This window comes from Tauraco erythrolophus, chromosome 1 (genome assembly GCF_009769465.1).
Source record: "Tauraco erythrolophus isolate bTauEry1 chromosome 1, bTauEry1.pri, whole genome shotgun sequence".
NCBI classification, from domain to species: Eukaryota; Metazoa; Chordata; class Aves; order Musophagiformes; family Musophagidae; genus Tauraco; species Tauraco erythrolophus.
In genome coordinates this window covers 32,351,047-32,423,135 of record NC_141465.1, presented here as the reverse complement: position 1 = coordinate 32,423,135, position 72,089 = coordinate 32,351,047, and the positions used below count along the sequence as shown (strand labels likewise).

General features: G+C 40.5%; 1 protein-coding gene across 2 annotated transcripts; it reads left to right on the top strand.

The window, feature by feature from the left end:
* Nucleotides 1-23,727: 23,727 nt before the first annotated feature.
* Nucleotides 23,728-65,624, top strand: RCAN1 (regulator of calcineurin 1). Of its 2 annotated transcripts, none has more exons than XM_086631979.1 (4): nt 23,728-23,961; nt 58,682-58,855; nt 59,825-59,984; nt 62,897-65,624. In XM_086631979.1, exons 1-4 carry the CDS (start codon nt 23,728-23,730, stop codon nt 63,058-63,060), a joined length of 732 nt encoding a protein of 243 aa, XP_086488105.1. In that variant the 3' UTR covers nt 63,061-65,624. The 2 variants fall into 2 exon arrangements, with proteins under 2 accessions (XP_086488105.1, XP_009983350.1); XM_009985048.2 differs by lacking the exon at nt 23,728-23,961 and adding an exon at nt 56,501-56,587.
* Nucleotides 65,625-72,089: the final 6,465 nt, after the last annotated feature.

The following is a 72,089-nucleotide window of genomic DNA, read 5'->3' as shown; positions in this document are numbered from 1 at the left end:
AAAGGTTCACTCGAGACAACCGGGGACTAAAGACAGAAAGCAAACAAAGAAAATTTCCATCCTTGCCCCCAGTCTGCAACGATCATCAGTAAGATCAGCCTTTTAATGAAGACGAAACTCAAGGAGTAGAGGCAGTGTGGTTGAATTTTAGGCAGCAGGCTGATCTTATCAGAAGTTTCTGCTGGTTTCAGCCAGCAAGAAATACAGGCTGTTCTCTACGACTGAATCAGGAAAGCATCCCCTGTTTACAAAGGGCTTAGATAGCATGTGACATTAAGCTTGTGCTTAAAGTAAAACACATGGTGAGATGCTTTACTGAAGCAGAGCTGAGAGTAAATAAAAATAGGAAAAGGTCTAGGAACGTAGCTTTGAAGACATTTACTTGATTTCAAAACCTTTCGGGTTTTTTTTGCCTAAAACAAGCCTGCAAACCACAGAGATCTCCAGTCACACTGAGAATAAACAGGTGCTTAAGGCTTGTACAATCCTATATGCACATGCAGTTTTAGGACTTTCGAAGCATGGACAAATAGACAACTCCAAGAAGTGAGTAGATCACACACACAGAAAAATAATATTAGGTGCAACTTTGTATTTCTGATCACTTACGTCTACCTATTGGTTTGTGTCTTTCAGGAGCAAGACTTGGCCTGTCAGTTGTCAGAACTGACGCTGGCATAAAAAAACAGAGCACACGACTGCTCTGTTAAGCATCCCTCTGAGAGCAAAGCAGCACAACTAATTTTGGTGTACTTTTCAAAGCTATTCTTTAGTCAGCAGCTCCAAGGAACCTTGTTTCTTTTTAGCAGTCTAAGCTCTAAAAAGGTGACAACCTGAACAGCCAGAAAGGAAAGCAGGAGAAGTGAAAATGAAAAAGATTGCACATTCAAAAAATTTGCATAGCTCTTTCAGGAAAAAAAAAAAAGCTTGGTAGCATTGCCTTTCAAACCAAAGTCTTCCAAGTACAGTTTTATTGAAGATTGCTGGAAGAGTATTCAGCTCCCAGAAAAACTGCAGCAGGTGCGCCTGGCATGCACAATAACCTGAAGAGTTATGAAAGGAATTTGTAATGCTAGTTCCTCTTAAGCTGCATTAGGGAACCTGAAATTACCATATTCCAGCTGAAAAAAAAAGAAAAAAAAAGCTGAGAAAGGGCAAATACCCATGGGAAGGGAGCCAGCTTCCTGCTTTGTACGACAAAAGAAGGAACAGAGCCGCAAAACGGCTTCTAACAGCTTTGGTTTGATTCTGGTTTCAGCAGATCTAGCCTATGCAGTGCTCTGCTCCAGGGAAGGGGCTTTCTCCTGAAGGATTTTTTCCTTGTTCTGGGGTAACTTCCCTAACTATCCACTTATAAAAGCAGACGGGTCTCGTAGCCAACTGTAAAACAGAATATCCAAAAGAACGGTAGAGGGACACAGCGTATTAAAAAAGGGCAGGATTTTAGCGGCAGCAATGTGGCACCTGCGAAAAGGTCCTGTTTTCTGAAGAAGGTACATGAAATGGAGTTCAAGAAGGCTAAAAACAGAGTGAGGATAAAGGAGCAGATGTGTTCCTCAGGGAAAACATGGCATGGTTTGACAGAAAGTGAAATGCAGGAGCGCTGGTTAGGATGGGGGGAAAGAGAAACCATCTGTTTTCTATCATTGCCCAAACCACACCAAATGCTTCCCTGCCCATTCCATGGCAATTTGTCCTTCTGTAGCATCATACAAATACAATGTGCTCACCTTTGGCCAGCTCTGGGTGGTTCCCTTTGCTTGGATACATACCCAGTAAGTAAACTTCCTTCCAAAACTGTTTTAATCCATAAACAGGAAGCTAGTGTAACTCCACACATACAAATTTTTACCTTCACCCTCCTGAGGTCATCTGAATACTGGGTTCCTACAGTGAATGTACACTAAAAAAGGACAGTAAACACTCGTCTACTTTCATTTTGATACAGGATGTCAGCTATTCTCCTCATAAACCATACTCACCTAACTGATTTACAGACTGATGGCATCGATGAGCAAAACTCAAGATCTTAAGTACAAATATCTACTCAGTGATAATATTAGAAATATTCACATCAAGCTGTGTTTACAGCACAGAGCCCACTGAATGGGCGTACAGGCCAGGAGGGTTCTGCAGGGATCTGAGTTCCTTCCTTCCATGAACTTCTTTCCTACAGCACTCAAAGCCCAGAAGTTCAGTTTGAGAACAGTTCGTTTATACTTTAAATGTAAGTTTTATATAAAACACAGATCCATCACATCACAGAAAAGGAAATTCTTTTGTACGCTCTGATATGAAACATTCATTACTATTTAAGTTGGATATGTTAACTGTGGTATTTGGAGGCACAGATGCAAGCACCTGTTATTCCTATGTCTCTACTCACAGCAAGGCTTTTACTTTCTTATTTATCAGTGCTTTTGTTAATTCAGCACAGCTCTAAGTACGTCAAGTCAGTCAATTACATCTCAAGAATGGTGCAAGGAGATTCTATATCAGTAAGGTAACCTTAGTCCCTGGTAGGAATGAAATAACTCTCTGAATGAAAATAAATGACTGATTTAGAGACCAGGAATGTCACAAAACTGAGTAAAGCCTCTTACTTTTTGTTGGATAAAATCTATTACCTTAAGCTCATGGTCAGCTTTTACTACATATCATTTAACCCAGAAACTAAGTAAGAATTTGGAAGACAAGCAATCTCGGAGGATACCTTATGCACAAGCTGGGTTGATTGACTGACTGTGTTCTGCACTTACAGATAAATCATTATCCCTAGAAATCTTTGGAATGATGAAATCTGCAGTTGTGATTCTGGTGTTTAAGTTTTCTATCTGTAAGAAAATTTCAAATTGATTGGCAGTTAACATTGAAGGGTTTGTCTGGGTTTTTTTAATTTAGAAATAAACTTTCAAGTTCTACACAAGTGTTTAAATTGTTCAAAATTAGCTGAATAATTTTGATGAGAGTTCTGCTGTATTCAAACGATAAGATAAATTTACAATGTTTACAGATGTTTTCAGACAAAAAAAGGGTTACTGCCATGGAAGGGAAAAAAAAAAAACACCTACATATACCACTGACCTTAGAAGACCAGCTAGCAAGCTTGAACAGCCACAAGGTGTCCTACCCAAGGTGCCAGATATGCTCAGCTAAGTTACCAAAGACCAATCGGAAAGTTTATCTGGATGACCTTTGCAAACATTTGACTTTGAAACACCAGAAACAACAAATATTACTATCTAAAGAAAACATACGGTACATGTTGTTTCATGGGAAAATTGAAATCAAGTGAAACCCTCAAAGCAATTTTGATATGGTCTTGCGCTTATAGCCAAGGAGTCTTACGTAGTCCAGCTTCCTTAAAGGCACAGTTCAATTGCCTAAACACAGATGTCTGCTGTCTTCGGAGACACTTGTGTAGCCTGTTCAGCATTGAGCTCATGATCCTGAAGGACCTTATCTCCCATAGATGCTACTAGCCCTGCTAAGTGCTAAAGTATCTCGGATCGTATAAGGTCTTGACATTGGGTGTCTGAGTTCAAACTAAATAGCATTCCATAGCAACCCAAATCAGCTTAAAAGTGCAATTACTGGTACCCATGCTTGTGGAGTTAGCAGAACTTTATCGCCCACCTCACCTTGGGAGGCATGAGGTGACACAATATTCACAACATGCAAATACATATGTGCAAAATTAAATGAACAAATGCAAAGCAGCAGAAAGCAGAAGAGAAAAGAAAAAACAAAACACACAAAAAAAACCACTCTCTAAAAAGAACAAGCTTGATCAACACCAGTAAATGCAAGGAACACTGCTTGTCATCTAGTTACTTCTGAAAAGTTGCTTTCTGATAGTGACGCTTCAGTTTGTCATTCTCAGAACATTATAACTGAAAGACAACCACATACTTTAATATCAGCCAAGTCTAGTGTAATGCTCCCTAGCAGAGAAACTGTGAGGATCATTCAATCACTACTTCTGTAGTATTTTATTGTGAATTTCCTCTTGTTATGGGACTTGCTTTTAACATTTCTCTGTATTTGTATTGTGCTATCAAATCATGGCACAGACCCCCTATCTCTAGGACTGTGCATGCAGGTGCAGATAGCAGGCAGGCAACCCCTGCCTTGATTTACAGGTGGGCCAAAAATCTACAGGCAGGTGAAACAAACAGAAATAGGGATGACAAAGACATTAGAGTCATACTGAATAGGACAAACAATGATCTCAGTATTTTAAACAACCCAATCAGTGCCCAGTTTCCAGTGGCATTACAGAAGGGTAGAGTTTTAAACAGAGGTTTGAAGAGGGTCAGGGAGCTGATGGATGATGTATTCAGAGGGAAGCCCCCAGATGCATGGAAGAAAGTAGACAAGGTGCTTGCTGAGAAATGCAGCAGAAGGGTGAAAGAGGTCAGCAGCGCTTGCAAAGTACAGGTGGGTGTCAACATCTCAGAAGCACGTAAGAGCTAATAGGCAGGCATAGAATAGTGATACAACAGAGCGTAAGAGAGGAAGTTACATGCATTAGAAACACGCATGTAAAGGGAAGTGCTTTAGGGTGAAACAAATGTTTGCATTCAGTTTGGATCATCTTCCCACTTCCTTAACCCTTGAGTTTTAGCACTTGCTCAGGAATGAGCCCCATATCTGTGGACTACATGCTGCAGTCAGATATAGACAATAATCCCCAAATGCCAGAGTTCACACTGTCCCATGCTGGAATCCACTCTCCTCCTTTTTCTTATCAAAATACATCAGCAGCTATTCAAGCATAGCGTTATGCATGTGCTCTTAAAACCTACTTTAAGCCACCACAGGGAACTTCCAGTCTCCCCTTTTTATGCCCTCTTTCTCACTGCCAAGACAAGGGTAGAAACATAGTGAGCATGTCTCCAGGTGACAGGAAGAGCAGCATGAACATAGAATCGACTGGTTGGAAGAGACCTTCGAGATCATCAAGTCCAACCATTCACCCTGCACTGTCAGGTTCCCTAAACCATGTTGCTCAACACCAAATCCACACGGTTTTTAAACACCTCCAGGGACGGGGACTCCACCACTTCCCTGGACAGCCTGTTCCAATACTTCACAACCCTCTCTGTAAAGAAATTCTTCCTGATATCTAATCTAAATTTTCCCTGGTGCAACTTGAGGCCATTCCGTCTCGTCCTGTCATTCATAACGTGGGAGAAGAGACCGATCCCCATCTCCCTACAACTTCCTTTCAGGTAATTGTAGAGAGCGATAAGGTCCCCCCTGAGCCTCCTCTTCTCCAGACTAAACAGTTCCAGCTCCCTCAGCCGCTCCTCATAGGACAAGTTCTCTAAACCCTTCACTAATTTTGTTGCTCTTCTCTGAACCTGCTTCAGCAAACATGAACTCTTTCAACAGCTGGAAAGAGAAGTGCTTCTCGCTTCCCAACACTGCAGCCCCAGCACATTTTGGTGAGTGGGGAGATGCTAAGCACTCCAGTAGGCTTTTTTTTTTTTTTTTTTCCATTAAACCAGATAAATTTGTACCAATCTCTTAACTAAAAAAAAAAAAAGTAATCTAGCTCCAGGTGAGGTGAAATATTCAAGTTTAGTAATACTCCTCTACTGAAATCATTAGAAAAGCAGGTGTAGTATATTCAAGGCATTCTTAAGTTATTAATGCTAAGTCAATCATGAAAAAATTCCTTCTTCTGTCTTTATTAATTCATAAATATTTTCAAAAACCATGCTTAATCCTAATATTTGGGGACTACAGTGTCACAATAGAACCTCTTATTATAGACTGCTCTCTAATTTTAGCCATGTTGTTCTTCTATAAAGTGTATACCAGGTGCAATAATGCACAGGTAGCCTTTATGACTTTAGCCCTCTGCCACTCTCCATCATTCTCCAATGGAATGTCAGATGAGAATAAAGAAGTTACAAAAGTGTCACTGCAAAGAGGACCGTTGGTCTATGAGCCAGAAAATCTGTAAGTCACCTTTGCCAGGCTCAACAGCAACAGCTCTCGCCGTTTGACACAAAATCACAGATTTCAGCTCCAGCGTTATCATCTAGCTGACAGCAACCTGATGTACAGAGTTGCCTTTAGACCACGGAATCCATCCCAGCCTGTGTGCTAAGGAATTGCCTAAACTGAGGAGCGACTGGTGCACGTTCACCAACACCAGTCAGTAATATCATTCATCTTTCCAGTGTGGCATCATCCAGCACATCCGGCACCATTTGTAAGCCTCAGAACATTCCTCAGCCTTTTTCACATAACAGTACTTTGAATGAGGCTCAGCCTTGGAAAAAGGAGTGTGCACTGAGGTGGGATAAAACAAGGCATGAATATTGCTTCAGCCCTAATCCCCCTCACCCAGAGGGCTGGCAATGAGTTTTCCTTCATGGCAAATTCTGGCTACTGTGAGAAAAACATCCCACCCTGCTCCACACTTTATTTAGTCCAGAGAGGTCAGAGAAGAGGGAAAAAAAACCACCTTCGGATGGTTTCTTCACTCAGAAACTTCACATCTGATATTTCATCTCTGCAGATGGATGCTGTTTCCACACCAAGTCCCACTGACTTTGGTAAGGTTCTAGGCATAAACTAGAAAGAAGCTCTAAAGATCTGTACCATAAGATACTAGAAATTGGTTTTAAGACCATTACAGTTTTTCTTTTTTTGTCCATTTCTCTCCAATCTAAATCTTCCCTGCCCAAACATACACAAACTGGATAATTACAAGGATGTTACACTGCTGGCCAGTTTACTGACTCTCTGAATCCAACACTGGGGCAACTATCTAAATGTCAACCATAGTTCAGGTTGGAAAATCCCAGTAGCATATTTTAAATTATATTTTCCAGTTTCTTCCACTTCAGCCCCTATGATATGCTGTATGCCCTTCTTAATGTATTCTAAAGATTTTAAAATCCCTTGAGAACTCCTTATGTCACAAGTCTCAGTGAATGATTCCAAACAAATGCTGCTGGGTACGTTCCCACCCCTGCCCTGCGTTCCAGCCCCACGGTGAGGAGGGCACAAACAGAGCCCCTGAGCCCACGGAAACTGAGATCCCTGCATATCCTTTCCATTTAAACCTCGAGAAACCTCAAGTAACCCAGCACAGGGCCCATCAGAGGAAACTATGAGGGAGACCATCTTGCAGGTCAGGTCTGTGCTCCTCTGGGTTTTGGGTCCACCAACTCTCAGGGCCGAGGGGATGGGCAGTGCTGGCCTTCAGCCACCGCGAGGGAAGCTCTGTCCCACCCTGCATGCCACCCGTAGAAGGAATGAGGAGCCAGAAGCAGGTTTATTTTGGACGTTAATAATCCAACCACCTTAGCCAGGCTGGTTTTTTGCCTGCCAGATTTAAACGCCACTCATCACAGGAGCTGCCCCGGGGCTCCTAGAAGAGGGGAGGGTCGTGAAACCAAATTTCCTCAGCAGCCCCCACACCTTACCTTGACGAAGAGGGAGATATCGTGTTCCTGCTTCTCTTCATCCTCCTCTTCCTCCTCCAGGGCGGCTGGCGAGCCCGTCTCGTCCTCCTCGTGGCCCCTCACGCCGTTCAGGCTCCAACACGCCGCGTCCCACTCGCCGCCCGCGGGGCCCGGGGACCCGCCGCGCTGCCCCGCCGCCGCGACGCCCTCCCCTGCCCCCGGGGCCACGTTCCCCGCTCCTGCCACCGCCGGGGCACCGGCTCCCCGCTCTGCCCCCGGCGTTTCCTCTCCGTTCTCGTCGTCGGGGCCGCCCGGCGAGCGGGGTCCTCCATCGGCCTCTCCTCCAGCCGGAAAAGCCGCCTCCGCTTCCCCACGGCTCTCGGGAGCCACCGCGCTCCCCGCCGCGGCCGCTGCCTCCTCGGGGACTGTCCCCTCCGGGGCTGCCTCCCGCACTGCGTCCTCGGGCTCTGTCCCCGCCGGAGCTGTCGCCGCAGCCTCCTCCGAGTCTGTCTCCTCTGGGACTGCCTGCCTCAGCACCTCCTCGGGCTCTGTCCCCGAGAGGGCTGTCGCCTCCGTCGCTTCGAGGTCTGTCCCCGACGGGGCTTCCTCCCTCGCCGCCTTCTCGGGGTCTGTCCCCTCCGGGACTGCCTGCCTCAGCGCCTTTTCGGGCTCTGTCCCCGACGAGGCTGTCTCCCCCGCCTCTTCCAGGCCTGGCCCCGACGGGGCTTCCTCCCTCACCGCCTCCTCGGGGTCTGTCCCCGCCGGGGCTGTCGCCGCTGCCTCCTCGGGGTCTGTCCCCACCGGGGCTGCCGCCGCTGCCTCCTCGGGGTCTGTCCCCGCCGGGGCTGCCGCCGCTGCCTCCTCGGGGTCTGTCCCCGCCGGGGCTGCCGCCGCTGCCTCCTCGGGGTCTGTCCCCGCCGGAGCTGCCGCCGCTGCCTCCTCGGGGTCTGTCCCCGCCGGGGCTGCCGCCGCTGCCTCCTCGGGGTCTGTCCCCGCCGGGGCTGCCTCCACCTTTTCGGGCTCCGTCTCCTTTAGGGCCACGGCCGCGTCCTCGGGCTCTGTCCCCGCCGAGGTTGCCTCCTCGGTCTCCGTCCCCGTTGGGGCCATCGCCGCCTCCTCGGGGTCTTCCCTCGCCGGCGCGGAGCCCTCGGGCGCGTACACCCCTTCAGCCGCTGCCGCCGGCTCCCCTCCCTGCAGACCCTCGCCCTCTGGCCTGTCCCCGTCGGGGTCTCGCCGCTCAGCCCCCGCCGGAGCCTGCTGCCCCACGCCCGGCCCGCCCGGTGTCTCCACCGTCTCCTCGGGGAAGCTGCTCCCCGTCCCGCCGCTGTTCCCGGGGGTCACGGCCGCCGCGGCTGGCTCTTGCCCAGCCGCCATCTCCCCGCTCAGCCGCGGCGCATCGCTGGGGGGAGGGCTGTCCGGGGGCTCCGCCGCCCCCTCAGGGGACACCCCGGGCTGCGGCTCCTCTGCTGCCTCCGCTTTCCTCCTCGCCTCCTTCCCGCGGGAGGTCGCTCCCCTCCGGCGGCGGGGCGGCGGGCCGCCCCGGGCTCTCCGCCATGCCGGCCTCCCCCGGGACCACTGCCCAAGAGCGCAGCGAGGCGGGGGCGGGCGCGTCCGGCCGTCGGGACGATTGGGATCGAACGGAGTCGCCGCCGCCGCACCGGCGAGGATCAGCGCCGGGCACCGACGGGGGGGACAGCGGCGCCTGCGCACGGCCGGCCCCGGGGGGGGGGGCAGCAGCCACAGGTGCCCGCGCTCCTCCTCCCGCACCTCCCCCGCACAGGGCAAGGCCAGCGGGTCCTTCCCTCTCCGCCGCCTGCCCCGGACCTCTCCGTCCCGGTAAATCTCTTCTGCACTGATTTTGGCTGCAGCTGACGCGAGAGGAGGTGGCGAGAGCGCGGCCGTGGTGGCACCAAGAGGTGCCAGGCGTCCCCCTCGGCCACATCCTCCTTACCCGCCGGCTGCTCAGTAGGACTGGAGCCTTTGCAACCGCTTGGTCTTCTCTCCAGCGGTTCCCCCCCACCCCCACCGCTGCCCTCGCCTCCCACCCCAAAGCCCCCCCGACCCCATTTCTGCCCTTGCTTTTTCCCCTTCGCTGCTGCTCACGGCCTCAGGAGCAGCGTGTCTCGCAGCCCCCAGACCCTCTGCCATTCTCCCCAGCCACCCCAGCCTGGCACTCAAAGCCCTGGGCCTGCTGGCAGGTGGAGCCGACAGCCACCGAGGGGCTGGGGGTTTGCTGGCCGCCAGAACAAGGAGGGGGATGCCGTTTGCCAAATCCAGGTTTGCTAATATCCCCACTGCTGCTGATGCACTGAAACTGGCGGAGCCCCGACAGTCTGCCACAGTTTCTTAAAAACACAGGTGAACCAGTACTTAGTTCCAGCAGCTACGTTGTAGCGGTCTGTGGGCTGCACTAAGCATTGTTAAGTAGGATAATGTATCCTTATCGACTTGGAAAAGTTGTAAGAGGAAACATTGAAACACTCTGTGGGAAAAAAAAAAAAAAAAAAAAAAAAAAAAAAAAAAAGTAGGTTTGAACACTTTTAAGTAACTTTCCTCCATATGTGACCATGCCAAGCGCTATGCACCTCCGCAGGAGTTCGCATTTAAATGTTATGAGAAATACCATGTTCTGTGCAGAGCAGGCAGATGGTGTGAAAGAAGCGGATGGGGTAAGGCAGCTGCAGATTCGTCCCATAAGCCGTCTTTTGTTCCAGATAAAAGACATCTTTTTACACTTTCAGTAATTTCTCTGACTTATGGAGGCACTTTGCATGAAAAAAAAAAAAAAAGCAATCAGTAGGTTCTGGTGTGAGGATAAGCTTCAGTAGTTCTGCTTGTAGGCAAGAAGTCATTTTCTAGGAGATGAAACCCGCTCTAGCCCCGGTCTTCTCAGAAATGATTTATGTGGAAACATTATTTATGCTATTTGTATAGAAAATGGTCCTAGTTTTCTAGGTGTAGAGAAAACAGGATGGAAGAGATAGCTGACTGGAGTGAGGTATCATATTCTAAAAACATGCAGTTAAACACTTTTATGTATGTGTATATAAACCCACTTTTTATATCTGAGAGTGGGAAAAGCAGGGATGGACTGAACACAGGGTTTTGGAATGGGTGGGAAGGGAGAAGATGCAGCTGACAGGAGATGGGAAAACTACAGAATAAATCATTCTGTCAGGTCAAATACTTGCTCTGATAAAAATAAACAAACAGACAAATAAATAAACAATCCTGCAGGTATTTTTCATAGAATGCGTGCTTACCCAGAGGCGCGTTGCCAGTGAGACAAAAGAACGGAGGCAGTCACAGTCAGAAGGGATATTTCTTGAAGATTCAGGAATGGGAGCTTAGCATCTGGCAATGGAGGCCTTGCAGCTGGACACACCATAAGGCAATTATTTCCCTTCTGTGTTATGGATTCTGATATCAGTAGAATGACACATCTCTATTTCTACATAGGTAATACCAGTTTACTCATCCTAACCCTTGCTGAATGGTTCCTCACCCTTGGCCTGAAGGCCAATAGCACAGCAACATCAATGGCATTAGAGCAGTGGGAATTTTGCAGGAGAAATGGTTGCAGTTATAGATACAACCACTGAAGTCAGCTGGGTATGTTCATATGAATACCATATTTGGCTGCACCCCTTGAGAAGCCCTCTCCTGCTCCTAGTCCCCATGAGCTCAGCTTTGGTGACTGATGGGCCCCAACAGTGGGATTCCTTCCCTCTGTGGCCCCATGTGGCACAGCCTCCTCCGGCTCAATGGAGCTGCCCACTCTGGAGTCTTCCTTCTTTTCATCCCTCTATTGGATCTGCACCATTTCTCTAAATATTTCTTTTGGAATGAGTTTCAGGTTTTGCTCAGGTTGTGAGTTTGAGATGGGACTTGCATCCTGAAATCCATGAGCGATGACTGTCTCTCACCTCTACTTACTCGTTGCAGAACTTATTCATTAACACCAGTATCCTATTTTTCTTTATTTGCCTATTCCCTGTAGTTCTTAGAACAAAATGAGGCGAGGATTTCAAGGCCAGCAAAAAAAAAAAATCTTTCAGTGATAAACACTGCCTGATTATTAACACTGGGCAACGTTTAAGCGTAACAACAGATTAGCTCTTTAAATACTCATGGAAGTCTGATAAAGGCAAAGCAGAAAAGGACTAACAGCTGACACAGCCAAGTTGGTAATTATCTTGGTAGGACAGAGGAAAGTTTAAGGTAGAGTGCTTGATACAGTTGCCATTTTTATGGAGTAATGATTGAATATGTTATACCAGATCTTCCTGTGTGTTTCCTCAAGTATCGGAACAGACATTTTCTCATTCTTCTGGAGTTGAGACCTAGCAGTCACACGTGCAGGCACTGGGTTAAGGCTGCTGCTTTGGCAGGCCACCCTGCTGCTGCTTATGCCATGAGGTTCCCGTGCAAGCAAGAAAGACAAAGCACAAGGTCAGAGAGCTGGGGGACAGGGTAAAGAGGGATGGAGTGGGTGCAGTTCAGAGGAGACCCAGCCTGTCAGCCTGACAAAGCTCCTGGTCACTCTTCAGTGTCGTGGTTTTACCAAGGCAGTTTTGGAAATATGTCATTAAAATTAGATCTATCCCAGTGGGTTCTCAGATCTTTGGATGTCTGTCATTCTGTGCCCTCTGCATTCAATGCTCTTCCCCTCTACTTCAATTACTTAACAATTAATCTCTCCTGCTTCACACTCCTGTATGCTACCTTCAAGCTCCTTACACCCCATCTGTTTCTAAAATAGACCCTCAGCTAATAAATATTATTTTCTCAGTTCGGCTTCAGGAAGGATTACTGCACACCTTCTTCATTTAAAAGATGAGTGCAGGTAATTAAACATCACAGATGTTAGACATTAGCAGACAACATGAAGATCCCTTTATAGTCCGTTAGTGAACATGTTATATCCCTGGGGATTGTCAATTAGGCTGCACTTGCTTGGATTATTGTAACTTCTTTTTCTCCCCTGACTGTACAGTGAGTTGCAGATCAAGGTTGTAGTTTTTGCAGCTTGAAGTAAGGAAAAAAATGCCCCTTGCGTTACAAGGGCTTTGGAAAGAGCCCTTCCCTCCAGCCTGCCTAACTCCTGGGACAGGTCAGCCCCACCACAAAGGGAGCAGACACAGGTATTTGTTCACACCCCTGCGATCCCAGTTCACAATCCTGTGCAGTGCCAAAAATGTAAATACCAAATATTTCATGGTTCACCCTAACACACTGAACAGTGAACTGGGGTAACAGAGCCAGCAAGGTGTTTTTGCCTCCGTGCAGATCACTGCCTCCCACAGAAGCCTGCTCTGCCCGTTCCCTGGTGCCTGTGCTGGCTGAAGTTGTGCTGTTTCGTCAAGTCCATTCATCTGCTCTTCCCACGGTTTGCCACCTTTCAGAAGTGAAGCTCCTCATCCCCAGGTCAAGAACTACCTGCACACAATTTGGATTCTGCTTATTTCTGCCAAATGCTGAGAAACTGCTATTTTGCACTGAACTCGGTGGGAAATAGGAGTGAGCAGAGCCTCCAGAAATCAGGTGGCATTGACCTGGGTTCCCCACCATGGGATGGAAGGAGGGATTTATCAAGAGTAGACAGAGACAGGTACAAACTGCGTGTCTGCAGACGCTAGAGTCGACAGAGAACTAATGAATGGAGTCAGTGAAATGATTCTTCTCATCCCAAGGTAGATGTTCAAAGCAGACCAGGTGGTCCTTGACAGAACATTTGCCCAGAACAGTTGTGGATGCCCCATTCCTGGATATATTCAAGGCCAGGTTTGATAAGGCTTTGAGGAACATGGTCTAGCGGAAGGTGTCCCTGCCTGTGGCAGGGAGACTGGAACTAGATGAACTTTAAGGTCCCTTTCAACTCAAACCATTCTATTTCTCTACACTGACTGTACAAGGACCTGAGAGTGGGTGGCTCAGGGGCAGATGGCTCCGCTAGACTCGTCTGAACTCATGTGAGATGAATCCTACCCCAGGTGATTCCCTTACAGACTGAAATTTGAAAATGGCCAGTCAGCAAAATGTGGGCCAAAGTGCTATTACTTTTTACCCTACTCTGCATTATTTTTATTGCAGCTGGTTTAACTGGATTTTCCACAAATTACTTGTGGTGTAAAACATTATCCCATATAAGAATATGACTGCCTAGCCCTTTGTGATCGGAAAAAAAGAAACCCAAAACTATATGAACATTTGCATGTAAGCCAGTTCCAAATTCTCCTATTTAAAATATAGGAGAAAAAAAAATTTTGAATTTTTGAAAATATTTCAACCATGGAAAAGACAAAGTTGCAAGTCAAAAAATGGGGTTGGAGCACTATAATTTTTACTACTTTCAAAATGCTTGTAAATTTGCTATGTTTGTTCATGGTTTCTTAAATTTCTGTCAAGAAGTCGGTGTGGCATTCTGCTGCTCTGTGATTGAGAGGGTGTTCAGTTTATCCAAACAAAATTAAGGGGGATAGATGCCTCGTTGAAAATGGCAGTGATGTGGTGTGTGTTGAGGGGGTGACGCCATCTGTATTTAGTGTTCTGAGCTTCCCAGCACTAAGCTGATTAGGGGCAATCGGCTCCCTTCCCAGCTGCTTAGAGGCAGTCTGCTTGGGAAGAAGGTAGGAATGTAGACATGCAAGGGGGGAAAAGGCTTGGTTGCTGGGCTAGGAAGTGCATAAAGCCAAGCTACCTCTAACCAAGGCTGAAAAAGCAGAGAGGAAGAATAGGTGCACCTTCTTGCCAGATAACACCAGTCCCCTCTCTTCCTTCTGTTTGTTGCTCAGTTCCCCAAATTCCCGGCTTTCCAAATAGCTGCAGGCGTCAAAGCAGCCTGTACTTAAATTCTGAATTAATCATCCTGCAGTGTGTTAGAAAAATAGAAGAATATCAATAACAAAGCTTTCAAAAAATGCACTCTGTGCTGCTCTACTATATTTTTTAAGTAGTTAAAATCTGTTCATTCTCTAAAAGAGTTTTGACTTTCCTGTTCTTATCTTTTACTTTTCTTTAAGCAATACTATTTTAATGAAGCAATAACATCCTCTATGTGCCACAGGCAAGACAACAGACAGACCTTATATGTATTTTTTTATTGTCAAGTATCATATCTAATTCGATAAAATAGTGTTTTGAAATTAACTTTGAAATTGCCCCAGAAGCATCAATGTCCTAGAAAGTCTGATGACTGTCCTGGAGCCTCATACTCTCATTTTCGAGCTAAATACGACCAGCTCAGCACTCACTTTGTTGTTAACAGTACGTCCGGCTTGAACTCTAGACTTGCTCTCGTTTTGGACTACTCCAGGCCTCTGCCCTGGCTTTTGATTCTGCTTGGGAAATCCCAGTCAGACTTACTTCACTGAACTCCCTGCTCCCCAACACTTTCCAATGCCTCTCAGAGATTTTTGTCCCCTACCTCGTGCAGCATTGCTTAGGGAAGGGCATGCACACAACACTATTTAAAGGACCATCTTGATTTGCACATGATTCAATAGGATTACTGATATGTTTAAAGCTAAGAGTCTTTGCAAGGATCTGGGTCTTATTAAGTAACTGTGATTTCATTATTGTCATCCTCATCGTTCCTCCCTTCCTCTATTTTCTGACACATACTGTGGCACTGCTTTTGGGGTGGGAGTTTTTGAAAGTGATGAACTGCTCCAACTTCACATGAACTTCATCTGCTCAAGGCATCTGAAAACCAATTCTTAAAATATAAGCTCTTTGGAGAAGAAAACATGTCCTTACTTCTTCTGCAAAGTGGCCAGGATGTATTTATGCTTAAAATTAAATGGATAAAGTACATATGGTGTTCCCATGTTATCTATGTTATAAATGCTGCTTTTCTCACACTGATCTGGTTTATGAAATTGCATGTGAAGTCCTAATTAGATCTATCACAGCATTTTACTGTGGAACCTGGAAAAAACTCCAACTTTTTTCTAAGGTCCAAGAGACTTTCTTCACTTTTAATAAAGTGTTTAGATTTTCTTGAATTCCTCTATTGTTTTCATCCCTATTACATTAAACTGTCATTTATCCTAAATTAGTTTCCTGTTTTATTGTGCCTGTACCATCTTGAAATAATTCCTTAAAATATAATCCCTAATCACAGCTCATTTGATCTTTTCATGCTCTTGCTTGTGTTACAAATTTCATTTTACCTTTCATAGCTCTTAACAAGTGTTTTTCCCCATGTAAAACAGAGTCACATTCAATATCATTTCCACTTGAACTTGGCTTTTAATACAATTCTTCTTTGCAAAACTCAGTGAACATTTCAAATGATTATAGCTTTTAAAATAATCATAGATTTTGGGAATAAAGTTAAAATATTACGAAATAGTCATAAAATTATTTGAGTTAATACCTAGCTGATATAAAAATAAGTTACATGAGCAAGCAAGAGGTACGGTGATCATTTCTTTTTTATTTCCAGTGTTGCAGAATTTGCAGATTGACTGTCACGTTTACTGTTCAATTACTCGATTCACTAGAAAAACAGATCACATCCATGTGTGGTTCTCTATAAATTAATACATAGCTTTCACTTCAGTAGGATTTTCTGAAATATTTTTATACACTGTAATAATAGCCTTGAAAAAAGCTTTTCATCTCATCAATAAAGACATCAAGGTTTTTGCAGCCTTGTAGTGAGAGGTTGGAATTGGTGATTTCCAGAGGGCTCTTCAGCCCTGCTTCCCTTTTGCTTAATTTGAATGTGGAATTCTCACGACATCTATGCATTTGACTGTTTTATTTCTTTCTTCTGTTTTTGAGAGGGTGTTTAATGAAGCTGGTTTTGGTGCATAATGCTCTAGAAGTGATAATAAAGGGTAGGAAACTGTAGAAAAAGGCAAGCATCATCTGCCTTGGGAAAGAATTACACACAGTTTTTTCTGTATGGGCCCAGGTTGATTTTTCACTAATATTAATTGTATTTTATTTGCATGCAGGTTATGCCACAATCTCTCTCTTTTACTTTTTTCTTTTTCTTTTTCTTTTTCTTTTTCTTTTTCTTTTTCTTTTTCTTTTTCTAAATTTTTATTTTCCTTTTCTTTTTTTAATTTTTTATTTTTCTTTTTCTTTTCCCAGGATTAGAAATCCAACTTTACTTTTTAATACTCTGTTAATAGACAGCTTTGACACAGTTTTTGTTGAAATTGTATTATATTTATTGTTCTTTTTCAAAAGTGCTTACCAACAAAACCCATTTGTTCTACAGCATTTGTAAATGAGCTCTTCGGTAAATCAGTAACCAGGCTTATTACTGATTGCTCTTGAAATAAATGGCTTTTACCTCTACTATGTATTACTCTTTCTACCTAATTTAGGAGCTGACTTACCAGACTGTAGTTTAGAAATCAGGAAGAGGTACACGGTAACCTGCTGCATTACTATAATGAAAAGCGTATCGTTGTTAGATCTGGGGTGGCATCCAAAGGTGGCAGTGACCTTGGGAGTCCAACCCTGCTAGGTACAATGCAAATATAGAAGGACACATTCCAGAGCAACTCACCATCTAACTGAGGACGGAGGCAGCAGAGGAGCATAGTGAACCATGGGAGAAGGGGGAGATACCTACAAAAGAGAAGAGATTGTGCTGATAGACATTTAACAAAGCAACTGATCTGAATCAGTTACATGGGCGTTGTACATTACCTACCACTTTAAAGACTCCTTAACAAGCCTTAGCTTCTGCACTTCAAGATATTTTTATAGCTTCCTACCAATACCAAGGTAAAGAAACCTTAGCTTCACTGTAGTTATTTTATTTAAAAGCATTTTTTTTGTATTTTTCTTTTCTGCCCTGGGACAATTCCTACTCTTCCAAATACTAGCAGTTCTTCTGCAAAACACTCCAGCTAATCCTACCTCTCCTGCAGGTGCCAGGTCCTTCTAAAAAAGACCTCTACATAAGATGAAGTAGACAGGCTATCAATCTACTTTCTCATTCTCACTACTGTGGTTTTGAGACAAAGAAAGTCTGTACAAGTTAAACAAGGGAAAAAAAAAAGGACGACAAAGAAAGTCTGTACAAGTTAAACAAGGGAAAAAAAAAAGGACGGTGTATTGTACTGGTAAATGCAGTACACCAAACTGCTAGCAGAAATAACCCTCTAGGTTATGCTCTTCAAGAAGTTTTGCTAAGAGAGCCAGAATCATGAGCTATTTTCAGTAAATACAGCTGGAAGTAGCTAATGCAGATGGTTGATGTGATACAGGCCATAGCAATTCCTTGAATGCTATTGGCTACAAAGACCAGAAAACATATAGAAAAGTGGACTATCTGAATTGCTCTAAGCCAATAAAAAAATCAAACCTGTGGTAATGGTGTTTTAAGATGTATGTTTTCCTTGGTGAGCCTTGGGGAAGGATATCAAACCAGAGTATGTGTGCTCAGGGCACCTGGTTACTGTGGCTGCTGCAGCTATCGGTAGACAGAGGCTGAGCTAACCAAGCAGCTGCGAAGACGGCAGGCACTCAGGAGGAAAGGCAGGGTGGGGGCATGATGCTGCAGAGGTACTGCAGGAGCTTGGCAAGCAGCACTGAATGGCATCCAGACCCTCAGAAGGCAAGGGTGATGATACTCTGAAAAGGGAATCCCTTGGGATGTCTAGATTAAGTCAAGGGGAGGAAAATGAACATGAAAGAAGGGTGGCTAGCAGGACGAGGGAGGTGATTCTGGCCCTCTACTCTGCTCTCATGAGACCTCACCTGGAGTACTTTATTCAGCTCTGGGGCTCCCAACAAAAGAAGGACATGGACCTCTTGGAGAGGGTCCAGAGGAGGGCCACAAAGGTGAACTGAGGGCTGGAGTACCTCTCCTACGAAGACAGGCTGAGACAGTTGGGGTTATTCAGCCCAGAGAAGAGAAGGCTCTGCAGAGACCTTCTAGCAGCCTTCCAGCACTTAAAGGGGGCCTACAAGAAAGCTGGAGAGGGACTTTTTGCAAGTATGTATGTAGTGATAGGACAAGGGGCAATGGCTTTAAACTGAAAGAGGGGAGATTCACACTAGATCTAAGGCAGAAATTCTTCCCTCTGAGGGTGATGAGTTACTGGAAAAGGTTGCCCAGAGAAGTCGTGGATGTCCAATCCCTGCATGTGTTCAAGGTCAGGTTGGATGAGACTTCAAGCAATCTCATCTAGTGTAAGGTGTCCTTGCCCAGAGGGATTGAAACTAGATGATCTTTAAGGTCCCTTCCAGCCCAAACCATTCTATGATGGGGAGATATATGGACCATGCATGAAACTATTTTTAGCAGCTCTAAGAGGAAAACACTCTTGAGATTTGCAGGACTGGATGTGCTTAGCTGAACAAAAAGAATAGTGAGGAGGGACTCTAACATAAAACATCAAGTACTGGGAGACTTTTTATTACCATGGAGAAAAACACAACTGGAACAAATGGCTGTTAGTGAAAACCAGGCAAATATAAGCCAGAAAGAAAATATATCTTCAACAGCATTTAAAATCAGAACAAACTGTTTTGTTTTGGGGGCATATACTTTGCTCAAACTGCATTTAAAGTAAAAGTAGTGAGATTTTGTGTACTTTACATATTCACTTTAAGATGACCGGCTTGCCTTAAAAAGGGTCAGACCTCTCTCTGTCTACGGAAGGCTTTGTTAAGGGAAACAAGCCTATCTGTGAGAAATTAACCCAGAAGGGCTGCTTGGCAGATAATAAGCACTTGAAAGAGGTAAACTGAAGACTTTGCTGGGTGGGATTTTTAGTGAAGCCTCCTAGAGAACATGGCCTTCAGGATGGCTGTAGGAAACGTAGAGGGTAAAGTTTTTTGGCAGCCTGTGAAGGAGCTACCACTGTGTGAAAAAATCCTCTTGGCTCTGGGAAGGATCAGGGATAGGCATTTCCCCTCCAACAAAAGAACTGGATTTGGAGCAAACAGACTGAAAAGTGACTGGCACACTTAAGGTATGCCCTTCCACATGGGAATTTGAGAACTCCTTTCTCAAATCTTGTTAATAAAGAAGATCCCCACAAGTCAGTGTTGTTGGACCAGTCAGGCTTTTATGAAGTTCACATGATCTAACAAGAGAAATGGAGTAAACATCTAAAATGCCATATCATACACTGGTGTGCCATGCTTGACCGTGGTGAAAATATAAGTATGGATCAAGTTCTTCCGACCATCTTTTAGATTCAACTGAATGGTTGGATTGCTTTGAGCCTTGAAGCCTGCAAATGTGTTGGACATTTGCTATTGTAAATCTAGGTGGTTATTTGGTTAAGGCTTAAGAAATGGAGATTTTCTGTTACATATATATGCAAATCACTGATAGGACAAATACTTCAATGTCAATGTAAGGAAGTAATTGAGGACACGTGCTTTTGTACTTGCAGGATATGGGAGTAACTGAAGAAAATTTATTTTAATTAAAAGGAAACTGCTATTGATACCCAAAATTAATCTTCGGTGTTAATATATGCATATTTCAGATATGCATATCCTTTGTTAAAGTCCACAGCCAAGGAATGATTGAAGTACTGTCTTGTGAACAGGCTTCTATGCAAGAAAAAACTCAGTATTCTGAAGTATTGTACTGATACCAATGTCATGTGTTTAAACTGCTCACTGTGTCTGCCTATGTGTAGCCATTAAATAGGTAATGAAAATCTATTCTGAGGAATATTAAATAAGCCAGTGATTTAAATGAGTGTTTAGGAAGTAAAGTTGCCCCTAGGGCCGCATGTTCAGTCTTTCTCCAAACATTTTCCATTTCGTTATAATCAAGTTCTATATAGTTTGATTATTTTTTTTTTGTTTATTTTCATTCTGGTTAGCTACTTTTCACTTGAGAATCGAGGATTTCTGTTGCAGACGCATGTCATAAAAGCAGTCCTTTTGAGATCCTTCGTGGTTTTCTTTCTACCACTAGATGGTAGTGTGCGTTGTTTAAACCATTTGAACGGCACTGTTCTAGTATGCATTTAGCGATTTATCCCAGGAATCTTTTTTCCCGTGTGTAAAGATATCATTAATCATTGTCACTTACATTGAAAGATGTACTCTACCTCCAAAGCTGAACATTGGGGTGAAGATCTATCTTTTTCTTGGCTCACCAGCTATTCCAGTCAAAAGCGGATGTTGCATTCCCTTCATATGTAATAAAAAGAAAGGATGACTCTGTCATTAAACTTGAAGATTAGGCAGGATCAAGTTTAATTTTTCTTCTGAAGTCCATGACTGAATTAATGCTGGAGGGCAGAATTCAGAAAAAGCAACACTTGCTTTCTCTGAATTGTCTATTTGAACTTTTAAGCTCTTAGAGCAGATAGGTCCCTTGGCTGTTGAGTACTGCAGAGCTTGGTAGGACAGGATCGTGATCGTAGTTGACCTTTAGGTGCTATTATGACACAAATATAATTAATAACTTCTTTTCATCCACCAAGCTGACACCTGAGTTACAATAATCAGCTGGAGGGTGGCTTATGCCATTAGACCAGTAGTGGGTAGATTAATGTTTCTCATTGGCTTTCATAATAGTAAGACAGCAGGCTGCAGTTACAGGAACTTGTCATCTGCTGGTTCTGCTTCTTGACTTCAGGTTTCTAAATATATGTAACCATAGATTGCCATTCAGAATCCTCAGGTGGGATTTCTGTAAAGGGCTAGAGCTCTTGACGCAAAGGATACAGACAGATAGCTTCTCCTCAAAGAGGCAAGTGTCACCACTCCTGTCAGGAAGCAACTCTGCGATCAAAGAATAACGTTAAAAATGGCATTAGCTTGCCTGGAGGTTTTAACGCTAATTTAGCATGAAAAAGTTAAAGCTTGTTCATACATGTGACTTTTAAGATACCATTTGTCTGAATTTTTGTGAAAACTGATGAGAGAGCATACACAGACTTATGTCACTTATCACAATCAGTCAGGAAAATATCCTGTATCTGAGAACTTATTGCTCTGAAAAAGGCTTAAATGTTAAAAAAAAAAAAAAAAAAGATTAAAGAGTCCGAAGAAACTTCTAACAGAAAACGAGGGAGAAGGCAAACGATTATCTCTTCACGCGGCATTTTTCTCCTCCTTCTTGTATTCTGCAAGATCTCATTAAAATTGGCTGAGACCAGTAATTCATGAGTTTAAAGTCTTTGCTCTGTTGGAAAAAAAGGTCAGCAGTGCTAACTTAAGATAGGGTGACAGTGGTATCTCAAGCAGTGGAGCTGTTGTCTCTGCTGTAGACTTTGCACAGTGCAGATCAGTAGGTGGTACAGCATTCCCAACTGTCAACATTTGTTTTTCAGAAGTTCTTTGCTTCACCAAAATGTTGCTGCATTTTGGAAGAAAAGATCTCTAAGAGTATTTTACTTTGAACACCATTGAAAATATTTTACCGTACCATATTTTAAATAATCTGTTAATGTAGCTGAATAAGTGACACATCATAGCCTGCATCAATATGTTTATAGTCTGGTTACAAAATGCAGTCTTGAATGCAGTCTTGTGTTTGGCACAGTACTTTTTTCCAAGTGCACACTAACCTGAGCTATCTACACAAATACAGTTAAAAAAAATGTGATCTAGAATCCCAGACATTATGAAATGAAATATTTTTTTTTCAGTCTCAGGCCTGATGACAAGATCACTATGTGTGATGAAATGTTGCTTTGTAAGTAAGCCTTGGGACTTTGAGCTATAGTATAAACCGCAACTGTCTCCTCACTCATGTCTTTGAGAAGTTCCTTGTAAACTGGAAATGAGAACAGGATTAGCCCCTCAGAGGCTTTCTCATGATAAAAAGGAACTCCCATGTTTGGCTACCAGTTCCCGTTCTTTACAGGAACTCAAGTACATTTCACTAGTAGCCATCTTTTGGTCTTGAACAGGTCCCAGGTGAGAAAACAGGGTTTTGGCTGATGGTTCTTCCCACTTTTCAGACCACATTCTTTCTTATGCAGCCCTGCAGGGGTGGAATATTTGGTTAGTACTTTGCCAACTAGTGCCCAGGATCCTCTCACTCCTCACAGCCTTTTACTATTCTGTGTCATGCTTGTACATCCTATAGGATGTTTGAAGTAGATGTGTGAATATCACAGTGACTTTATAAAAAACCTGTGACCTCTGAAACTCACTTCTGGGCCTTCCCCTGGAAGGTGATGCTACATATACATATGTAAGAAAAGTGTTTGTCTAGGTTAGTTAGGTCGGACTAACCAGCTAAGAACATTAGGTAAACTGTGTTCTTCTACGTAGGGATATCTGACACAAGCAGCTCCTCGGGTGTAGCCAGGGAAGGTGCAATTGTCCTTTATGGCCTTTTGACACAGGGAAAAGAGAAAAGTTTTAAGAAAATGTCACCTCCATGTCCAAAGTAAGGAGGAAAGGACATAGACAGAGCTTTATGTGCCCTCTTCCACAAATTTTAAGGTCAAAACACATTTAGTCCTGGCCCAATAATAGGATACTTCGGAAAAAAGTAGTGGGTGAAGATTAGTTGCATCATTCCTCGTCAAGAGGAGATGCAACTGGCCAAACTTTCTTATGTCTTTTTCTTTTTTTCCTAGACTTCTTTTCCTTTGTCTATTCAGTTAACTGTTTCCAGGACATCACCGGTTGGTTGGTGATGGTGTCCTTGTCCTTAAGGCAGGTAAGAGAAATAAGATGTACACAACAGCAACTTTCGGCTGATTCGTAAGTGTTTGAGTAAGGGTTTTTTAATTCATCTGCTGGTTGCACAATACTCCTTCCCCGCTAAATCCAGACACGTTGTTCCGTGCTCCCGTCGTGCAGCAGAACACAGCCGTGCACTGCAGCAGGCCTCGGCTGGTCACGGCGGCCCTGGGTTGCGGCCATTACCCCTGACAGGATGGCCGCACTCACCAGGTGTGTGCCCAACCTCAGCCGCTGGGTCACCTCGCCCCCCACCCCGCCCCGCCCGCCGCTCACGGCTGCCGTGCGTGCGCCCTCGCCCCACGGCTGCCCGACCCGCGGGCTCCCTCACACCCCGGCAGCCGCCCGCTGCCCTCACTCAAGATGGCGGAAGCGGCGCCTGACTCGGACAGGCCACCTGTTGCTGCGGCGGCGGCTTCCTATTGGCTCACACGGCGCCGTGCGCGCGGGGGCGGCGGAGGGAAGGCGCCGGTTAAACCGGCGCGGGGGTTAAGGAAACAAAAAGGGCGCGGGGGGGGGCGCGGCTCTAAGTTTTGTGAGCGGGCGCCACGGCGGAGGGGAGGAGCGGGGTAACACCGGCGGCGGCGTGAGGCGCGCCACACCGCCTCAGCGGCCGCCGGGCCCCGCCCCGCGGGGGCTCCGTTCGCCTCCGGCCATGGAGAGCGGCGGCGGCAGGAGGGGCCCGGCGGGGCAGGAGGAGCCGCCGCTCCAGCAGCTGCTGCTGCCCGGGGAAGCGGAGGAGGAGGAGGAGGAGGCGCTGCTGTCCGAGGCCGAGACGGACTGGAGCTTTGTTGACGGCGAGATGGAGGCGGTGGCGCTGCGGGACCTGCCCACCGCCACCATCGCCTGCAACCTAGACCCTCGCGTCTTCCAGGACGGCCCGTGCCGGGTGAGCGCGGCGGGCAGGCCCGCCCCACGCCGGGGAACGGGGGGCAGGGCCGCGGGCCGGCTCCCTCTGCCGGTGAGGAGCCGCCGCCGCTCGGCTCGGCCGACTCCCGGCCGGCCGGGGCTGAGCCTGTGGGGAGCGGCGGCCTGCGGCGGGGGCGGGAGCTGCGGGCCGGCGCTGCGCAGCGGCGGGGGCAGCCTACCCCTCCGCCTGGATCTCGGCGGGCGCCTTGGTCTCCGTGGCCGCCTCCTCTCCCGGGAGTTTGGGGCGGGGGGAGGTGGGAGCGGGGGCGAGGCTGTGGCGCTGCCTCCCCGCCCGCTTCCCTGACGCGAAGCGAGCGTCGAGAGGCGCGGTGGCTCTGCCCCAGCTGGCGGCCCCTCCGCGGGCGCCGTGTGCCTTCTCTCGGGTCCCTGTCGCCGGGTCCGATCCAGGGGCTCAGCCCGGCTCATCCGCTGACCCGAACCTCTCGTTCATGGCGAAGAGGTGCATAGACGAGAAGGGGGGAAAAGGCTGCCCGCCGCCACTCTGTTCGGAGCGTTGCGGTTGCGGTTTAGCGAGGAACAGGGTTTTGCTGGAGCAGCCGAAGGTGTTCGGTGGGACGCGAGGCTGAAGGCAGCGCTTGGAGAGCGGGGAGCGCGGCCGGCAGCGGGCAGGGGTCGGAGTGGTCGCGGAGAGCGCCTGCCCGCAGGAAAAGAGAGTTGTTGGGTAGCACGCACACATCTGTAGCACTCGTCTGAGCTGATTATTTTTTAAACACGATGGTCCTCAAAATTACCAGCCGTTGTTCCAGAGCAGAGGAAGGTAACATCAGCTGTCAGAGGAATACCATAAACTGCAGCTCGAGGTGTAATAAGTGGGTGTAAATATTTCAGAATTGCTTCTCATGTTATCCGTGGCCTTCTTGATGAAGAAGGAATTCAAATCAATCTTAATTTTTCATCCTCCTTTTACTTGTCTCAGCTCTGTCCAGTATTAAAGAGTGAGTGAAACAAACTTTTCTCTTGGTTATTATAGTTGGTTTTGCTCTCAAGCTCTCAGTTTTTAGTGACTTTGATACTGAAGAAGATGTTTAGTGTTTAAACAGATTGAAATTAAATGAGATGGACTTGAAAAATTAGGCAATAATTGTACTGGTTTAAAATCCTATTAAAATAATTGGCTGTCCCTTTGTGAAAAACAAGTTAGTGGTGTTGTAGTAGTAGTAGTCCAACAGCTCAACCCTGCCAACAGTTGTAACGCATTAAAAATGAGCTGGAAATAGGAGATGCAGCTACATTGTATTCCAGTTACTTTTTAAGATTATATAACTTTTAATGGCAAGATACTTTGTATCACATCAGGCACCCGCGGGTGTGACGGCAATGACAACTTTGTTGGGGTTTAACCCATTTACTTGAATTAAAGTTCGCTCCAAGTATGCTTAGGAAAACACCTACAATCAGTTCTATATAGTATCATCAATTGCATGTAGTAATAGTATTTTCTCAGATGGATTCTTGTAACCTTCAAGTGCATGTTTTGAAACAGCAGTTAGGTAGATGACAATATATATGCATAATCCCATTGAAGACAAGGAGGTATCTATACACTTAAACCGTTTTTCTGTCTGTGGTTTGATTCCAAAGAATCTCTATCTCCATACACTTAATTTAGATTGGGACAAAATCTTACGTATCATTAACACTACAATAAAAAAGTGTTTTAACTACTATTTTTTTTCTTGCCATAAGATGCAGCAGGAAGGAATGAAGATTACTTAAAATAATAACAAATTAATTTGAGGTTAATCATCTTGGCATAAACTGTCTTAATCTTAACCATGGATGACAGCATGTACAGATACTGCAGCATAGCTGTTGCTTTTGAAATTTAAATTCCTAAGGCAAAGAATGGAAGAATTATTGAATAAATACATGTATCCATGAGGGTTAGTTTTATAAATAATGCAAAATTAAAAAAAAAAAAAAGCTGAGATGCTTGGGACCTGGTGTTTTATAAATATGGTAGATGTACACGAACTTTTAACGGATTGAAAACCAACTTAGGTTTTTGCTAACTGGATCTCAGCTATTGAAATACATCATTTAGCTTCAGATAATACAGTTGTAGAAATGGCAAGAGCTAACTTTTTAAACATAGTGTTTTTTCTCTCTTCAGTAGGCCCCTTAATAATCCTGGATTGCCCTATTTGAGGAGGGTTGATCCAATCAAAGGTGAGATAGACCAGCTAGGCTGACAACAACTATATCTATTTTGCCCTCCCCCTTCCCAAATGATAATTTGCGTTTGAAATGCTGCTTGTATATTCTTGCTCTTCTTTTTTTTTTTTTTTTAATTGAGGTGTGGATGTCACAGTTTAGAAATCTGAAGCAGTTTTATTGGGTTTGCAATCTCTTAAAAGTAGACCATGCTCTCAAGTAAGGTAGTAGTTCCAGTAGATTACAGTTTGTTCTCTGCTTTATTCTCATAAGAAAGAATCTGACTTGCTTAAATGACTTATGGCTAGTTTTTCAATGTCGGTTCCAAAATCTCCCAGAGAACACCTAAATAGTTACTCTCAGGTTTTTCTAAAGCACAGTTGGAGGAATGCCTGTAGCTTCTGCATCTTCTTTTCTTTTCACTGAAGTACAAGAAGTTATCTTAAATGAGAACACTTCGAGCTTCAAGTTAGCTAATTGCCTTAGAAAAATACTGTTCTGATTTCCTGAAGTGTCTGCCACTTCCAGCCCCCGTCTTTTTGGTAGTTTTAATGTTGACTCTATGCTTGAAGAATTGTAATTCTTTCTTAGAGGAAAGCAGTATTTTTTTCATGCAGTATGCAGATGAGTTTGATCTATTGTAACTGTATTCCTGTATACTGGTATTAAAAAAAAAAAGTATCAGTAGCTAATTACCAGAGCCAGCAATTATGCTTTTGCATATTTCCAGCCTCCTCAACTGGTATTCAATTTTTAAGCGCCTTTTTATGTCAGTAGAGGACACTCGGGTTTTTTTATGGAACTTCGACCGTCAAATGGCAAGTCCAGTAGGTAATAGGCTTACTTGTATCGTGTAATCCTGGAGGGATGTGGCATACTTCACTGATGACTTTAAAGTTCTGAATACAGCCACAGGGGGGCTAAATAACTTCATTTATGCCCTGGTAGTCTCTTGCTAAGTAGGTTACCTAGGTCTGTTCTGTCAGGTTTCCATTTCAGCTTACTTGTAGACAAGTATCATTTAATTTGCCAAAAGTAGGGGGCAACATAAAGAGTATCTAGAAAGAATTTCAGCTCTGGGCTGCTAAGAAAATAATTGTTTTTTAGGGCTAAGAAGTGAAAGATTTTCGATGCAGATAATTTTCCTTAGAAGGGGTTGAGTTCCTTAAATTACTTAAAAATATCTATAACTGCCTTAATCTGCTAAATCTTGCAAGTTACTGCAAACTAATGAATACAGCAGAAAATTTCCTGTAATTGACGAAAACTTACATTCATAGATAACTCTTGAAAACAGGCTGTTAGATCACAATAGTTTTTCTCTGGAGCTTCCTAGGGAAAACTTCACTGAAAGCTGGATTTTTAAAGAAACTTGGCTTGATTGCTTTTAAATGCACTAGAAGTAGGAGTGAGCCAGTCTCCTACAGTAGTCTGTGTCCTCATATAACCTCCAGTGGCAAGCAAAAGTAGAACTGGCTGGGAAGCACTCTCTGTGATTATTTAAAAAAAAAAAAAGATTGTAATTGTGTTTGAAGATAAGGCCTAAATAAGGTCAGAAATCTCTGCAGTGGTATAACAAAAAAAAAGCAGTAATGACAGGTATATTGAATCTTGTTAGTGATTATCATAGCTTTAAAATTCTACTCTAGCTTTGTATAATTTCAGTACGGAAAAACTTGTTTGTGAACTGATCTGAAAAAAAGCCATTGTTAAATGAGCCATGCTTTTAGAATTTTTTAATTGACTTACAGCCTACTCGAATAATCGTGAGATGTTGAATCTTATTTTGTGTTTTCTTAAATACTTAGAGAATTACTTTTATTTTAAAGGAAATTTATCAAATTTCTCAGGAGTATTTACAAAACTTTCTTTACAAAATAGTACTTAGGTTTTCTGGTAATCTTTTCCTGTCTGAGTCACATGCCTCGTTAATCCTTTTACTTAAAGTTTGTTAATCTTCTTAGATCGCATTAAAAAAATAGTATTTTAAAACTAAATTTCAAGAAGGTGAGTGTTTTTATGTCTTTATATTTTTGTGACCACAGCTCTGTTTTCAGTGAGATGTTCCTTAATGGAAAAGTAAAAAATGCTAAATGGCATCTGTACTTTTCTGCTTATGTTTTGAAGGTTTTAATTCTTTCTCTGCCAGTATTTTTCTCAAACCAATTTTTGTGACAATGTTTGAAGTTTTTTTTTATGCTGTTGCTTTCCAAAAGAAGGCCAGGGTTAAGATTGTTGTTCAAAATCATATCCCAATAACCTGTTTTTACACTAAACAGTAAAATGATTAAGGATGATTTAAAAAAAAAAATCTTTCATTATGAAAATTTTTGCAAGAAACTTCTGGAAGTATTTAGCTGCTGTACTTTCAGATGATGCAGATTTATTTGGCAGCTATTAACAGGTTAAGGGAGACTTTTGAGTGACTTGGAGTCTGGAAGCCATACAAATGTAATGCTATGGCTGACGTAATAATCTTTGACGTTACAGTAGAGCATAATACCATGCTAATGTAGTTTTATGGCTCCTGGGATGCATCCAGTCTGCCAAGTGCACAAGCAGGACTTGTTCATATCCGTGCATCTGAGGACAAACGTGAACTCATGAGAGTTGTTGGCATGCCTGACCTCCTCAGCTTCTAAGGGTCTTTGGAAAAAATCTTTTTTGTCTGAAACAAGCGGCATACTTTGAGTAACATGAAGAGTTCTAACACTTCATACTGTGTATGCATTCTGTATGGAAACCTTAGCAGTAGTCACGAAGAGGTGAAATATCCAGAAAGAGTGAAGTTGGAGTATTCCTCACTTTGAAGACAAAAGCTACACACTTTATAGACTCAAAGTAAATAGATTTTAATGCTTGTAGTTTGCTTGGTGATGATGCTCTCCTGTTTTTTTTGTCCATTCTTTCTATCCTATGCCTTAATAAGAAAATGGAATTAAAATAGGAATACTGTTCTACATATTAGCAAGTATTAAATTTGTATTTGATCTTGGTGCGCCTGGTTTGTTTAAGGATGATGTCTTCAGTCTTCTCACTTGAGTAGCTTTTTTTGGCCTGTGAGCCCAAAGTAGGTTTTCTAGTTCTTCCTTCCCAGTTCTCATGTGGGATGCTGAGAGGTAATTTGAATAATTTTCAAATAAATAATTCAACAAAATTCAAATCACAAAGGTGATTGAATAAGTTTTGAGCTGAATTATTTTCAGCCGAAGTAGAAGGATTTGAAGAGACTGTACAGTACAAATTTTTTTTGTCAAGCAGCACTTGACTGTTTTTTTTTTCCATATACTTGGACTTTCATGTGTTGAATAGTGATTTAGGTGTCTTCCTTTAACTGTTGTCCACATGTTAGTTATACTACTTGTGAAAGTACGGATAATACCTCGAAACTGTAGTAGAAAGGCTGATTTCACAAGGGGAGGGAGAATTTTTTAAATTTCTCTAGCTTTGTTGTGTGCAATGCATTTCAGATTGCATCATAACGAGTTGAATATTGATAAAATAAGGTGCTAACAGACAACCCTCATGCTGCAGCTTTGAGTATATTGGTCTTATTAAGAGAAGGGATTTGAGAGCAGATTCACATTCATATCACACTTGGACCCTCTGCAGATCTCCTAGGTTAAGTGAAAATGATGAAATATTTATTTCTATGTTAAAAATCTACTACTAGATAAGTCCTTAAAGTGTGCTGATCATTACATTCTTTGAGCAAACAATGCAAATACCTTTATAAGTAGAAATAAAATGGAAGTATGATATTCATATCATATGCTAAAATAAGATATACATATGGGGTGAAAATAAGAGTAAGCAACAGTCAAATTCGTAATTGTTTAGAAACCATTTCAGTAATGCTGCACGAGATGGTTATTGAGTGGCTTAAAAATACCTAAAAATAAAACCAAGTATTGTAATATTGTCATTAATAGCATAGATGTTGGAGTTATTAACAAAACATTTTTCCGTATGATCCAATGCTCTGATCATTAGCTCAAAGTCATGAAAAAAGATCATAGGCAAGATCTGTGCTACAACAAGATTAAGAGCTTTAATCTTCCTGGAGAATCAAATGGAAACTTGGAAGAACTTTGCCTGGTTTTAAATCCCTGTGCTCTGGTCACACCAATAAGTCCAGTATACATTAGAACACTGTAGAGTGCTTTTCCTTATGTTCTTTGCTATCTATCTGCTTTTAGGAACAAACTTAGCTTTGTTCTCCAGGAATACTGGCACATACATACCCATGTAAGAAGAAAAATATGAAAATAACTGCAGAATGTTAGATGTTTTACTAACTGGAAACTTATCCCAAACACGTCTCAGTAACATAAGCATTAATGAAAGGATTAATATCAGCAGTAACTGGACTGTGCTATGCAGAATAGGTTTAAAGTGATAAAAAGACAGTCTTTTTGGCAACAATCATACAGAAAGTTGCATTCTGCAGTAGTTTGTTACTGAAAATGCTTATTCAGTTGGGCAAGTTTTAATAAGCAATGTTTATAAACTTATAAGTAATATTGGTCATTAATAAAAGCATATGCTTTTCAGTGTCATAACTGAATGTCAGAAGAATTGAAAATGAAAAATGAGGAAAATAATTTAAAAATGGTCACACAAAGTGAAATAGAAATGACATTGTCACTTGTATTTTGTTCTTATGTATGTGAAAACATACTGGAGATCTGGATGTGTGGTTTTGATTTTGTAGGGTTTTTCTAATGGTATTTTAGCAAAGATGTCCCACCTTCCTCAACTGGGATGTTAGGCAGTTATACTTTGGGTTGGTTGTTTTTTTTCCTCTTGTTCCAAGTATGGCCACGCCCAAAGCATGGTTACATGCTTCAGATTTTCATGGAGATACTTCTCAAGTTAGTGAGGAAAAATTAAGTTTTTGTTGTTACTGTGGCTGTATCTTCTGATAAATAATCCAAGAGCTGTTTTGACACCAATGTGGCAGATGAAACTGAATGTGAAGAAGAATTGGTGAAACTTACGAATGTTTTCTATGTACTAATTTATTAGAAATGTAAGAGAACACAGAAGCCCTGCTTTTCACTGAGACTTCATCTTGGTGAAACTGAAGTCCCGCAACCATGACATGGAGACTGTGAGTGGTTTTGTGTGGGTGGGTTTTTTTCCCCTCAAGACTTGATACAGCTGTTTATAGAAGTATCTGAGGGATGGACCCAGCTGAGACTCTTCTAAGTAACATAAGGACTTCACTTTGTCTGTGACGAGAGGTTTTAGACACCTCTGACCTAAAAGCAACTGGAAATTAGTTACAGTTTTTTCCATTCAGATAGCCAGAACCTGCCCTTACCTGCCAAGGGAAAGTATTTTTTTTCAGTCTGAAGAGGTCATTCATGCAGTATGAATTATTGTAACCTGGCATTTATGAAGGATTTTAAGGTGTTTTTTTTCTTAAAAAGAATAAAAACTCAGGCTTCATCAAAATCTACCAAAAAAGTTTGATGTGTAAAGGATTGTCATTTCCATGAGAGAGGGGAGATGTGCGCATGAGCCACTGTGCAGAATGTTTGTACTCATTTTTCGCATAGAATGTGAGAATATGCTGGAAAAGCATTAGTGAAGCTGAAATACTTGCTGGCTTCAATGAACCTGAAGTTGGAAATGAGGTCTCAAATATGTTTTGGTTTTTTTTTTAGTGTGTAATGTGTAACTAAACTGTGGAAGTCATTGTCCTGGAATGTTTGGGAGTCCAGGAGCCTAATATGAAAAAAGGGATGGAATTGATTCATGAGTAGTATCTGTCAAGCACAGTGATTAGGGTATAAATCCTCAGAGTTCATGAAGTGCTATTGCCAGGATTAGGTGGGAGAAGTCTGTATGTGCCTGGCTTTATACTTTTTGCCTCTTCTCCAAGCATTTATTACTGCCAGAGAGGACTACAGTGGCTTATTTCCTTTCATTAACTGTGTGAGTCATTATTTATTACTGGTCCTGTTCATAAAAGCAGAGCTATCAATACTCATAGTGTATGCAGTGAGTTTCCTTTATGAAAATGTAACCTCATTGTCCGAGATAAATTTCCTCTTCACTTTGCAGATTTTCAGATAGTTCAGAAGTTTATAGTTGGATTTGAATTGTTTTTCCTTTTTAAGGTTTTCTGTTTTGGAGTTATTTTGATGTTGGCTGACTTCTTGGAAGGAAAAAGCACTCTTAGCTATTGAGCTGAGAGTACATTGCAAACCTATGGCATTGGATTTTAGCTACTCTCTGTTCCTGAAGTACAAAAGGTGTTATGAAGATGGAACATATGCACGCACCCCCTTGAGAACTGTAAACTGAGACAGTATCTGTCTTTGATGCAACAGTGGTTTTAGGAGTGGTAAATGTGACCAGACAGCCCTATTAGGAGAGTGAAGTAGGAGTGAGTTGAAAGTATTGCGATTAGTTTTTCCTTTCTATATTCAGCCTGACTGAAGGATGCTTCTAACAGGATAAACTTGAGTCATTTGGCTGACAATTGGCAAAGAGAAGAATAAAGTGCTTTTGGCATTTCTCTCCTGGAAGCTAAGTTGTAGTTGCCCTGTTGAGAAGCTGCAGAGAACTTTCTTGATGCATACATAGAAACTGCTGTAAAAGTTTAATACTGTGTTTAGATATATGTTCAGTCTTTTGGCTGTAAATATGCTGGGTCGCATGTTGGCTTTGAGTGGAGGTTATGGTGAGATGAGGATTGTTTGATAAATGAATTGATATATATGTATGTCTGTATGTATCACACTTTAAGAAAAATGTAAATAAAATCTTGGTATCCTTGAAGAAAAAGTCAGACTTTGACTTTTAGGTGCTGTATAGGCAATTAAAACAAAATCGCTTTATTTTCTTTCATGAACTGAATACCATTCTGGAAGCTTCTGTGAAAGTTTGTGTCTACTTTCAAAACAAGGGACTGTCTGGATGAAAAGGCCTCTTAAAAATTAGGATTCTTTCCAAATAAAACTGACTGAAAGGCACGGAGAGTTGTTCCTCTTTTTCCTAGAGGTACTGTTTCCTTTCTCTGTAGAGATAGGAAGCCAGTGTAACTGAGCTGGTGAACTGCCAGAAGATGCAAGCTGTATTGTTGTAATAAATTGTTTTCTTCCTCTTTCCGATTTTTGTAGGTGAAGAAGCTGGTCATAATCCATATAGTTAAATAAGACATCTGTGGGCTGTAACCTAACAAATGTAGGTAATACATGTTGCAAAATGTGTTTAAGAACAACCGAACAAGTCCTCTCTCTGGTATTTTTTTATAGAATTTTTATAATTTATACAGGGCTAATGGTTTTGCTAGGAAGCTGCAGTGCTAGTAACTCCTTTACTGTTGAAAGCTGAGGCTACTTTTAGTCCTGCTTTTTGTCTGAAAGTGAGAGTATGTATGTTGCAGGCTAGTTTGCCCAGTTCAGGGAGGTGGATGAACTTGAATATGGGCAAAAGATGAAAAGACTAGTTAAGAATTAAAATATATATTTCTTACAGGTTATGCTATTAAATAATAAGAGATATTTTCTTGTGTCAAGTAGAACATACATACTTGCGAAGTATCGTGGAGAAAGCTTGCGTGTATGGCTTGTGTAAGTGAGAGGTAGTTTGTGAGAACTCATGAGTGGTATTTGTCCAACTTCTGAGGTATGAGGATGCTTCTTTGCAGGATGGATTTTTTTTTTAATCAATTTCCTGTAGTTGGACTACTTGGCACTTTGGCCATATCACATCAAGCTGATAGCAAAGATCGGTTGGCTAATGGAAACAGTGATTAAGGGCTTGAATTTTCCCGAGGCTCCAGGGTGATAGTGAAACAGCTGCTGTTGCAGGCAGTGGAAAGTATGAATAACTCTTGCCTGGGGTTGTATAACCAAAAGCATAATCGAATCAGAGACTAGGTTAAATCATTGTGACTTCTACTAAAAGTGTTGTTAGCCCATGTGTTCATGCCTCGTTACAGCGTACAGTTTAAGGATACTAAGTGGAGCCCACCTATTAGGTGTGAATACATGAAGCCTTCACATCAGGAGTCAGATAGTTTTCCTTGAGAAAGGAGTGGGGGAGAAATAGTTTTGCTGAGATGTATAATAACTTTAAATGCATTTTAAATGTCTTTCTCTGGTATATGCCAAGCAAACTTTAAAAGCAATATTAGTAAATCAGCTTATCGCAGATTAAGTGCAGTAATTCTTCACAGGAGATGATTTCAGGAGAGATGTTTCCTTAATTAATTACTTGAGATGCAGTATGTCTCGTTCCTTCCTTAGTAAATTGCCAAAATAACTATGTTTTTCATCAATATTAGACTGCATGATGAAGTTTTTGGCTCCCCTGAAACCAACAATTTCTACAGGAAGGGGGGAGGAAAAGCAGAAGATAGTGAAATGCAGAACTGCATTGGTTTTCAGCAGTGTTAGTTGAAGTGTAAGTTCATAAACAAAAAACTGTTAACTTGAATATTCAGGAAATTAAAATGATTTCAGGAGTTACTTTCTAATACTGATCTTCCCCCCCCCCCCCAGTTGAAACAGATGTGTTCTTGCCATATAAACAAAGAAATGAAATGCATCCTGAAAGCTCCACTGTTAAGTACCTCAAAAGCTTTAAATGCCAGTGGTTTTTGTTACCAGTAGTGTTTCAGCTGCAAAATTACCCTAAGGCATCTCTGATTAGGTCAGATGGTCATATGTCTCTTCTGCTTGTGTTTTTTTAAAGCCAAGATATTTCCACTAGCAGTTGAAGTAATTCAGCCCTTTTGTTGCTGTTGTGTGACTGCTGCTGCAAAAGGGTTAGTTGTGGAGGCTTCACAAAATTTGCAGACGGTTAAGCTATTTGTTTGTTAAAAAGCTGTAATTGATTATACTGTAGTATGTTTGCAAATGCAGGTTATATAATTTATCACTGATATGTTACTGACTTAACATGCTTGAGAAAATTACAGTGTACTAGATGTTAATCTTACCAAAAAGGTGTGATTTAGGATAAAATCCAGCCTCGCCTATGGCTTTTTATTATCTTTATTAGTAGATTTTTAAAATGCTTTTGAAATATCTGGGTGCACTTAGTATTTTCTTAGAAGTACAATAACTAATTGCAATTATATTGTTCTTCTGATACCCACCCAGGCCATTCTTTAAAAATACTTTGAAACTATCTTCCATTCTTCCTTCCCTGACTCAAGTGAAAAATTTCATTCTTTAAAGTTCACAAAAATACCAGCCTGCTTTTGAACAACTGCTGTGGTTGTCTAAAGACTCCTATGTTAAAGTATTTTTTTTCTGTGACTTTTGTTTTTCCCTTAGACACAGAGAAGGTAGCAGAAGAGTAGTCAGAAGATGAATGCTGCAAAATACATAACTTTTACTTGCCTATGATAATGTCTTTCATACTTAAACAAATACTGTTGTTGTACTATAAAGAACTAATCACTTAAAAAGCCCCAAAACACATGCTGCTTTCATACTGTTTAATCCTTGTCTTCCTTCTAACTCTGCACTCCCTCAAGTAGTAGTTCTGGCATAATACCATCACATTTTTTTTAATGTCAGTAAATAGTTAATTGCTGAAATATTTTTCATTAAATTTCATCAGGATTATGGCCATATCTTCTCTCAGTATGACAGTTCATGTACCTGTCATAGCTGAAAAAAACACCATAACAATTTAGAAAAATGTTTTGGAAGCAACTCCTGCTTTACTTGTCAGAAGTGACAGCTAAAGATCAAAAGAAAAAAATCACTAAAGTACACACTGATGCTGTAAGCTTTAAAAAAAAAAAAAAGCTAAGGTATTACCTAGATTGTTTCACCTGTTAACCATCTTTGTCTTTTAAAGGATGAACTGGGTAACTTAGGTAAAATTTGGCACACACATGCAGACTGAATTTTAAATATAAGCTATATTAAGTGCCCCAGAATGATAGTTGACGACATGCAGCAAAGAATACTTGTATAAGCAGAAATGCCTCCAGCTCCCGCTTTGCTTTCAGAAAAGAGAGGCAGCAGAACTGAAAGTGAGAGGAGGAGGCTACTCCTGTCTTGTGATGAGGGAAGTGTTGATGAGTTAGGCTGTTGATGGAGGCATCCTGGCAACACCACCCTTCCAATCTTGGAAGAGGCCATTCTTTCCGGGCAGCTGCTCTGCACTCTGGTGCCCTTATCGCTAAGCTAGGGGCTTACATGGTTCTTGAAGGCTCTGAAGTGGGCCAAGTAGATACCGAGACTGCAGCTGGATATCCGCTGTGGGTTGTGAGTTGCTTCTAATAACACAGTTCACAGTTTCTAAGAAATGCACCTTAGAATTGTCATCAGATTTTGGAGCAATTCTGGCTTTAGGTTATATGGGTGCACAGGCTTGTCCAGTGTTATCAAACTAGCATTGTATTCTGGTGTGAATGAACTGGATTTGTGTGAGAGCATTGCCCCTTTGTCTCATGTTTATTCCTTCACTTCTGAAAATGCCAAGCACATTCTGGAAGCTGATGACAATTCTGAGATCTGTGCATGTTCAGTGAAAACAAAATTGAAATTGCCAGCTTCTTTCTTGGGAACTTCTGAAGAGCTGCCTTCTAGATACTGTAAATGACAGAAAATTTTAATTTGCTAGCTGAAAATAATACTTGCTTTACCTACTGTAATAAACTTCTGGCCCCATAGATGATGCAGTCTTGAAGATGTATTTGAAACATCAAAGATAGACAAAATGTTTGCTAGTCAAAGTGAATTAACCGGTATAAAACTGTGTGGAGATGCTTAATTCTTATGGACTGCTACAAATCCATTTTTCCCCTCCATAACACACAGAACACCACACTGATTTTGAAGCTTTTACCTCTGAAAATGTTCTGAACTATTTTTTTATTTAATAGTGGCCTTCTGTGAAATTAAGAATATTTTAGTGACTGCCTTGTGGTAGATTCCTGTAGAAGTCATCAGTGCAGGAAGTAGAAGAAATACTGAACAGTCAAGCTCCATTGTAATTTGCAGTACAGGGGCAATGAAGAAGTCTTGTATGATATAGCTGGGACCTGAATTGATGCTATTTAGAGTGCTTTGGTCAGAGAAGCAGATGATGACACTGATATCTCTTTTTGAGGGGTGCTTCTTCCCCACAGTTAATCAGCTATTAAAGTTATTTGTAATAGATCCATTCTTTTAAATGTCACAGTGGGTAATGAAACACAGGCATGTGATACTTTAAAAAGTAAAGTCTAATATCACTTTTAGATAAGCAAGTTAAAAAATCCTAGATTATAGGAGGACCAGATGGAACTTCTGATCACTTAGTGATCGATTGTAAATTGGAAAGTATAAGTTACTTAAACCTGTGTTTCTGTGCTGTCTTTGCTTTTGTGTCTCTTTCCTAGACTAAACCTGGTTTAAACTCCTGCAGCTCAGTGTTTGGGACCTATAGTTTAACCATAATTATTAGGAGGGCACTTGCCTCATCATCTTGTCCTTAAAAATTACCGAAGTATAAACTTTTAAGTACAAGGTGTAGGATCCTGTGAAAGCCAAGTAACAGGAGAACAAAAAACAGCTGCAACACTTGGGTGCTTCAAAACTGCAATGCAATGCAGCCACTTACAGATAAGCTATTGGCAGTTTGTGCTAATGTAGTCCAAAGCTGAGGTAGTGTCAGTGGAGCAGCCAAGATCCCTTTCCAGCCCCTGCGCACCAGGACAGCTCTCTGGCAGGAGAACCTGCTTCTTGTGGCACTGAGGAACTGGCACAGTGCTGGGAATGGTTATGCTGAGCAGTGGTGTTAGTTTGGAAAGTCAGCCGTGTTCTTAACAGTTGGACATGGCTAATAGCAGCAAAGGCTAGAAAGACTGAGAAGTTAGCTGTGTGATGGACTGTGACTGTTTGGTGGGAAATAGTAATTGGATCCATAAATCTAAAACCAAAGAGTGACCATAGGCAAGGAAGTGCTGAAAAGTCTTAATGTGTCAACCTTACCAGGTCACCTTAATTCTCAATTCTTGATGTGAATACCAGATCGCCTTAAATCTTGACATGAATAATCATATTTTTTTCATAGGTTGGATGTGAGGCACCAAAATTTACTACTGAACAGACAGAACTGATTGTATTTATGTTATAGTATATTGGGAGCCTCATCCATATCAGACAGAAAAGGAGTTAACGTAATTGGTACATCCTGCGGTTGTGTTTAATTACAGATGAAACAGTTTGCAGTAGAGCAATTTAAAAGAGAATTATTCCTCATTTAGCAGTGTGGGGTGATTTGGTTGGGTTTTTTCCTCTCCTCTATAAGCAGAAACATGCCCTGGAAATTTTTGTTACTGCATGCTGATTTATCTTTAATGTAACTGGTAGTTTTTGAGCCTCAAAATAGGCAGCTGATTCCTGGCAGTTGACTGGAAGTTGACTGACTGGTTTTTCCTTGTAAATTCACAAGACCATGGTTTCTCAAGGGAACTGTTGGTGACATACTCCCCCTCCTTCTTTTTTTCCAACATAATCTTTTCATGTATTTGCACATTATTGTTTAATATCTCTTCCTCTTCTTTCCCACCTCTTGCCTGCCCCCCGCCCCCCCGCCCGCTAATTTAACTATCACTTTTTTGCTGACTGTTTTGCTTAGTACTTTCCATTGCATAGTGTCTTATTTGAAGACTGTAATTCTTTTGCACTTAAATCTGCAAAAGCCTTGTACCATTTAGGTTGCATAATATAGAACTAGAAACGCTTGTTGTAAGCTCTTTTTTACTCTGCTTGGCAGATTTGGAACATCAGCTAAAATTTTCTGGGTTGGCTTTAGGAACAGCTAAGGTAGTGCTTTCCTTAGAGGCTGTCAAAAATCAAATGACTTTGAGAAGAAGTGACCAGTCTGTGGTGATAACAAATACAGTGTTTATGAAACTGACTCCTAAAAGATTTACCTGTTAATCTTGCACACTGTTTTTCATGAAGAACACCTGAACACGTTAGTGTGTATTCATCATAGTCAAACTTGTGAAATAAAACACTTTATCTCCAAGCTTTTTACAGAGGTAGTTCAATCAAAACCTAATTTACCTGGAGAAAAATGGTAAGCCTTAACTATTCACATGGGAAAGATGTCTTTATTTTTGTATTTACTTAAAGGCTAAGTATACAATAGTAGTCTTTCCTTTGACTAGGACGTTATTGTTGCAGTAACTTCATTAAGTTCCTCAGAAATACCTTGGAGAGTGGCATTAATAGCAGACTAAGAATAGCTCAGGGCCATGCTCTGAAGGGAGCTGTCTGCCTTTTTTCCTTGACTGGACAAAAGACTTCTTGGCTGTATCTTCCAAAAAAAGAATTTGGGGGACTACAGGAACAAGTAAACAAGAAATTTGAAAGCGCTAGGGAAACCTGAGAAATTACATCCATGTTTAATATTACACTGAAATGTCTTCATTATTTAACCCTCACTGAGAAATAGGGACTATTTTATAACACTGAAAACCTGTTTTGATAGCACTATTTTAGTTATATGTGTGATAACCTATGTTTCTAAGATTGGTAAAAATGAATAGAGCACAGTGTGTAAACACTTTAAGTAATTTCAAATGGGGGCTTAATGGAAGTCCAGCAGAACTTGCCTGAAGCAAGGACTGTAAAGTGCTCATGGAAATGAAATTTGTAAGTCATGCTCAAGCCATAAGAAATGTGAGCAGTGCTTTGTCAGACTGTCTGGGAAGGGAGGAATTGGGTAATCAATTGCCCTTTTAAACAGGAAAGAATGTCCGGTGAGAGAAATGAACCTGTTACCCTTTGAATTGTGCAGAGGCAGCAACCCAGATAAAAATAATGTGAAATGATGTTGCTATACCCAGAGCTTATCTGCATACTAAAAAAAAATTAAGTTCCTTTAAATTTTTTAAAATGAAAATCAGAGGAGATGAGGGTCCTGGGAACTACTTTGAAGACACATTTGTTTAAGTAGTACCCTCCTGGTTCGGGCTTCATCAGAGAGAAGGCAACAGGAACTTTGATCAGGTACTGAAGTCAGCCTTACGGGTGTGTGCTGTGTTAAACTGACACCACAAGGGAGTTGAGAATCCAGTTGGGCAAGTAGTTTCAGGGAACTTGTAATTATTTCACAGTCCCTCTATGTAAACAAACTCTTTGTAGCATTGTGACTTCCAAGAAGAGAACAAACTTTTAATAGGAGATGCAAGTATTCAGAGAGGCTCTTTCTAAATTTCCTTACAAAAATAAATAAGTAAGTAAATAAATCCAGTTTCCTAGGGTGTCTAAGGCTGAGGTTCTAGTAAATGGGGTTTTATATAGGAAATTAAATGAAAAATATACATATGTTTTGTTTCTTTCATAGCGTTTTTGGGGAAAAATAAACATTTAGATTTCTTTTCAGAATTTTTGAACAAAATCAAATTGCACACTCTTACCCCTCAATCCCTGATCCCCCAACTTACCTTCTTTCCCAGTTTCTCAAGGCTTCTGTCTCAGAGGACTAGGCAGAGAAGGCTTCCTCAGAGATACTCCCCTTGACAGACCAAGTAAATTCCTCGCCACGTGGAACACCGTTTTCACCTAAATCTGCAATCAGGCTAGTGTTTGTAATTATCACCTTTCTATGAAGAAGCAAGAAGAATTGTTTGGGAAGCTCCGATTCTGTTTATGAATGTGTATAAATTTGGGATTCAAATATATAGACTTGACTGTTCTATTTTCTTTTCCCATATAAGCACTGATAGAAGATAAGTGTCCCGCTATTTAAAGACAATAGCCCTTGCTGAGTTAATAGAGAGGGCATTAGATCTGCTGACAGCTCTGCTGTCAGACTTTTTTGCAGGAACTGTTTGTATTTTCAGTGGAGCCTAACAGGCTCTGGCTTTTGAGGTTGCCATCAAATCAAATTGTTGTAACCTCGCCTTACAGTCTTACCTTCAGTTGCATTTAACAAGTAACTTTGTTGATAGTTTTGGGGTTTTTGTCCTATCATTTTGGCAGCAACATCTAAACAGTGACAAATCCCTTCTAAGAGGAGCTTACAGATAAGGACTTGATCTTCCTTTCATTTAGGAAAGTGGCAATGTTACAGCATTAGCTTTAACTGGGAAGAGAATCAAGATGTGAAATAGTAATGTCAGGATCAGGATGGGCAAGAGAGGATAAAATGAACTATTAAAGGATGTACTAAATCTAGTTACAACTCAAAGTAGAACTATGTGTAAGCCTGGAGTAACTTGTTTAGGAAAACAAGAGCATGTGTGTTTGCCTTGATGGCAGTTTTTCTGGGTATAGGAGTGCTTGAGTTAACAAAATCATGTTTGATAGAAAGAAGTCACTAAAACATGCTGTTTGCTTTTAAAGAGACTCAAAAATTCATGTTTAGGAACTAGACAATGAGAATATACTACTTTACATGTTGTACAGACTTTGTGAAATGTTTTCCAGGAAAGTTGAGTACAGCCGTGAATCACTTATGGAAAGCACAGTGGAATGAATTAGTCAAAGAACATTTGAGTGACCACTCTTTGCCTTCTGCTATAAGGAAATAGTGCAGCTTTCCATGATTTGATACAAATCATGTGGCTTAAATAAGAAAAGCTGTGGTTAGAATAGCAAGCAATTACAGTTGCTGCTCTTTGACTTTCTCATAGCTTTCTAAAAATGTTTATTTTGAAAGAAATATGAAATTTAGTATCAGATAAAATGTGTGGGTATTTGGGGGGAAAACTTCAAGTTTTTAAGAAGTTCAGGAAATTTCTCTACTCTCTTCCCTGAACTTGCCTCTTCTACCTGTGTCTTCCTGCTGGCATAATTTAAAAGGGAGGGTGTAGCATTTTCACTCTCTCTTCTGAAACTGTTACTTGTCTTCTCTCCTTCGACTGTCAGGCTTTTACTCTGAGGATAACAACTAAGCAAAGTCAAAAGACTGCAAAACTGAAACAACTATAGAAATGAAGACTTCTGCGTTGGTACTCCACAAGTTCCATGTTTGATAATGTATGTACGCTGCAGTATCGATTACTGTTGTTCAGAGAACTGGTGGCAAATGGTATTCTCATATGCAGTAAATTGGCCAAATATTTCTTTACTGCATGGTAATGAATTTTTTTTTTCATGTTATCAGTGTAATTATCAGCCAAGGTCTGCAGCCTGTTGTGTGTTTCACCAATGCAAATGCGTTGCAGTGTGCGAACTTTCATGCTTTTTGCACTGACAAGTGTGATCTGAACAGTGTTAATGATTATGGCATTACGAGACTAAAAGCTTATATTGGAAATGCCAGAAAAAAGTGCATGAGGTGAGGGAATACAGCTTTCAGGCTTCCTTGGAGCGAATCCTGCAGTAGTTTTTGTGACAAGCTGTTGATCCAAAAGTGTAGGGGAGCTCTTGGTGTTTGGAAGGGAGTTGCCTGGACTTGCTGACACCCTTTCATAGATGTCAGTCATTCAATACTCACAGCTTCACAAGTCTCATTTTTGCTGCTTCCTCTTCCTTGAGAAGAGCTGGTTCTGCCAAAGACTATTGCGTCCAAATTCTTTTAGGGAGCTGCATAGGAAGTTGGCTTGTGTTTTGTTGTGGGTTTTTTTTTTTGGTTGGTTGGTTTTCGGGGTTTGTTGTTGGTTGTGTTTGGTTTTTTTGTGGGCCACAGTTTATGTGTGGATTAGATCAGTTAAGTCTAGTGGAATAGGTTGAATGTTTTGTTGTTTAGTAAGTGAAAGCTGCTGCATTCACTTTTCCTGTTTAGCTGTACAGAGCTGTGTCTTGCTAACTTACTGGGCTATTTTTGAAAGAGGGCAATGTAAAGGAATGGTGCTTAGGCAACTTTGAGTTTCTTTGGAAAGTAGATGGGTGCCTCATTTTCAGTTAAATAGATCTGAAGAAATTTAATGACCAGAAAGGGTTTTTGAAAGCTAATTCTTAGGCATCAAGAAACCATTGAGCTGAACACTGCCTTCCCCCGCTCCATATACAGAAGCAAGCTTGAACCTACCACTGCACTTCTCCATCCGTTTGCATTCTTTTCTCCTCCTCAATTTTTGTCCACTTTACCATGCCCCAGATAGCCACTCATCCTTTCTGTTATTTCTATCCTTTGCGCGCTTATTCTTAAAATTGAAAGTGTGCGTACTGTGGCAAATACACTTTCCAGATTCACATTGCTTGCTCAGTATGCATTTCAGCCTGTATGTGCAAGTTAGGAGGTGGTCCTCCTAAATTATCCTTAGCCCTCACTCATTCTTAACTTTTATTTTGAGCTCCGGAAACTCCTGGAAAACCAAGACAATTTTTTTTCCTAAGGTAACTTCAGTGACTTTTATTTTTGAAATTTTATTATAGCACATGGATTAAGTGAGCCCCTAAAGCTTGCGAATTCCTTTGTACACTAAGCATATTTCACAGATTGTAGAACAAACATCTGTCTTACTTTGCGTTTGTGTCCCTGGTTGACATCTTCTACAAAGTTCTGAATTCTCCCATCTTTACATCCTGCGGCATATGCTGATGCTTGTTCTAGCTTGTCTGGAGGCCCACATAAGCTGCCTGGCTGGCTTCTGCCAAGCAGAATAGCTGACAACTGAGTTCTGCATGCTTATTCCTTGGTCTTCCTGCTGTGCCCAGTCCTTATGTTTTCACGCAACTCTATTACAAATGCTGTCATTTAACCTTTTATCCCCATATCATACTTGATTGAAACTTGCTAAGAGGCTCAAGACTGTTTTTTTTCCTGCTGTCTGATTTGAGAAAACTCTCCCTATTACTTTAAGGGACACTTTTCTTCTGTGGATTTATGTTTGTATGAAGGAGCTCTTTCAAAGCAAAACACAATAAACAATGCCTTTTTTTTTCCAGGCCATTCTTTAAAGGATCAAGTAATGTCCTGAGGAGATTATCCCTGAATGGTGTCTGAATATAGGGTTATAGGCTCTTAGTAATCCTCTGAGTGAATGTAGAATGCTCCTCAGAAATTCCTAACCTTTTAAGATGCTATTTGCTAATGACTGTTTTCTGCTATCCAGGTGAGAATAAGCTTTTTGGGCTTTCTAACTTACTTCCTAGGTATACAGCAGCATAAATATTCTTTGCTCTGTTCTTCTATTTCCCAAAGAGACACCAGCTGCTCTGAGCTGAATGGTTTGTAGCTCCCAAGTGCAGGATGGCTTTGAGGTACAGATGACCAGGAAGGAATTCTAGTGCTGATCAAGCTTTCAGACTGCATTACATGAATTGACGGTAATTGAGCATCGTGATTACTCAGTTCAGGTTAACACCTTTGTTCCAAAATGTCACCTCTTGAACAAGTAGAGGGGTTTCTTAGGGATTTTTCTGTAGAGGGCTCTGTTCTTTCCTCAGCGGACTTATTCATGATGAGTTTAAGATGCTGGTTTGCACAGGTGTTAGTGTTTGAGTAGCCTCTTTTTGTCTGATCTGTCCATCCAGACTGATGAAATCCTGTGCAGTTCTTATTTACTTATTCTGGTTTTCCCTCTTATTAAAAATATTTTTCTTAATTAAACAGAAGTTGTGTATCTCTTCTAAAATGCTCTCAGCATATAAAATCCTAATATACTTTTTTCATAAGTATACTATTCTAATTAGTCACTACAGTTTTGCAAAATTTTGGATGCTAGTTTTTAACACTTAGATGTCATTTTTCCAGGTGGAATGGTATTTTTAATAGTTGCCAGTAAATATACTGTATGACAAATGTTTATTTCCTTCTAGAATACTTGAATGAGGGTAAAATCATAATCCATTTACTATGGATAATTTTAATAAATTCCTTCCAGGTGTGGAAGCATGTTGAGAAAAGACGTTAAATTTTGGAATATACTTACCATATTAAAAAGTTTTATAAAGAAGTCTAGTTGGTTACTCAAATATTCTGTAGTGGAATTTCCAGATTACCACTTTAATGTTACCAGTCAGTGAACAGGAATTTACTGTTTAATGCTTGGAAATGGAAGTGTAAGTCATGGATTTTTCCAAGGAAGGAATAAGCACACTGTGGGTATTTATTTTTCAGATGGTTGGCTGGAAAACTGTCACATGTTGAATCTGTAAATAGCCCTTCTGTGACAGAGCACAGCTCCTTATATTCTGTTTGAACATATGTAGGCTACATAATGCAAGCATGACAACAGTTCATATATTTTAAGCTCCTATTGGAAAAAAAAGTCTTGTAAGACTCTATTCAGTAAAAACAGCTACTTTCCTTCTTGGTGGTGCTTTTGGAATCTGTGTCTTAAAGAAAAATCATCAGTGGGTTATTTGAATCTTTTTTAATCCCTCTTTTAATTACTCAGAGGAGTAATTGTGGAGTGGATAGCTTTTGTGCACAGAGAAGTGGCTGAATTCAGCAATTGTCTTTATAGAAATCTCACTGATGTCCATAGGTGATGCACACTTCTGTGGTCAAAACTTTGGATCCCTTGGCATTGTGGCTTTCTGCTGAAGGGACATACAGCTTCAGGGTACAGTCTGTAGCTTCAGACTTCAAATAAATGTTTGTAATTACATTAAGAACTAATTTGAGTAGGATTTCTTCTTTATTCTCCTTTTGAAATAATACCACTAGATGCAGGCAACCTTCTGTGAAAGTTTTTTTTCTTCTGACTTGTGAAAAGCTGTTGCTAATTTTCTTGATATTAATTCAAGTTAACTGGCACTCATTGAAGAAATCCTGGGTTGCAATTCACAGTGAAATTTTGAAGTGAAGGGAGAAGAAATAAGGCTGGAACTTTCAAGAATTGTTGATTAAATGGTGAGCAAAATTGCCTCACAAGTTTTGGACATCTCTTGAGAAAATACTGATGGACTGTTCCAAACCATTCTTCTCAGATTTTTATTCAAAGGAAAGCGCTCCAAAGTTGCTGTAAAGTAGCTGGACTGTAGGCAAGCCAGTATGCTGCTTCAGCAAATGTTGTCAGAGTAATAATAGCTCTTGAAGAAGCTGTACTCCATCTGTGCGGGGGAGTAGCCCATGGAATGACACCTATGTATTATCTTTGGGTGTAAGACTATACCCAGATTCTCAAAAGTCTACCAGAGTAATGTTGAGAAGCAACTTCTGGGAGGAGGGACCACCAAGACCACTCTCTGGTTTGAGCAAAGGTAGCACCTTGCTGTTATGTTGGGGGAGTAAATAAAATGTTTATTGCAGTGATGGCCTAAGCTGCCTTTTTTACTGTCATTAGCCTTGAGGAGCTGCATCTTTTATCAAGAAACTCCAGGTTGCAGTATTGCAAGACCTTCTGATAAGAAAATACATGTGGAGCTGAGAAGGGAATACTGTTGTATGCTTTCCTGTTTACTACTGCTTTGTTGAACTAGCTATGGCAAACTGATTCGATTTGCCCATTGTGATCATGGAAGGCTCATCACAGCTCGAAATCTCTGGTTCTATTTGAGTACAATCAGACAGGAGTGACTGGGTTTTGGTTTCTGCTATCAGATGTCACTTGTTTTGAAATTTTTACTTAACGCATTATAGGCATGTCATATTGCAATGCACTCTGAAATCGAGGAGTAGAGGTAATGGTGCAAGTCATACCAAAACACAGGTTGGTGGCGTGCTCCTAGCTGCTTCCAAAATTATTAGTGGTGTCAGCTGTCTTCAGAGTTTTCCTGCGTTAAAAAACTTTGGAACTCTATCTACCCAGCTAATCTGAAATATCTATCAAAGAGATCCTTGGTTATAGGTCCAGAAACCACTAAAGTGTTATCTGACTGTTTCAGAACAGATTTGAAAGCAAAACCTTGGTTGGTCAAAGAAAAAGTCGTTAGACTTCTTAAATTAATTTATCTAAAGCTTTAATATGCAATGATTCATGCTTTATCATGGTAACTCTTGATTTAGAGGTTGAGTAGGGAGTAAAGATAAGCTGACACAGATTCATTCCTTCTGCTTTTTCCTCCTCAGTACTGACCTTCTATCATTTTCTCCTTCATTATCTAGAATGTACAAAGTGACATAAAAATACCTTGACTTTTTTTGGTCTTTTGAGAAAAGTTTCAATGGATATGTAAGAATATTGAAACAAAAATACTACCTGCCTTTTGATCCTGCGGTGATGATTGGTGTGTGTTTCATAAAGCCAGAGAGCTGGACAAATACTTTTTTCCTCAAGCAATATTTAAAAGTCTAGGATGCTGACATCAAGCTTTTACTCTAACATATTATGAAATACATATATATTTAGAAGACACAGTCTTTGATATTTGAATCTGGATCACAGCCCTGCCAAATAATAACAAAATTTAGTTTTTTAAAAGCTCTTGTTTTTAAAATACATCATGTTTTCATCACTGTACTTATGTGTGTATATATCAAAACAAATTCCAGCTTATTGACTTGGGCTTTTTAAATCATAAACCAAATTTGGGTTCAGTGTTCTGTTAGCGTTTTTCATTTATGTTTTGGATGCTGCTTCTAGCTCCAGGATGGAAGGCAATTTTGAAAGTGTGTGCTTGCTACTGGAACATCTGGAGATTAGAGAGCTTTCTCCACACTGGCTTCAATTTGATAAAGTTTGAATAAAATGCTTTCAGTTGTGGGACTGGATTGTAACACACTGCTGGATCACTTACTGGGTCTTTTTCCCCTCTTACCGTGAGAAATATTTGGGGAACTTGGTTTCTGTGTCTCACTCTACATCTGTTCTTGTTAAGCTGTTGCGATGTGATTGTCTTTTATGCAAGAACTTCCACTCCTCATCGTTTCTTGTTTCAGCTGCTAAAGATAGTTCTACTTACGTCACTGTCAACATTTAAATATACCTCGATTAATACTAAAGGCCCATTTCTCTGAAATTTGGTCCCTGTTCAGACTTCAGACACTGTATCTTTTAGATACTAGTGTACAAGCCCAGCACCAGCACTTTTTCAATGCCCCTTAGCTCACCCTAATGCATGGGCAATGTGCAGAGGCAGCATTGGACACAGTGCTCCAGCTGTGGTAAGTGTCAGAATATGTATGACGTGCTTAAAGAATTCATGAATCCCACTCTAAGCATGTGCCCTATCCCCTGGACCTCTCCCTCTGCTGAATCTAATTTATAAATAACTTTACAGCTGTTCCTTCTTTTACAAACCAAAGTGTTCTTCATGTTCAGAAGATGCCCCCTCACTCAAGAAATAATTATCTGAAGTACCATTTTTGTGTTAGTAGCCAGTATGTATAGCATGTCCCTTCTTTTTCTTAAATTGTTTCATTTTGCAAATTCACCTATCTGTTAATTACTCTCTAGGTTTTTTTCCCACGCTGGTATTCAAATAAATAACCTTGAAAAGGTCAGACTGCTGATGATTTTTTCCTAGTTTTCCTAATTATAGTGGTGGGAAGATTACCTCATGCTTCCTTTATTTCATAGTTATGCAGTGCTTGTGAGATATTACTTTATATGTTGGGGGTGCAGGAATGTTTTTTAACAATAACTTCCTTCAGTTCTGCTGTGAATAGTTTACAGATGCTTTTTTCTATAGTATGCAAAAATGGCCTATTAACACATTTAGGTTTAAAAGTCCTTGTTCTTTTTTAGTTTGTAATAAATATAGACGATCTTTAGAGAATTTTCCTCTTTCCTCTTTTTTTAATCTCTACTCTGAGGAAAGGATTTATATAGATATCTATATTTATAGAGGCCTTCAACAAGTTTAAGTTAGAAGGGAAGAGTTGTTTAAGGATTTCCTGCCCTTCCCTTTCCATAGTTAGCCTTTTCTAGTGGGGCATGTGCACCACTTCCGTGATGAGTTATACAGTACTATTGTCCCCATCACCTTTTCTTTCTCCTGTTTACCTTAAATAGAAAAAAAAAATCAACACTGCAACTGCATCCTGCCATGGGAATGATCTTGTTTACATTTGTCTTGGTTAAAGATTATCGTCTTGGTCTTTGACTTTTTATTTTGTGGATTTTTTTTTTTCTTGCAATGCCAATGCCCCAAACATGTACTGGATTGAACTATAATATTACTGGACAGTCTTTTTAAGGTATTTTCATCCACTTTTAAGAAACATCTTATCTTCTTGAAAGGTTCTTTTGATTATTTGAAATCAAACTCCTCCTTAGTGGTGGAGGAGACTTTTATGACTGACCTCCCAAGAACCTTCTCCTTCCCCTTTTCAGCCCCTTTACTCAATTACTGCAAAAGGACTTGGTGTTTCATGATATACTCTTTCTACTGTAAATATGTTACCTGTAGATAATTTTGTAATTAAGGTGAATCAATTAATGAATATAAACAGGAATAAATACGGGAGAAATATGTAGAGTTTGTTTGGAAAAACTTGTTTTGATTGGCATTTATCCTTCTATAATTTTAGGTATGTAAAGGTATTAGAGTCTTGTGTCTTAAGCATGTGTGACACCTTAGTAAAGGTGCAGAATCTTCATAGCCTTTCTGCTTGCTTTTACGTTTCACCTAACATCTTGGAAAATAGTCACTCGTTCCTCTGTTCTTGTTTTCTGTTGGGAAGAGGAAAAGGTTTTCTTGGAACAGCTAAAGGTCTAAGACGGTGGTACCACACCCTAGATGAGTGGCCTTTAATTTTTATTGTCAACTGAGCCTAGCCCTGTCTATCTGCAACTAAGTAGTTACTCGAACATACAAAAGTATGCTAGTGATAATTGTGCTGAAATAGTGCACTGATAAATATTGCTGACAAGTATTCAAGCTTTATTTCTGAAAAGTTGCTTTTTAGATGTGAAAATATTGTCCAATCGTTCAGAGTTTTATAGCCATTGAATATTTTTTCAAATGGCACTCCAAGTACTTGACATAATAATATAGTACAGATAGACTTTTTTTTAGTGTACCCTATTATATGGAATCAGAGGCTTAAATTTTGTTAAAACTGCATGAATTCTTGTCTCTTTATGACTGGAAATTCAGTGACTAAAATACTTGTAAGCATATGAAATAGTGAGTGGTCATGTGTTTGCTGTTCCACATTACAAACAAAGTTAATGAGATGATGACAGTCTTAACTCCATGCTTTGTGCCCCTTTTTCCATTTTGTCATTGTGTGGGTGTTACTTCAACTTAATACACTGCACGTAGCTCTGTGTAATTTGGAGAACCAGTTTGTGTACTTGTATTGCTGTGCTCTGTGTGATTTCTTTACTGTAAGTAAATGTACAGATATTACTTGTGCAGTTTATTCCGTAATACTAAAGACTCTTCTTTTGCTTGTTAACGAGGTATTTTGTTGCCGATTATTTCTCTGCTGACGTACTAACTCAGCGTATATACTTATTTCTCTTGTTATATCTTTCTGATGAACACATAGAATATAAAATCGAGTACACAACTTTGAAGAACTTAAGGTTTTCACAACCACAAAGCAGAAGAAACTGTCCAGTAACACTTTCAGTTGTATGACAGTTCAGACTTCCTCTTCTCCCTGTGTTTCTGGTCTGGGTTTGCCTGGCACGGGAGAAATTCGTACAGGTAAGTTAAGGCCTGTGTTACTGCTGGACTGCATGAGCAGGTGCATATCCATTCCGATGTTCTGGATTAGACGTCAAGGTTGCCAGTCTGCCAGTGCTCAGGTTCCAAGGATTTTGAGGAGAAAAGTATAATCAAGTGTGATTGGTCTGCCAGTTAATTTTTCTTCATAACAAATCCTGACAGACTTGGAGAAAGAAATCATGTCCAGATTTCCTTTCGGTTGTCTTTGTTTAAGGGAGTGTTTTTGTGGTGTGTGTGGTGTGGGTTTTTTTTGTGGAGGAGTGGGAGTGTCAATTTATTTTCGACTGGTCAAATGAGACTAAGAGCTGTGCAAACATTTTAAGGCAGTGGCTTAACTCACTACCCTCACTCCTGGCTCTTTGGTTGAGTCAGCCAGCGTTGATGTGACTTCTCTTGCTCATCAAGTAAGTTGCAAAACAAAAGAAACCCCACAATGCAAACCTCCACATAAAAACAACCCACCTCTTGAATCCCCAGGGCAGGGAAAAGAAGGTTTTCCAATGATGGAGAACATTACCATTTTGTGACTGCAGCGTTAGTTTGCAGAGCACCCTTAAAGACAGTTGAGAGAAATGCACTGTCAAGAACACATGCTCTGTTTGTTAAACTCCCTTATGTTTTCACTGGATCCAAGTTCTGGGGATTTTTTGGGTTTACCTGAATGTGTGCTGAAGCAATGCTCTAGATAGTGTTCTGATGGAACAGCACAGGTTAGAAGGTCACTTGAATTCAGGTGTGTGGGGAGCAGAGCTTACTGACCATAGACACCCATGGATGGCTCTGGAAGCTGTTCATACTTTGCAGTCTCCCTCTCCTTTCCCAACCACTTGGAAAATGAAACCAGCAAGTATGATTATTCATTCTAGATAACTTCAAGATGTTTATCGCTGTCCTAAGTAAGGGTTAAGGCAAGATAATTAACATGAAGACAGGAATAGAAACTGTGTGTTGATAGCAAAAGATCAGCAAGTATATATAATGGAAGTACAGGAATTACATAAAGAGCACCCTCCAAGGGCAACTGTAAAAGTCTGCCAGGGATGAGAGAAAAGAATAGACTATATTTTTCTGATTTATAGCTTGTAGGTGATCATTTTATTAGCTTACAGAATTATCAACATGTTTATTTTAATGTTATTTTTTTCCTTGGGTTGTTGGCTTTGCTAATGTAGTTATAGCAATGAACAGTCATTTTTGTGACTTGCCTTTTTTCCCCTGTTTCTTGGGTCTCATTTCTTCCCCTTCTGTGCCCTACCTATTTTACTACATGTGGAGATTAAATTATAGAACTATTTATGGCATTGATTCATTTTGTGTTAACTATTCCGTATGCTCATTTGACTCCTTGTCTCCTTTCACCTCCAAAAGCAGCTCAAAAACAGTCGTTAATTTCTCTGCCTGGGAAGTGCTACTTGTGGAGCACCTGTCAGGTGCTATTGATGTTAAGGAGTACTTTAGGTCTTCATTGAGCATCTTGTCTGCAGTTTTTAGAAGTCAACTTTTAAAACTTGAGCTCCAGAAACTGTTCTTTTCAAGGGAAAGGTGAAACCTGAGAAAGCAGGGCTGACTGTGTTGTCATGTCATACTATTCTCACCCATTTGGTTTCCCTGATTCTTGTTGCCCAAAGTACAGCAGCATCCTGTTGCACTGATGAAGCTTGTGTTCTTTAGTATCAAACGTTATTTGGTATCTGGGTGACAGCATGTATCTCTAAGCAGGTGATCTCCTTGCCCTTGTTCTCTTTCTGTAGGTCACTAGGGAGTCTCAAAGAGAAGATAGAAAAGAGCAAACTCTCTGAAGACAAGGGAGAAGAAAAACTGCCCTCTGATAGTATCAGAACATCAAATCCAGAAGTTCTGATACTCTTGCTGTGGTCTTGTTCCAGACCGTTTGTTAACATGTGGTTAACAAATGTTACAGGACCTGAACTCCCCAGGAGAAGCGTTGCAACATTGTCAGGATTTTGTAATGGTGGTTTTGTAACTTTAACTCTTGATTTCTGCCATAGATCTCAGGGCTCTCAACATAATACTGCTGTCTTAAAAAACACTTCATTAAATGAAGCAGGGATAGTGAGATGATATTTTTTTTTTTCAGAGGTGAGTCCTCCTGTTTGTTTTTCAGTAATTCAAGGTAGTTTATTTAATTCACTAATTAAGATATTGTAGACTACAGTTTTGTTCTGATCAGGCATAGCAGTAAGGATATTAGACCATTTCAAAGTGATATGTATTTATTGAGTTTTTTTCCTCCCAGAATACTAGTCCTCAGTTTATTCTGTGTTGTGAATAGAGTGTTAGTATGCAACCATCTTTTTTTGGCCTGAATTGTTTCTCTAAGAGTGACTGGTGACAACAACCTTACCACAAAAACGATGATGATAATGATAAAATGGAACAGACTAGGGCTGGCTTCTTTTCTTTGTCTTTGTAAATGGATAAAGTAAAAAGCTAATGTGTATCAGACTCAATGTTTATTTGATATCTGGAGAACACTGGGGGGGAAAAAAAAAATGTGAGGTGTTAAATATTCTCAAAAATAGCCGGTTTCTTTACAGCTAACACTGTAATGCAGAAGGGTATAGTCCTGTTTTAGATGACAAAGTTACATTTGAAAGATAGGTGTAGTAAGACTTGTAAAGTCATTTTCATTGGGCCTCAATAATGTGTGTGTGGCCTTGAGGACAGCAATCAGAGGTATTTTTAATGTCTTAATGTTCATAGGATCCAGGCATAAGAATGTAAGTCTAGAGTTAAAGGCATGCAAGTGTCTCAGCTCTAACTGTCCTACTTTAAGCTATGAAGTCCAAAATAGAGCTTCTGAAGACTCTTGCAATCACTGGACTACTAGGAAGCTTTGACATGCTGTAGTGGGTTAGGCTGCTCCGGCAACTATACCCTACACAGTCCCCTCTCACCCTCTCACACCTCAGGGATGAGGGAGAGAATCAAAGAGGAAAAAGAGAAGAGACCTGAGGGTTGAGATAAGAACAATTTACTACTACCACTACTAATATATACATATACAGGTATGTACAAGGATAAACATATGCAAATGAGCGATGTACGGTGTAATTGCTCACCGCCCCTTGACCGAGGCCCGTCTCGTTACAAAGCTGCAATCCCGAAACGGATAAAACTCGATACCGCAATCCCGGATGAACGGGAGGCCCTGAGACAGAGAGCAAGAGAGAGAGAAAACACTCTGAGCACCCGAAAGTGAGAGTCCCGGAAGGGCAAAAGCCCATCTTTCTGGCTGACCCTCACTCTTATACTGGGCATGATGCTGCATGATATGGAATACTAATTGGCCAGTTTGGCCCTCAATCTTAAGTTCAGGTACAAATCGTAAGGAGAGTCGTGGACCCCCTGTCCCAGCTATACTCTCCCCTTATCCTGTTGTGCTCCTGCACACTGGCAAGAACCCGGCAGACTGAAAAGTCCTTGAGACCTCAGTGCCAACTATAAACATCAGTGCACTATCAGCATTCTTCTCAGAGTGAGCCTCTGAGTAAAACCAAAACACAGAGCTCTTCTAGCTGCTAAAAAGAAGAGCTAATCCTGGTCCCAGCTAAAACCAGGACACACGCTTAGCTATATAAAGATCTGCAGCTAGGTTGCCAAAGGCTTTGTTCTGTTGAACAGCTCAAACTGCCTCCTGTGTAGGCCCTATGAGGCTCTACAAAAGAAATATCCTTTCCACCTGTCACCCACAGAGACGCTGCAGTCACCTTGGTAGGCTCAGAGTATGCCAAGTGACTGACTCAGTAGGAGGTTAAAGGGGGAACCTTCTTTACTTTCCTATCAGTAGCTGCAGCATTCACCTACGATGTGGAAGGTCTGTTTTCCTCTTATGCTCAGGTGAGTCATTGCCATGTTTTCCAGATGAGCATCCTGACTGCTGCTCTATGGAGTCATACTTGGTGCTTCCACTTCCGAAGTCCTTAAGATACTTGACGACCTAATTCCAGGGCAAGGGCAGGATTCAAGACATACTCTGCATGATTTTCTGCTTGAGCTCAGATGGTTCACTGCTTGGCATGAAGGCTGTTTATGAATCGTCGTCTTAAGTATCTGTGTTTCTGAGTTTAGGTTATGAGTTTTGGAACTCAGACCTATTCTCACTGTATGTGTGCCCAGTCCAGATCTCGGCAGCACTGAGTGGCTGCGTAGCCGTGGCATCCCGTCTTCCCGGGAGCTTGAGGAGAGGAGAGAAGCTGCTGTTTCTTCCTATTTTTCTGTCCTTCAGGCACCCAGTATGTTAAGTGCTCCTGGAGTACTGGAGGCTTATTACCTACTACTTTCTTTCAGACTTGAGTTTAATCTCACTGGCAGCCTTTATACCACTCATTGAGTTGTCCTTCAGAGCACCTTCTCTTTTCTTGAGCTAAGCTTATTTTTAAGCAAGAGCTACTAAGGAAAGGTGCTAGGAAGTTGTTCTGAGTAGTCTTTCATGCTAAGGTAACTTTTACGCTGAGGTAACTTTACAATAATAGCAAGTTTGACTACTAAATGGGGATTTTAGCTGGTGGCACAATAAGTATCCTTAACTTGAAGCTAGTTAAGTAGAGCCCATGGAAACAGAGAAGGCTATTCATGTGACTAGTCATATGTGATTAAATATTTATGAAATAAGGTTTTAAACTTATGACTGTGTTGTTTGCAAGTATTTCATAAAACTTGATGCTTCTGTCATAGCCCCGTGTTGTAATAAAATGAACTAAATGCACTTACATTTTTGACTTAATTATAAATTCTGATCTGAAGCTGCATAGGAGGGGTCCAAATAGCTTGTAAAAGCTTCAGCTTAAACTTAATTAATTACTTTAAATGTTAATGTTAAACAACACTAAAAACCACAATAGCAAAACAAAAAAATAAAATAATAAAAAACCACAAAAACCAAACCAAACAAAAAAACACACCACAAAACCCCCTCCCCACCCAAAAACCTGTGTCCTGTCCTAATTTTTGAGAAATGTTCTGAAACTGGGATACGAACAAAACAAAATGTAGGTTTCATACCTCATTGCTGTCTGTAGTTCAGGTTGTCTCTTAAAACCCTGCCAGCAGATTTCTGATTAAGCTCCTGTTAAAACAAACAAACAAAAAAAACCCAAAAAGAAAAGGACAGAACAAAACAACCCCCCCCAAAAAAAAAAAACCACAACCCCCAACCATCCCAAAAGAAAAAACCTCAACAGTTTGAGGCTTTGGAATGAGTTTTTAATAATGTGAGAATGGTAATTAGTCTGTATAGTTGCTTTGAAGAAAGCTTCAAAATGAATTCTCACTGTAATGAGGGGGAAAGTATTTTTCCAAACCGGTTCCTCCTAATCTCTAAATTTCAGCCTATGTAGTTTTTCCATAAAATTACCAAAAGCCGTTGACCTGAGGGATTTGTTTTCTGTTCTGAAGTCTTGAAATTTTCCTCCTGGCTAATTACAGCCTATTACTCTAGACTTTGGTCCTTTAGCAGTAACATTTTCCATCTTAAGATGGGTTGTCCCATTCCAGTGAAGAGCATGTTGTCTGAGTGCTGAATGGAATTACTACCAGTGGAAACTATGCTGCAAGAGGCTTGATAAAGCAGCTGCTGTGCAAACCTCAGCTGTTTTTTCCATCCTCCCGAGCGCTGGTAATTAGCATAGGGAAGCTGACTAATGTGCTGACGTCACCTCTTTCCAGTCGCAGCTTACATTTTGTTCCTGACTGCCTCAAAGCATGCAGGACTTTGTTCAGGAATTCACTGCTGTCACATACAGGATGCTCTGAAACCTTTTTTTTTTTTTTTTTTTTCCTAAGGGGCTGGACTTGTTTCCCTTATAAACGCTGCCTGCAGGACCAACGGCTTCCTTAAAAGTCATTGGTTTCTGCGGAACAGCAAGTATCGCTTTGGCAAAGCACAAAATGCATTTTAGAAATTTTAACTACAGTTTTAGTTCTCTGATTGCCTGCGTGGCAGATAACGATGTCTTCAATCAAGCAGAAACAAGGGTATGCTCTATCTTTTGTGGTTATTTCTGTGAACTACTGGAATACTGAAGTATGTAGGTGCTGTTTCAAATTGTTTAAGTGCCTTGGTAGCTTTTTGACTTGTAAGAACGTTTCAGTTTGATTTAAGGGTCTTGGGTCTTACAAGTCTGCAACAGTATGCTCTGATAGGACTCTGACTCTGGAAATTATTAGGTCTTAAGCTATGTGGTTTTGAAAATGATCAGAAGTTTACCTCCAGACTTCCTTGACTGTCTATATAGTACATGCTTCACTTGCATATGCCTTCTCAGCAAATGTTTAGATTATAGTGTTGATGGTAAGATTCAAAGAACTTATAGTACATTTTATACTTTTCATGGGATTTTTTTTGGCTCGCGCTGTAGTTAAAAGCGTAATGTTAAAACTGTAAGTCGTCCTCTTGGATTTATATTTAACTGATTAAAATTAATATAATGTAAGTAATCCAGTCCTGATACAGTGAATTGTCGGCTGCTGACTTACCTTAAGGACAAAAAAAAATTTTGTTTAGTGTCATATTGCTAGCATGACATATGACCTCTGTAATCACACACATTTTTAAAAACTGTATAAATTGTATAAATCTTGCAGGTAGTCTCTGAGTTTAAATGTCAAACGTGAACTTTTGAAATGCGATTTAGCATGGGTTTGGCTTATTTTTTCATGGTTGCATGCTGCTCTGCCTGGAGTACAGGAGGCTAACAAATACAGGCTTTGTGTGTGGAGGGTCCTGGTTTTGTTTCAGAGCTCATTTTGAAGAAGCTTAAGTGTGGCTCAGCAAGAAGCAGGCCAGCTCTGCTCTTAAAATGTCTCTGAAATATAGTGGTTCTGTATGCAGCAGTGGTGAATTTCTGAAGCAGAGCTTTTCAGGAAGGAAAATGAAATTTTGAAGTGATTGCAGCCTTCTTATGTAATCTTTGTTGTTTTTCCTATTAATTCAAAATGTAACTGGGGAAAAAAGGCAGTGTGATTTTACATACTTGTTTGTTTTGGCTTTGTATTGGACTTCTAGTAAGCTTTTACAAAGCGAAAATATCTGAAATCTGAATGCTTGATCTACTGCCATCACTGAAATAAGGCTTGTGACTGGTTACTGTGTTCTCAATGTGAGCCTGAAACACTTTGCAAGAGCATGGCAACTTCAGAACCTCCTGCTTCTTTCTTCTCCTTTGGTCTGACATCCTGAAGTAAGAGTGGAAGCACTCTTTATATAAGTAATATGAAAAATAGCCAAGTCAGGTTTGCATAAATGCCCTAGGAGCACAAACCCAAAGTGCAAAATGGAGATGGCCAGCTGTTGGTAAAGGTGCTTTGATCTTTTCATGCAGATAGGACAGCAAAGTAACTCAGCTGCAGATCTATGAAGGTATGAGGTTGTGGTCCAGTTTCTACTCTTACCACACAGTCAAAACAGAAAGTGTGTCAAAGGCCCTTCAGGAGTTGTATGGTTAGTACTTAAGATTTTTTTAGGCGAGATAGTGGGAGCCTTTTTAGAATTCGGTTACAGAAATAGAAGAGGCTATTAAGCTAGAGTTTGGTAGTAATATGTTCATTTTCCTAAATGAAAGTAGCAACTATTAAACCAGGAGATGTTCATCAACTGTACTCTGCATGCTGAGTCACTGAAGAAAATTACATTTAGCTTGCAAATATGCTTTTTTCATTTTTCTCTGTAGAAATTATTGTGTTGTCTTTTTTGTAAAGTGCACACTTAGACAAAGGCATGCTTGGCACACTTTTCAAGGCCTTTGGATACTTTTATAAGACAAGCATTTCTTTTCTGTATCTTACCAATACTATTTCTGTTATGTCACTAAATCAGAGTATCATGTCTAACACTTATTCGTTACAATAATCTGTTTTTAATAAGGAAGAAAAATGTTGCTATAGAGAGAAAAAATTAGAAAAATTCATTATAATAGAGAAGAAGAAAACTAAATCTAAGCTGTAATAAATACATCAATATTCAAGAGTGGTAGTATGCAGCTACTAGTAGCTGAAATTTGTTTCTGCATTTATTTAGAGACAATGTAGAGTGTTGTGTATTCACTTTCTCCTTTGGTTGTTTCTTTTCAGGCCAAATTTGAATCGCTGTTTAGAACATACGACAGAGATATCACCTTTCAGTATTTTAAGAGCTTCAAAAGAGTACGAATAAATTTCAGTAACCCTTTATCTGCAGCAGATGCTAGAATCCAGTTGCACAAGACGGAGTTCCTTGGAAAGGAAATAAAACTGTATTTTGCTCAGGTAAGTCTTTGTGATTATCCTTACAAGGTGTTAAAGTGTAATTTACTTGTGATAAGCTTCCACAGGCCTTCAATCACACTAATGAACGATATTAATTTTTTCAGTTTGATTAGACAATCACAGGTGTTCCAAAGCTACAAGTATTTGGAGGCTGTTGCATATTTTGCATTTATGTCTCCCTGTGTATTGTTTTGATAGCCTTGGAGGAAAGGAGTGGTGATAGTAATCAGCACAGTCAAAGATAGAGTTTAACGGGGTTATGGGAGCAAACAGCACAGAGGCACACACGTGTGTGCTCCAGTAGTATCTGAGAGAATCCAAGGTGTAGAGCTGCACATTCGGGACTCTGCCTGTTGATCCTGGTCTCGCTACTGCAAATCGTTTGTTTAGCACACGTTTGTACTTGCCAGTCGCCATCAGTGCAGCTCTGTAGATGGCTAGCATCTGCTGCTAAAGATGTGGAACTCTCAGGTTCTGGTAATCTGGGTGCTCTTTGGTAGCTGCTGTGTATTTTCCTCCGTAAATTTAATGGGGAAATTAATCTGTCTGTTTCAGATGTCCCTAGGGACAGTCCTGAAGGAGCCAGTTTATTTATATACCTTCTAGAATTCTCACCACTCTCACTTGTGGTAATCACCATTTGTCATTAGGCTTTAAAGCCCATATCCAACTTCTTCCTGCTTCAGTATTTGAAGGACAGATATTTTCTGGTGAAACTTTTGTAACAAAACTCCATAATGAGAAGATGCAGATGTGCTAGTTCATTGCATGTTTCATCAGAGTTGAATGTGGTGGCTTGTCTGTATTTTGTGTACCGGGTCTTTCATACAGTTCTCTTTAATAGTATAGTTACATGCTGCCACCTTGAGTGCCTGTTGCAGCACAACATCTATCCAAACCTTAAAATTCCTCATGAATGATGGATTCATTGATAATAGTAAAACAACTTTGGCTTTTTTCTATTTTCAGACTTTGCACATTGGAAGCTCACATTTGGCGCCACCAAATCCAGACAAACAGTTTTTGATTTCACCTCCTGCCTCTCCACCTGTTGATTGGAAGCAAGTAGAAGATGCTACTCCAGTCATTAACTATGATCTTTTATATGCCATCTCCAAGTTAGGACCAGGTAAGAAGATGCAGAAACACTAGAATTTTGGTTGAGTAAAACACCTTTTAAACTTTCTGAATTTCTAGAACTCTTCAAATCAGTTAATACCTACCAATTAAATTTATAGTATTAGAAAAAGGAAAAAGTATTAGTAAATGGTACTTTCTTACACACATGATAATTCCGTAGGATCACTTGGAGGGCCAGGACCCCTGCAATGTGATCTATTTTGTGATTTGCAGAGAGCATGAATGTTGCTTCAATAATATATTAGCTTGTTTATCAAAACTTTCAAGAAACAGCTTCCTAAAAATGAAGAGGCAGTTGCACAGTTGTGTACTTCTTGAAGGGATGGGAAAGTCCTGTTTCAGACTAAGACAATGAATTAGTTAACAGATGTGTAGGGAAACTATCAGTATCAACCTAACTTTCTGTGGGAGAAATTTCTGCCACTCCTTGCTCCTTCTGATTTTCATCTGCCACAATTTATTCATTTTTTTGGAAACTTTGAGATAGCTTCACCCTAGGAGAAAGTACCTCCAAACTAAAGGAGATATTAAGACCTTTATTATAAGGTCTGCATTATAAGACTTACTCCTTATTTCTAGTGTTATCCCGTAAGTTGCTTGTGATCTCAGCTAACCATGCTGTGTAGACTGTTCATAGGTCTATTATTAAAACTAGGTAGCACCACAGATAGGAGAAAGTTCTACCTGCTATATGTGTTTTAAACCAAGTACTACTTTCAGAAATAAATGTAAAGTTTCACTAAACTGAACTAACTCTTATTTTAAACATAGTTCCACTTTCAAGTGATTAATGATCACATCCTTCGATGTCATTTTTATACCTCAGTTAAGTCAACCTTCTTAGTGAGAATTTGTGCAAACTTTATTTCCCAAAATACGCAACTCTGATATAACCTGTTTGCAATGGTCCTATTAAGTTTAGGGGAGAAAAGAAATGGCCACATCTAGTAGCATGATCAAAGAGAATAAAAACTGGTCTGAATCATTTTACTCTAGTATTTTAATATGCCACTTACCTATCAGCTTAGGGAACACGTCTTGTTATGTCAGTAAGAAGGGGTGGAGAAGAGGATAGGGCAGGACTTTTAGCTCTTCATGCATCAGCTTTCTGTGTAGTAGTTCCTGATTGACTGTGTACTCGTGATATTCACAGGTTCTGGTGAAGATAGCGTGCATCTTGCAAACCACTAGGGAATTCTTACATGTGAAAATTCAGCCCTTTGCAGTTTGTGGAGGGATGAAAATCTATGCTTATGCTGGCATAAAAGTTGAGGTAGATTATTGCCAGTTTTCAATAAATACCATCTTTTAAATGGTGTGTAAATTATAATGGCAAGAACAATTTATAGGAAAGATATTAGTTAGAAGTGGAGTATAAAATGCCGCCATAAGTCATTTGTTTATCTAGAAATATGAAACTAAGCAGATGAGCCTGCATGCAAATCTTTAAAACTACCCATCAAGAATACTGCTGACATACTAAATGTTTTTGTCAAAGATTTTTGTTTTCCTGAAATCAGTTTTTGAAACAGAAGTCCCATAAGACTATGCTTGTTGGAATAAAAGTTGTTTCATCAAAAACACATGGAATGAATAAATAAATAATGTTACAGCACACTCATTTTATGAAAGTTCAGAGCTTGTTCTATGGGTGCTGCTTTCTTTACTACAAGCTTTCCTTTTAAGTTTTAGCAATACCGAAAAGAAACCTTTAGATCTTAAACTAAATACTTAAGGGTTTACTAAGCAGTAGAAGCTGGTCCTTTTTCCCCTGAAAGTTCTGTTACTGAGATGCACTGCAGTAAGTTCATTGGCAGATTTCTGATCCCTTTTCCCATGAGATTTTTGATATATGTTGTGAATGTTGAACCCGGTAAAGCTCTGCCTCTTGACTGTGATGTTTTTGGAACATGGAGTTAATGACTTGGTACCAAGGACCAAGCAGGGATTACTCCAGCACAGTGGCTTGTGTTTCTGAAGAACTGGAGGCAAGAGCCTTTTCCTCTATGGAACTGCTCTTTGTGCCAGTTCCTCTTCCTAAGTTCTTGGGGAAACAGTGCGGAGACTGCTTCAGAGCATTGGTGCACTAGAGCGTGGTGCTTGCCACAGGTGTTAGCTCTTTTGAACAGCTGATGTGCAGATTGCTGTAGTGGTCTTAACTGAGACTGTTGTCTCCACTGAGAAGTAATGAGTATAAAGTAACAAGAAAAAAATTAAGGGGAGCTGATCGGGGAAACAGTGAAAAGAAATAGCTTGCTCTTTCCCTGATCTAATGTAAGATTAAAATTAAACACCTGGTTAGACTTAAAAGCAGATCAGTTGTCAATAAAATGTGTATCACAGCACTTCTACACACTTGGCTGTATTACATCTGAGTGTTTCACATTATATATGCATGAAGCCTGCTGTCTAGCTCTGCTGCTCCACAGAATGCCAGAACAGCGTTAGTAGAACACCTCTGTGTGAGGTGGGGAGAACTGCATACAGCTTGCGAGAGGAAGGAAGATCCTGTGGTTTTGCTGTCATTCAGGAAAACAGTCTTCCTAAATGTAGTACAGTGGATAGATAATCTTGTATGCTTTAAAATGACAAAACCCCACCAAGAACGACTGTTTGTGTAGAACGCTTTCTTGAGAGCCTAGGGGTTACTTGTGTAAACTTGCTTTTAAGAGAGCGGCTGGGAGATGTTGCTTTGAAAACAGAACCTAAATGCTTCCGGATGGTAAACGTGACTGTTGGCAGTGCACCTGCCTGCACCTTCTAATGTGTTGTGGCATCAGGCTTTTGTCATGAGTATACGGCTTACATATTTTTATGAATTCCTTTTTTCAGTAATTTCTTTCATACTTTTCTGCAGAATGGATTCTTTTTAACCAGTTTTGCTAATATTTTAACTTTCAGGAGAAAAGTATGAGCTACATGCTGCAACTGATACTACTCCTAGTGTTGTCGTCCACGTATGTGAGAGTGACCAGGAAAACGATGTGGAAGAAGAAACGAAGAAACCCAAACCAAAAATTATTCAGACGAGAAGGCCAGATTATTCTCCTACCCATTTTAGTTGAACTGCTGTTGTTTTTCCAAGGGTTACAAGTAGACACGTGCAAGGGAAACATTTACTATGGAAACAGCATGTCACAGGTTTAATGGCAACAGCAGCAGACATAGTAGGAGAAATTCCAGTATAAGTTTGCTCAGAAAAAATACAGGAAGCTTCATCCTTATTTTTCATGCTGCAGGTCGATGGATGTCGTGAGCATATTCCCAGATCACTGGGAATGAAAGATAGGCAGAAGATGACATTTTGAGACCTCACTGGACAAACTAGGTTTATTTTTTTGGGGGGTACTGTAGGCTGTTCCACTATAAAGCAGCTGGGGGAAGCTTGCTTTCTTCTGTCTCACGTAAATCCTCAAACTAATAGGCTAGTCGTTATGTGAAGTACGTAGCGATAACAGGTGGTTTTAAAGATTACAAGTATGGGAATTGTAAACCTTTTTCTTATAATAGATTTTGTGCATGTGTATTCATTGTCTTCTAAAGCAACTTTGCATTATTTTCTATACTTTCTCACGTGTTTCTGGAAATCTGGGAAATAGTTTAAAGTATTTATTATCTCAGCATCCTGGACTTACTACTAGATGTGTATATACATACATATTTATATTTGTTTTTATTGGCACTCATTTTCCAGCAGGCGTACAATTTCTTTGGCACCTTATTTTGGTGCTCTGTAACTTGTGCTTTTAAAATTTTAACCTTTTAAATGCCTATATAAGATTTTATCTGGCAAAGTAATGGAAAAAATGTGCAATAGGAAAGTTGTTTAAATAAGTTGATTTTAAATTATTTAAGTTTAAATAATTTATATCTTCAATAACATTTGTTCAGTAACTGACTTTCTCATTTGGAAAAAAGTACTTACATGTATAAATAAAGCTAATGTTGCATATTCACAGAAATGTAATTTTTCAGTGAAAAATATGATAACGGAAAGATGTGAACTCTACTCTGTACATGAATCTGCATTGTTGTGAGCAAAAGTTTAACAGTGTTTGAAAACTTGCACGCAGTGCATAGAACAGCAAAGAGAGATGGAGTGCCTTTTTCCTTGTTCATTCCTGGTGTGAACTGTTCTACAAGCCGCACACTTGTATCTTTTTCTACTGGCTTTGTATGTCCATAAATACAAACTTTCTTAGCTTTGCTTCCAAAATAAGCTGGTATTTAGAAATGCTTAATGCCAAGTAATGATGCATAGTTAAGTAATGGGTGTATGTGGGAGAAGCTTTAGAGATTTTTATATGTTAGTGTTAAAAGACAGTAGCTCATGACATAAAAGTTTAGAGGAAGAAAGATGGCAGAAGTGTATTTTATTACTTGTCTTTTAAAATAGAGATCCTCACTTTGAAATAGGTTTTGGTATTTAAGAGACAGTAACTGATATCTGTGGGGAAATATCACTACAGTTTTAGAAAGGTGATGTTTGAAGCTTCTCAGCATGTTTTTAGAAATCAAAACATGATTCTCTGTTGGCTTGCTTTTGCCACGGTTGGTCAGAGAATGAGTTTTGTAGCTGGAGTTAATATAATGAAATCCATTCTGTGCCATTTGAAGCAAGTATTGACTTAAATGCCCAGGTTCACACCTCGTTTTTGAAATAAATAATACATATTTTAAAGTAAGATGTACAATGAAGCCATTCCAAGCCACGGTGCAGTGTAAACACAGTGTTACTGAAGGCCTGTCATTGTACTAAGCAGAACAGAAATTGATATCCTCTGACCACAGAGAGCAGGACTATGTTGAACTTTAGTCATGCTTGCAGTTAACGATCGTGTTTTGAGTGGTATGCCCTGTAAACTGAAACAAGCACGGACACTTCGTGTCTGACTTGGACCTAACTCCAGTGATGCTCTCTCCATGTTAACAGCGTTAAGAAGAGCTAGTGCCATGTATTGCTGGAGCCATGCTTTATGGACGTGGGGGTGCACAAGGTTATTTGGTGTTACTGAGGTGTGACAATTAGCTGGATACATGTATGGCTTATTAAGACACAAAGTAAATAAAAAAAATGGAGAGAAAATTTGTAGGTTTGCCACAACTGCCTTTAAGCCTTTCCAAGATTTTTTCCATGTTTCTCAAATTACTACTGGGCTTAGTGTTTCACCTAATTTGGTTGAAAATTGTTGGAAGAATAATTCCTGTTCTGTCCTCTTTCTGTCTTTCTATGATTACCAATCAAAGCATTAGTTTTGCATTAGAAACCCAGGTAGTTGCTGTTCTGTTTCCTAGCGATCCTGAGAAAGCAGTGCTACCTTTCAATTAAAAAGCATAGGATCTTAAATACCAGGATGGCTTTCGTCATTTTAGTACACTGTCATCTGCCTGGTAAGGTGGGCACTAGAAACCATGGAAGTCTTGGGATGGTTACAGTGTTTCCCCTCTGATGGTAATTGTAAACAAAGGTTGTGAGGCAGTGACTTGCCTGTCTTTCTGGTTGTATATCTGGCTTGTGCCACCTTCTGTTATCATTACTGCAGTGTGCTGCGTGCTTTTTCTGTTTTGTTTTTTTTTTTTTAAATTGTTCAAATGAATGCTTAGTTGGTATTTTATACAGTTGTATAGTATGGGGCATATTTAAATTAAAATATTTTGTTGTCTTCTTGTAAATGTCGTGGTATTTATGCATGAAACATGTTGAAGAGTTTGTGCCAAAATCTGAACTTTAAGCTTCCAAACACTTCTGATTTGAAAAAGGTAAGAATATCATCCTAGGTCAAATCCTTACCAGCCAAATGAGTTTATTCAGATAAAAGCTTTCCAGCCTTCTGCTTAAGACTTGCATGATCTCAATCAAAGTATGAAAATCTGCTAATGAACAAAATATAGTCCAGAGTATTCCAGTTAAAAACTGGTTCTTCTGTGCCTGAAGTTGATGCTCTTCCTAGTAAAGGTGTCAACATCTTATTATTTTGTAATAATCCCTGTGCATTCATAATATCCTTACCAGTTTTCTTCTACAACATGAATAATTCTGGTTTTAAAGCTCTTGGAATATGAAAATATATCAACATTTAAATGGCTTTACCGATTAACTGTAAGCCTTTGTGTTGTGAAACGTTACGCAAAAACGCATTGAAGGTTGTTTCACTCTTGATACGGATAGAAATCCTTTCACAGCAGAAAGGAGTTACTGATATTAATGCTCAGCATTCTTCTCTGCTTACGACTGGGAAGTATTGATGTTTGTAAGGAATTGTTTTATACACCAAAGTGGTTTGAAATAATAAAATGCTGCTGCTCATCAATGGCAGGCCCATCCAGGGGAATTCCTGCGTAGAGTAATAGAAACAACTTAGTCCTTAAGTGATCTAACAAAAGATAGAAGGTGAAATAGTGATTCCAAATGAGCCATACTACTTTACATTTCTTTTTCTTTTGGGAAGAGTAGCTCTTTTTTTTTTTTCCCCTCTGCATGACAGTAGCGTACATGATCTCCATAAATATTTAAGTGATCACTAGCACTTGTAATTTTGCAAGACTTGTTGCCAGCTTAGTGATACACATCCTTGTTGTTGGATTATGCATTTGTGCATGCGTTACTACATTAAGGACCTTACCTTGTTACCAAGGTGAATTCAACAACATGTAAGACTAAAATTTGTCTCTAATCAGGGTTTTGTTTTTCAGAACAGCAACAAGTGTAATAACTTTGATATTTGAAATACTGCACAAGTGTCTTAGTTGCTGTTCTTGTGTAGTCCAGACTTGTCAAGGGTGGGGAAGGAACAAACTCCAGCAACTCTGTCATGTATCATTTTAACAGTTAAAGCATGGATTTTGCCCTAGGCATAATCATCTGCCTAGTCAAGTTTTGCTTTGTCACACTAGAAAGAATGTCTTGGGGAAGACAAGTTCTTTAACTTGAAATTGTGGTTTCTATCTGCAGAGCTTGCTTGCTTGTTCTGGTATGTCCTGAACCCTCTCCCAGTTCCAAACATAGGAAATTATAGCAAGGGGTGGACCTTTACTCTAGGCATGGACTAAGTTTGGAAATGCACTCACTAGGTCTTGGATTGCTGTCATCTGCTTTTATCCTGGCTTGCCCAACACACTTTAGAAACACTTTGCAGAAAATTATACCTGCTTTATGCTTTTAATAATTCATGTTTGGATGTCTAAAAAGAAAACAAGCCAACTAACAAAGATAAGACATCCCCCAAGATACCGTACATTACAAAGGTGACTCAATTGAGTAGGTGACAGGATGGATCTGACAGGACTGGATTTATCTTCTCTAATAAAACTTCTGTTGATAAAGTAGTGAATATTACACTTAAAACTTTGTCACTTACCTTGTTTGTGCTTATGTATCTAAAATTATAGTATCTCTGTCATCTTGCTTGCCTTTTTTTTCAGTAACTGGCAATTGTTTTTTACTGTGGTACGCTCCATCCGAGGTATGAAAAGAAATAAAATGATGGGAGTTTTAAGTATGAAAGGTTGAACAGGTGGAGGAAGAGCCAGAGGCTCCAAGTGGCACTTTGTCACTTTAGGCAGTCCTGTCACCTATTCTGTTTTGGGCTTTCTGCCTCTCGAAGACCAGCTCGAAAAGCTCCAGTTCTTCCTAATGTTGCTTCCTGCTCCCACCTTGCCCTTCTTCCTCAATATGTTATTCCATATTCCCAGAAGATTGAGAGTCTGAGACTTACAAGCATTTCCTAGATTGTCTTTCTGAAATCACTTTTTCTCTTACCCAAGGAGAGGCATAGCTCAGTGTCTGTGGCATCAGAACTTTCTTACAGGCTTTGCAAATGTCTTTGTATGCTGGTAGCACAGCATGGGGGGAGCACCGAGGGAAACTTTTCAGTAGTCGTCAGTCTGGTGCTGTTCTTGCTGCTAGATTTGGAGTCTGTCAATAAGGATTTCCATACTTGGAGTGATTATGTATGTATAGCTTGCTATGTACAGCTTTGTAGTCTCAGTCCTTTTCATAGACTGAATTTGTTGGGGTGGTGCTTTGGGGGGTTTGTATCTTTGTCCCATTGTGAAATCTTTCTTCTACTTTACCTTTTTTTTTTTGTCCTCCTTCCTGTATATTGGAGTGCATTATGTACCATCTACCAAGCAGGTCCTATATCTCTCTCCTTAACTTTTAACTTTGAGTGCGTGCATGTTTTCTTGCCATCGAAGTGTGCCAGGAATTCCTTTTGTTTGCAATTTCATTACTAGCACATCCTGCTTGAATAAAACTTCTAAGCACAACTAAGAGCTTTTCCTGTATTCACCTAATGCCCAAGGTGTCATGTTCTTTATTAATCCTAATGAAATTATATCTGATTTTCTGTTTGCGTGGCACATCTCTTACTGTCATTTATACATGCTTATCCTTTATTTATAATTTTGCTGGCACAGGTTGTACTGTGTTCTGATGCCGTGCATCTGTAACTCTGGCCAAGCCATAACCAATCCACTATCTTGTAGGGAGTATTGTGATACCTTCAGTACTTCTGTACACCTGGGAACAAGTCAGACTCATGAGTGCAATGCTGACTGCTGTCTACTTTCATCCAAATCTTCTGTAAATTTTGATGGTATCTGTCCTACTCTACCCTTCCTGAGTCCAGTGAGGAGAAGCTCTTTCAAGGATAAACAAATGTACAAGGAGCCCTAGACTATTGGCAGGAGTTTGACTTTTATCTCTCTCTTTTTTAACATGTATCACCTATTAATTACTTTTCAATTTATGCTTGTTAGTCAGGATAGACTACTTATATCTCAGAGTACTTGCATTTGATACTGAGGATTTCAGTGGGTAGCCAGTGTTTTGCTCCCAACTCCGTTGTTTCTAAATCCATTTTGTTCAGTTCAGTTTCACATCTGGAGCCTCACTACTCAAAGTTTTTACTAAATAGGGCTTACTGAGGTACTGCAGAAATCTGGAGGGAGGGGTAGAAAAATATACCTGCCTTTGAGTCTTTTTGTGCCACTGAGGTTGTCTCAACTGATTTGATATTGGAGTAACTCCAAATATTCAGCCTATAAAAGTGCTAAAGAGGAAAAGCTAAAGAGGTCCTTTAAGTGTCATTCAGGTAGTCATTACTGTTATTTGATTCAAATTTCCCTTGTGGGAATATGTTGTGCTTCTTGGGATGCCTAGGGGTGCTGCTAGATCTGGGCATGTTCTGGAGTTCTCCTTTGAGTGCTCTGCCTCTGCGTGTTTCAGTGGTTGAAAGTTTATACTGTGATCTCTGCCCAAATCCTATCTTTACCTTCCCCTCTTCCTTACATCATACGCTTATGTCCCCTGATCTGTAAGATATTTTCAACCTTTTCTGTAACAGTTCTTCTAAAGCTTGAAAATGTATCTTTCAAAACTTGACAGGCTTTTAAGTAGATGTTGGTGACATCATCTCAGTGTATTTCCTTAGAATGTCTCTCTCTTGTCTGGAAAATTAAATAAAATAGCCTGACTTTCTCATTAAGTCAAAAATTAAATAGAAGATGGTCACCTCATAGCAAGTGGCTATTTCTTGTTACAGTGTTCCAAGTCTTTGAGTAACTTTCAAAGGAACATAGCTTTTAAGCTTTGTGTATTTTCATGCATTTGTTTTGTGATTCAGTGTACAAATGAAATTATACATGGTTTTCAGTGAGCTGCTAGTTGATATCAGGCTGTTTTAGGAGGTCTGAAGAAGTTCTATAAGCTAGAGATCTTGAATTAGTTTGTATCTTGAAAGTCAGCTTTTGTTTGAGAAAGCTTTCAGAGTTTTGATTTTTTAAAAAAAGTGCTCAGTGTACTAGAACTTGGTTTAAAAGTCAACCAATAGGAATACCTTGGAAAATAAAGAAGTGATCTTGTATATTCTCTAAAAAGATATCTTGAATATTTTTTATTTTCTTTGCTTCATTTCTAAGCAGCAGATGAGTTGCTTTTTTTCCCCCCTTTTCCCTCATTCCCCTCCTTTTCATTAACCAACTTGTGTGCTGTATGATTTGGGTAACAACTCACATCTTAACTTGAATGCGGTTTCCAACAGAATTGTGCATCTACTTTTTTCTTTGAGGGCAAAGGATAGGGAAGAGTCATATGATTAGGGCTTTAAAGCACAACTAAATTGTTTTGTTTCAATGAATCAAAAAAGGTATGTGGAGGTGCCCATAGGTGGAGCTAAATATCAAGCAATATCATTGCATACTACTGAAGAAAACTCAACACTCAACCTCCAGCTAGGCTCCCATTGAAACAGCAGATGCGGAAAAGAAATAGTTTCACTATTAGATTACAAAAGTACGGTATTCCTTGTCTCTGATCCTTTTGAGTATAGTTGATTTGAAACATTAGCTGTAGTGTATAGCAGATCTTGTAGCGGAAATACTTTTTAAAGTTAATCATGAGTCGTTTTAGCCGTAAGTTGCAGGGTGGCACGCTGTGCTTTACTTAATATCATTGATACTGCTCATGAGAAAAAGCTAACACATGCAAAGTGTTTGAATCAGCCTGCTTACGAAATCTGTTATTTTCAGGGCAGGTTAACTACTGGAAGATAGCTTGCAGTTAGTCTCACATCTCACCTTGTTAGAAGGCCACAAGGATGCAGCACGGGTTTTAAACACTTGCTTCTGTTTGTGCTTTATAACCTCTACCAGGACATGGAATGTGTACCCGATATTCCACAGCAAGGTATCCCTGTATGCAAGTAAGCAGCATACTGTAACATGGGGTTAATCCAAACGATAAAGCGTTGTGTATGTGGGCTGTCTATGCTGCGGTGTAGAGATTCAATGGAGAGAAGTTTTTCGTCACTGAAAAGAAGTCATTACTGCGATGCTCACGTAACAGGAAGAGCAAGTCATAAAAGGCTGGCATGCATTACAGGCTTGCAGTGGTGGTTAATGCTTGTAATTTTGCAGATGTCTCTGTCCTACCTTTTCAAACTAGTGTTAATCTAACCCTCATGTCTAAGTGCACCAGCTCGAAGGAAGTGTAACCAGCGGTGAAGCTACCTGTTAGAAGTGCCAAGGGACAGAAACTGTCTGGGGTATAGTTCTGTTTGTATCGCGTTGTCATTTGCTCTACCAGCTGCCCTGGCACAGCTTTGTGCCATGTAAATGAGCGTAAAAATTGCTAGTGTTACTTAGCCATTAGACATGTTTAAAGTATTACGAGAAAAATTTCACAGTGGTTTTGTCAACTTTTCTTCTTAAAACCATTTGCTTTGAAGGAGCTCATAGCGCACACACAGTGAAAACTGGCTGGTTACAAATGTAAAAGGTGAAGTTCAGGTGCCCAGCTCTTTGGGAACTATATAAAGTGAGGCTAACTCACAGGTTGTATTTGACTTAAACAGAGGAGTTAATCCAAAAGCATTTCTTAATGTGAATTACTGTCAGGCGAGTACAAAGAGGACCAGCTACACAGAGTGCCTTTAACAGCAGTATAGAGGTGGGTTTTTTTGCCTTTTCCAGGATTGGAGCTGAACTGTGTTGGATTGAGCCATTGTTAGGATAAGTAGAGTAGCGATCAATTTATTGATGTTATTTGAGCTGAGGAAATACATGACTTGGCATAAAAAGCAGTTCACAGCCCTTCCTACCTCTTGTTTTCTGCTCTTAATGTTTTGCCTGTTCTGGGAAGTGGAGTTTAATCACACTGGCCTGGCGTGGCTTGAAGCAGCAAGGTGCTGAGGTGCTTGTTACGCTCAGCAGTGGCCGAAACAGTTCAGGCACTGAAGTGCTTCTGTGTAGCAGGCCAGGGGGGCTCACCTTGGGTTGGTTGATCCCCTGCTCAGCAAGGACAAACAAATTGGTGGAGCAAATATGTGGAGATTTTGTGTGCGCTTATTTCTCTAGAAAGCGTCAGATCTTTCAGTGTTTGTTAGCGTCTTCTCAATGTCCCTCTGGTATCTTATGTGCTGTTCAAATGTTTCTAAAAATGCTGTTTCTGATCTCTTGAGAATTGCAGAAATAGCCAGTGAACTCTGAAGGCTGCAAGGAAATTTCTGTTCAGCCGAGTAATTATTTCTCAAAAGTATATTTTAGGTGCTTTGTGTATGCTCCCTGTGTCGTTCAAAGGAGGGGGATTATGCAA

Bases quoted from the DNA above. Each gene is read 5' to 3' on its own strand.
- RCAN1 (XM_086631979.1), top strand. From the start codon at position 23,728: ATGGAGAGCGGCGGCGGCAGGAGGGGCCCGGCGGGGCAGGAGGAGCCG. The intron at 23,962-58,681 runs GTGAGCGCGGCG...GTTTCTTTTCAG, and splicing joins TCCAGGACGGCCCGTGCCGG to GCCAAATTTGAATCGCTGTT. The intron at 59,985-62,896 runs GTAAGAAGATGC...TTTAACTTTCAG, and splicing joins CATCTCCAAGTTAGGACCAG to GAGAAAAGTATGAGCTACAT.